At 56.2% G+C, this 68,139-nt stretch overlaps 3 protein-coding genes across 7 annotated transcripts; 2 read left to right on the top strand and 1 right to left on the bottom strand.

Moving 5' to 3' along the window:
- Positions 1-9,299: 9,299 nt before the first annotated feature.
- Positions 9,300-30,565, bottom strand: ARFIP2 (ARF interacting protein 2). 4 transcript variants are annotated; one of them, XM_077809604.1, is made up of 10 exons: positions 30,457-30,565; positions 26,295-26,402; positions 23,175-23,283; positions 22,509-22,565; positions 17,374-17,469; positions 15,308-15,423; positions 14,315-14,536; positions 12,770-12,927; positions 12,227-12,401; positions 9,300-10,695 (listed from the first exon to the last, which is right to left on the bottom strand). In XM_077809604.1, exons 2-10 carry the CDS (start codon positions 26,391-26,393, stop codon positions 10,540-10,542), a joined length of 1,188 nt encoding a protein of 395 aa, XP_077665730.1. In that variant the 5' UTR covers positions 26,394-26,402; positions 30,457-30,565; the 3' UTR covers positions 9,300-10,539. The 4 variants fall into 4 exon arrangements, with proteins under 4 accessions (XP_077665730.1, XP_077665483.1, XP_077665643.1 ...); XM_077809357.1 differs by lacking the exon at positions 17,374-17,469; XM_077809517.1 differs by lacking the exons at positions 17,374-17,469; positions 22,509-22,565.
- Positions 30,566-30,694: 129 nt separating this feature from the next.
- On the top strand, positions 30,695-34,669 carry TIMM10B (translocase of inner mitochondrial membrane 10B). 2 transcript variants are annotated; one of them, XM_077809242.1, is made up of 3 exons: positions 30,695-30,781; positions 32,688-32,754; positions 33,024-34,669. In XM_077809242.1, exons 2-3 carry the CDS (start codon positions 32,689-32,691, stop codon positions 33,297-33,299), a joined length of 342 nt encoding a protein of 113 aa, XP_077665368.1. In that variant the 5' UTR covers positions 30,695-30,781; position 32,688; the 3' UTR covers positions 33,300-34,669. The 2 variants fall into 2 exon arrangements, with proteins under 2 accessions (XP_077665368.1, XP_077665296.1); XM_077809170.1 differs by having other exon boundaries at positions 30,707-30,781; positions 32,659-32,754.
- Positions 34,670-36,716: 2,047 nt separating this feature from the next.
- On the top strand, positions 36,717-63,529 carry LOC144258909 (dynein heavy chain domain-containing protein 1-like). Its single transcript, XM_077807044.1, has 11 exons — positions 36,717-36,803; positions 43,785-43,860; positions 48,304-48,967; positions 49,457-49,636; positions 50,017-50,220; positions 50,577-50,687; positions 53,668-53,824; positions 54,556-54,807; positions 60,228-60,281; positions 60,548-62,335; positions 62,732-63,529. The coding sequence occupies exons 2-10, from the start codon at positions 43,809-43,811 to the stop codon at positions 60,575-60,577; spliced, it is 1,704 nt and encodes a 567-aa protein (XP_077663170.1). The 5' UTR covers positions 36,717-36,803; positions 43,785-43,808; the 3' UTR covers positions 60,578-62,335; positions 62,732-63,529.
- Positions 63,530-68,139: the final 4,610 nt, after the last annotated feature.

Below are 68,139 nucleotides of genomic sequence, written 5' to 3'. Positions count from 1 at the left end.
GCCTGGGCCCTTCACCCCTGCAAGGTGAGAGCTAAAGGGTTGGAGAACAAAGGAATCAGGTGACTTCCTGGCCCGGGAAAGGGACAAAGCCCAGAGGAGGAGGGGCTGGAGGGAGTTTCAGTTTGGGGCTGGCTGGGACATGGAGTGAAGGGCAGACAGGGTTGTCTGGCTCACTGCCCCCCAAAATGGACCCAGCTGAGGGGTCCTGTTCTTTGCACCTACAAGCTCTGTGTTAGACCATGTTCCTGTCATCTAATAAACCCTCCTGGCTGGCTGAGAGTCACGTCTGACTGCAGAGTTGGGGGGCAGGACCCTCTGGCTTCCCCAGGAGCCTGCCTGGGCGGACTTGCTGTGGGAAGCGCACAGAGGGGCAGAGGAGGCTGAATGCTCTGAGGTCAGACCCAGGAAGGTGGAAGCTGTGTGAGCTGTGTGTCCTGCAGACAGTCTGCTCACAGAAAGGAGACTTCCCCAGAGTCCTGCCTGGCTTCGTAGGGAGCAGTTCCAGAGCATCGCCCAGGGACTCCGTGACAGGGCTGCACCGGGAAGGGGGCAGGGGCCAGGCCACGCTGGGAGGGGAGCAGGGGCCAGGCCTCACCAGGATGGGGGCAGGGACCAGGTCACGCAGGGAAAGGGGCAGGGGCTGCACTGGGAAGGGGTCAGGGGCCAGGCCAGCTGGGAGGGGGGCAGGGGCCAGGCCGGGAGGGGGGCAGGAACTGCACCAGGAGTCGGGCAAGGGCCAGGCTGCACCAGGAGGAGCTCTCGGGTCACATCACAGCAGGAGGGGTGCCATGGGCAAGCCATTGGCTGGGCTACGCTCTTGGGCCCCTTCACACAAACCCAAAGGGCGATGCTAACCCCAGATGGTGCCTGTTCTGAGCCCTGGCTCACTGTGGGTCTGTCAGTACCAGCCCATGCTGCCCCAGGTGTTTCTGCTGAACCTCGGCCCCAGGCAGCGCCCACAAAGGGCCGGGGCTCCCTGGTGACCGGCGCCCGCCGTGGGGCAGCTGGAGCTCCAGGTGTCAGCCCCACAGCTAGGCCTTCTCCCTCCCTGGGGGCAGGACACCAGGCTCCTGCCGCGGAGTCCTGCTGGGGGGTGTGGTGCCAAAGGGAAGGAACCTGTTAACGGCTCCTCCCTCACCCCATGGCTGGATGCTGAAGCCAGACACTTCCAGCCTGGAAACAAAGGGACACGTAGTGCACCAGGGAGGGGAATTAGCCACTGGGGCAGTTTCTCAGGGTCATGCTGGATTCTCCATCCCTGCCAGGTTTGTGTGACTCAGGCGTCAGACTAGAAGCCAGTCATGTTAGCCCCTTCTGGCCTTGGGCACATGGAAGGTGCGGGGGTGGAGGGGAGGGGCTCCCTCTGGCCCTGATTCTGCTGTGGCAGCCTAGGTGCATCCTGGAATAGCTGTGAGCGCCCAGGGAGCAGAGAAACCCTTCCCTGCACCCCAAGGGTAAGCAATGCTGCCTGAGTGTGCACAGAGGCTCGACAGGTACAGGTGGGGGAGGAGGGAGGGGCACGGCCCCAGTCGTCTCACCAGCATGTTCACTCTGAGCCCTAAGGACAACGACATGTAACTGTTTCCCTGCTGGTCATTTTAGCAGAAGCCTCCAGTTAGGACACTGAACCTGTGATGTTCAACCACTTCCCCAGCAGCCCTGCTCTGTGTCAGGGAAGCAGAGATTGGCTGCACTGGGGAAACCCAAGGCAGGGGACCCAGTAGAGCTGAATCTCAGAAAGGGGTGGGGGTGGGGGTGGGGGCTGCATTAATCAGGCAGGGAGGGAAAGGGGCTGGGCCATTGGGGTGGGGGTGGGGGTGGGGGGCTGGGTCATAGATTCAAAGGCCAGAAGGGACCATTGTGAGCAACCAGGCTGAACCAGGGACCTGCCCCCAAGTGACTCCTAGAGCAGAGCTGTTAGACAAACAACCTGTCCTGATTTAACCATTGTTGGGGTGGAGAATCCCCCCTCTGCCCGCTCCCAGTCTGATACACGTCCAGGTTAGTCCCCTCTGAATTTGTCTAGCTTCAGCTCCCAGCCACGGGGTCGTGTCAGACCTTTCCCTGCTACCCTGAAGAGCCCAGTGTTAAATACTGGTTCCCCATGTCAGTACTTGGACTGTGATCACGTCACCCCTCAACCTTCTCTCTGGTAAACTAACTACATTGAGTTCCTTGAGTCTGTCACTCTAAGGCAGGGTTTCTAACTCTTTACTCATTCTAGTGGCTCTTCTCTCATCCCTCTCCAGTTTATCAACTTCCTTCTTGAATTGTGGGACCCCAAACTGGACACAGGATTCCAGCAGTGCCATATACAGAGGGGAAATCACCTCTCTATTGCGATTCCCCTGTTCCTGTGTGCCAGGATGACATCTGCTTGTTTGGCCACAGCATCACACCGGGAGCTCATGCTCAGCTGATTATCCCCGCTCCCCACCAACCTCCTTCAGTCGCTGCTTTCTAGGATAGATTCCCCCAGGCAATTCAGATCACTGTGGGAGTGGCCTGGCCTCTTTGTTATTTACCAAGCCCCCAATTTTTGCATGAACTACAAACTTTATGGGTGATGCTTTTATGTTTTGTCAGGTGACTGATGAAATATTGAATAGCGCAGGGCCAAGAACCGCTCCCTGCCGGACCCCACTGGGAACAGCCCCCTTGATGATCCCCACACACATTCTGAGAGTTGGTGGTCAGCCAGTTTTAAACCCATTCTCCGGGTGTGTACGATGTTAACTTCACAGAGACAAGGCAGGGGAAATAAAAATCTTCTCTTGGACCAACTTCTGTTGGTGACAGACAAGCCTGTGAGCTACTCAGAGATGTGACCTCGTCCCTGCTGCCTAATACCCTGGCGTGGCCACAGTTAATCTGATGGCACAGGAGTGTTTTACATCAAAAGGTCACCTTCCGGAAGTCTGAGTACGTCTGCCCCAGGGGTCCTGTCCAGGTGGACCCGCGACTGGGAAGTGCACGGTGAGAACAGGGGGCTGAATGCTCCGAGGTCAGACCAGAAAAGCTGTAGCCGAGGAGGCTCCTTGCCCTGGACAGCCCTAGGGGAATCAAGCCACCCCAGAGTCCTAGGAGATCAGGGTTGGAAGGGACCTCAGGAGGTCATCTAGTCCCACCCCCTGCTCAAAGCAGGACCAATCCCCAACTAAATCATCCCAGCCAGGGCTTTGTCAAGCCTGACCTTAAAAACTTCTAAGGAAGGAGATTCCACCACCTCCCTAGGTAACACATTTCAGTGCTTCACCACTCTCCTAGTGAAATAGTGTTTTCTAATATCCATCCTAAACCTCCCCCACTGCAACTTGAGACCATTAGTCCTCGTTCTGTCTTCTGCCACCACTGAGAACAGCTGAGCTCCATCCTCTTTGGAACCCCTGTGATGTTATTGACATAATCTGGGACCACGTAGATCATTGTTGCAACGAAGGTCCCGTAGTGGCACCAAATCTTGTATAAAGGGAGTCAAAGAAGGCATCTAAGACAAGGTGATGGTTTGCTGGTTCTATATGCATGTATAATTTCTGTACTTAAAGATATAGGTATTGGCTCTGTACTGTCTGTATTTCAAACTTGTGCTGTGCTTCGGGGTGACACCGCAGACAAGTTGGTGTCAGCTCTGCCCAGCCTACTGGATGGGCCATTAAGGACCATCAGCGATACAATTGCAGGGACTTGCCCATGTGACTCCAAACTCCATTTTGCTGTAACTTCCCACAGTAAGAACAAAGAGGGGTTCGTACACCCGGAAAAAACTATAAAAGCTGATGCCTCATCTCCATCTGGTCTTCAATCCTGCTTCTTGCCTCTGGAAGGACTTTGCTACAAATTGAGGCTCTGAACCAAGGACTGAATGACCCCTCCCAGCTGGGGATGGACTCCAGAGACTTGATGTCTGGGGCTTGGTCCTTTGGGATCGAGAGAACCTTATTTCTTTTACTGGGGTATTGGTTTTCATAACCATCTGTCCCCATAACGAGTGGCCCTGATGGGGATACTGGGAAACTGGGGTGTCTAAGGGAATTGCTTGTGTGACTTTTGGTTAGCCAGCGGGGTAAAACCAAAGTTTTCTCTGTCTGGCTGGTTTGGTTTGCCTTAGAGGTGGAAAAACCCCAGCCGTGGGCTGTAACTGCCCTGCTTTGAGCAGTTTATCCTGAATTGACACTCTCAGTTGGGTCCCGCCAGAACCAGCATCGTTACACCCCCCTTCAGGTAGCTGAAGACTGCTATCAAATCCCCTCTCACTCTTCTCTTCTGCAGACTAAATAGCTCCAGAGCATTGGACTCCAACACACCAGCCTGCAGTGACTCTCAGCCAGTCTCACACTGGAGCATTATTGAACGTCTGAACCCAGCCCTGGCAGTTCTCAGGGGTCTCAGCCTGGCCAGTCTCACACCGTCCAGCTGGGTCTGTCCCCGTCTGCTCTGTCTCCCATCCAGCTGCCCCCTCCTTGCAGCTGAGCCCCCGATATCACCTCCCCAAGAGCCCTCCTGCATCTTCCGTCCCTGGCAAACCGGTTGCTGGGGCCCCCTCCCTTCTGTCCTGTGTGCCCCCGGGCCGGAATGGCTGGCCAGCTCACTGGGGCCCTCTCAGCCCATTGTCCTCCCACTGGCCAGAACCGGCTGGCTGCCAAGCTGAGCTGGACCTTCCGGTCACCAGAGTACCCAATCTCCAGGCCCTTGTCTGGGGTCCTGCCTGCTAGGTGAGGTTACCCCAGCCCTCTGCCACAACACACCCTCTCCCACCCCCCTTGTTCCGCATGCAGCACACAGGGAAACACACAGACACACACCATATTAATGCAAACCCCTAAGAACACCAGGCACTTTGTCGCACTATTACCTTTATCAGCCAAACTTATAATCTCATCAAAGAAAGCTATCAGATTAGTTTGTGATGAAGTGGGAATGTTCTTAATGTCTTTCTGAAGTGTGTGCCTCAGTTTCCCCTATGTCAGGTTTCAGAGTAACAGCCGTGTTAGTCTGTATTCGCAAAAAGAAAAGGAGTACTTGTGGCACCTTAGAGACTAACCAATTTATTTGAGCATGAGCTTTCGTGAGCTACAGCTCACTTTATCGGATGCATACCGTGGAAACTGCAGCAGACTTTATATATACACAGAGAATATGAAACAATACCTCCTCCCACCCCACTGCTGGTAATATTACCAGCAGGACAGGGGGGTGGGAGGAGGTATTGTTTCATATTCTCTGTGTATATATAAAGTCTGCTGCAGTTTCCACGGTATGCATCTGATGAAGTGAGCTGTAGCTCACGAAAGCTCATGCTCAAATAAATTGGTTAGTCTCTAAGGTGCCACAAGTACTCCTTTTCTTTTTCCCCTATGTGTTACTCAAGTACCTAGGTGGTGGGACAAGGGTGTGTGATCTTCGCAGAGACCCCCAGAGGGCAGTCTGGGCACAGACAATGGCTGACACTCTGTAGCCTGGCAACTGATGGCCAGGGCCCATCCTCTGCGAGAGCCAGCTGGAGGTGTTGGAGAACAAAGCGAGAGGTGGAGGCCAGGTGCCCGGTTTGCCCAGGAAAGAGACAAAGGATGGAGGGGGGCAGCTGGAGGTGACTGAGGCTGGGCTGCAGGAGGCAAGTCAGTCTGCAGTTGGGGGACTGAAGAGGGGGAGCCCGGGGCTCTGTCCCCCCCCCCCCCCCGCCACACCGCTCCCAGGGTTTTGCCCTGGTGACAGGTGCCCTGAGGGGAGATGTCACACCAGAGTCCTGCCTGGCTTCATCCAGAGCCGTCCAGAGCCCCAAGCCTCTGCTCTTGTGACAGTTTAACAGGGTCTATTTTCCATAAACCCATGCTGATTTGCATTAATTACATTTCCCTCCTTTAGTTCTTTATGAATCAAGTGCTGTATCAGCCACTCCATTATCTTGCCCTGCATTGATGTCAGGCTGACAGGCCTGTAATTACCTGTGTCAGCCCCTTTACCCTTTAAAAATATTGCCACATTAGTTTCTTCCAGTCTCGAACTTGTCAAAAATCAACATAACAGTCCAGCAAGCTCCTCATCCAGCTCTTTTAAAACTCTTGGGTGCAAGTTACATGGATCTGATGATTTTAAAATGGTAGCTGCTGTTCAACATCCTCCAGAGGCACTAGTGGGTGGAAAGAGTGTTAGCATCACCATATGGCCATCACCAAGTCACCTTCACCTTCTCTTTGTTCCGCTACCCAGACTGAGCTCCTCCAGTCTCTCACTCCGGGGAGCTCTGCAGCCTTTAAGTCGTTCCCATCACTTTTCCAAGCCTTCTTCCATTCATCACCAGCCTTCCCCAATGGGGACCCCAGAACTGACACAGGCAGCCAAGCCTGGGTCAGCCCCACGTGATATTTGATACAAATTACATGAGCTAATTTACATATTTAATAGATCCTACGTAGACCAGGCCAGAGACCACCTAAGGCCAGAGACCACCACCCAAGTTCCTCTGTATTGAGCCAATAACTCGCGTCTGGCTAAACCAGCTTCCAGTGTGGATCTGAAGACACCAAGAGATGGAGAATCCCACACTTCCCTTGGGCCTTGTTCCAGTGGCTAATCACCTCCCTGGGACACACTTGGGCCTTGTTTCCAATCTGAATGTGTCTGGCTCCATCTTCCAGGCACAGGCTCTTGTACTGCCTTTCCCCACTAGTGTAACAAGCCCGCTCAGACTCAGTGATTTCCCCCAGGAAGGGACTTCCACCCTGCAATCAAGTCACTTCTTGATCGTCTTTTTGGTAAGCTGAACACATCATGCTCCTTACGGCTCTCACTCAAGGCACATCAGGCCTTTTCTCCAGCCCTTCAATCAGTTCTGTGGCTCTTCTCTGCCCCTTTCCAGTACGTCAGCATTGTGTTCGAAACACCGCCCAGTGCTATTGCAGTGCTGAGGTCACCGATGCCGCGCCCAGAGGTAAAATCACCTCCCTGCTCCCGTTTACACCTGCAAGGATAGCATCAGGGCTCTGGGCCACAGCAGGCCCTGGGGACGCGTGTCGAGTGGCTGCACCCTCCGCACCCTGCTCAGAGCGACGGCTTTCCGGGAGGCAGGGCCAGTCTTCCTTGGGCCGACATGAAGGACATTGCCCATGTCGGGGTTAAAACACGGTTTGTTTGAAGGCTCCCAAGTGACCCAGATGGCTCAGGGGGACGGCCCTGGTCCCAGCAGCACTGACCGCGCCGCCCACCAGCGTTAGCAGCAATCACTTTGCTTTCTTCCAGCTCGTGGGGCCCACAGCAGATCCTGTGGAACCACCCACAACTGGCCGGGGAAAGAACTCAGCGCGGCCCGGCTCTGCACGGCCTGTCGCCCCGTTCTAGAACGTCGGCGAGCCTTCGCGGCGCCCCTGAGGACAAGACGCTGGTGAGCCAGGGCAGCAGGGGGAGGCAGGGACCTCCGAGCAATGGAGCCTCAGACTGGCCTGGGGGCGAGGGGCCCGGCAGGGGGAAAGCTCTGCCTCCAGCAACAAGGAAACATGCAACCCTCCAGTAAACGTGCATGTAATACACCTGCAGCCTCACCAAGCCGGGCGTAGGGCCTGCAGCGCTGGCTGGAGCCCCAGCCCAGTGTACCGTGCTGTGTGGGCAGGGTGGACAGAGCCTGGCACCAGTACCAGGGGATCCAGCAGGGCGAGCTGGGGCCATGATAGAACAGGGCAGCCAGCAGCCCTGGTGTCCAGCGATGGGCTCACGGATGCCATACAGAGGCTCTGCCCCCACTAGAAACACCCTGCCCACCGCAGTGCTAGGCTCAGCTGCAGCAGGCTGGGAGAGCTCAGCCATGACCCCAGTCCTTTCCCAGGGCACAGTGCCCAGCCTGGATGGGGCAGCTGAGTGTAACGAACCCCCCAGAGGGACAGCCCCACCCCAGCATATGAGCCCCCTTCTCCTTGCAAGGGGTAGAGCTGCCCCACCAAGGCACTGCTCCTGAGCTGCCTCCCAGGGGCTCCTGCCCAAGCCCAGGCTGGCAAGGCCCTGGTGTGACGTTATTGGCAGAATCTGTAACCGTGTAGATCACTGTTGCAACCACTGTTATATATGTGCAGCAAATATTGTGCAAAGGTTGTCGTGTGAGGTGTCTACGGGAAGGTTATGATCTGCTGGTTATAATTATGCTATGTGTACATGTGTATCAGTTTTGTAGTTGAAGTTATGAATATTGGCTCTACACTGTCTGTATTTCAAACTTATGCTATGCTTCTGGGTGACACCCCAGACAAGTTGGTGTCAACTCTGCCTAGACTGCTTAATGGCCTATTAAGGGCCATCAGCTACACAACTGACCCATTGAAAGAAGGCAGACACACCTTGTGACTCAGCAAGGTGTGCAGGGCCCTGCCTATGGTCAGAACTCTGAGGTGTTTCCAGGCCATGTGCTGGATAGCATGTCCTTGGGACAAAGAAAGCGAAGACCACATGGCAAGAGACTATAAAAGGGTGATGTCTCATCTCCATCTTGTCTTCAGTCCTGCTTCTTGCCCCTGGAGGGACTTTGCTACAAACCGAAGCTTTGACCCAAGGACTGAAAGACCCATCCCAGCTGGGGATGTTCTCCAGAGACTTGATTGGAACCTGCAGCTTATTCCATCACTGCTGCAAGCCTGAACCAAGAACTTCGCTGTTACTGTCTGTCATTGATTCTATTTCACCCATTCTAGCTCTCATCTCTATCTTTTTCCTTTTATGAATAAACCTTTAGATTTTAGATTCGAAAGGATTGGCAACAGCGTGATTTGTGGGTAAGATCTGAGTTGTATATTGACCTGGGTCTGGGGCTTGGTCCTTTGGGATCGAGAGAACCTTTTTTCTTTCACTGCGGTATTGATTTTCATAACCATTCGTCCCCATAACAAGTGGCCCTGGTGGTCATACTGGGAAACTGGAGTGTCTAAGGGAATGGCTTGTGTGACTTACGTCTGACTTATGGGCAAAACCAAAGTCTTCTCTATCTGGCTGGTTTGGTTTGCCTTGGTGTACAAAGGAACCCCAGCCATGGGCTGTAGCTGCCCTGCTTTGAGCAGTTTGCCCTGAATTGGCACTCTCAGTTGGGTCCCACCAAAGCCAGCATTGTTACACCTGGGCAGAGCCTTTGGCAGCTCCTGGGTGAGGGAGGGAGCCCCAGACAGTCAGGGGGCACCTGCCACAGCCCCTGTAAGGGGACCAAAGCACTGGGAGGACATCCCCTCCCCTCTGCCCAGCATCCCCCAGCGTGTGCCGCTGTCCGATCCTCAGCCCGGCCCAATGCCCAACAGGGCTCCAGCTCCCAGCCCCACCACACACAGGGCGACTTCGTACCCTTTTATTCAGGAATCTTCACAGACGTTGGGGGGTTGGGGTAGAACCAGGGATTAAATTAGCAAAAAAAACCAAACCACTTCTCCCCTGGCAGAGGAGAAAGGGCCGCAGCGCCCCCCTGGCCTGGTGGCAGAGGGGCCCCGGCGTGGACAGCACACGACAGACCTGGCTACCTTCCCGCACACACGCATGCTGGAGGAGCAGGAGGAGCCCAGTGCTGCTGGAGTGGCCAGCATTGGCCACAGGAGGCTGGCTCTGTGCAAATGGAAAGGCTGCAGCCAGCAGGAGTGTGCCAAGCCCAACCTGTCCCCCTGCCCCACAGTGGGGGAGGGGGCTAGAGCCCAGGGGCAGGGCAGCCCCCAGACCCCCGCTGCCCCAGTGCAGGGGAAGAAGGGGCTGTAGTGTGTGTGTCCGAGGGGGGAGGAAGTAATGAAAGCAGCTGATTCCCCCCCCCTCCGGAAATGCCAGAGACCAACTACACAAGGGGAGGGAAGGATTGGCCCCAGATCACAAGCCAGAGCTGGGATAGAACCCAGGAGTCCTGGCTCCCAGCCCCTCTGCACCCTTCCCCCTGAGAACACTGAGGCCTGGGGGCTGCACCCCCGGTGCTGTAAGGAGTGAGGCCCCCAGGGGCAGGACAGGAGACACTGGCCCCTCCTGCTCCCCAGAAGGCCTTGAAGTGGGAAGGGAAACGCTGCCCCTCCCAAGAGGGCTGCGGGGACAGCACAGACTCCCCCTGCCCCTGCAAGGAGTGAGGCCCATTGGGGGGCTGGGGGACGGGACACACTGGTCCCCCCAGGAGTGAGGCCTGTTGGGGTCTGGGGGACGGGACACGCTGGCCCCCCGTAAGGAATGAGGCCTGTTGTTGGGGACAGGACACACCGGCCTCCCCGGAGTGTGGCTGGGGGATGATGAGTGACCCCTGTTGCCCTGCAGCTGCACTGGGTGGGGGGGTCACTGAAGCACTGCACCCCTATGAGCAGCCCAGGCTGGGCACACCGAACTCGCAGGGCAGAGGTGCAGATGGGGGAGCCCTGCCGCAGCTCAGGGCACCTCTCCTGCCCCCACCTGGGCACAGAGCCCAGGGCTGCCCGAGGCAGAGAGACCCCATTTACCCAGCCGGGGTCCAGGCCTTGGGGCTTCCGTGGGGGTCCTGTCTCACTGGCCCCAGCCGGGCCCCCCTCGCCCACACGAGCCTGGCCCCGGGCCAGAGCTCAGAGTTCAAGCCGCTCACTGCTCCTCCAGCCACGAGGGCTTCTCGGCGCCCGGCGTCTTGAGCTTGATGTTGAACTGCCGCAGGGTCTGCACCAGCTGCTGCTGGTTGCCGGCGAAGTAGGCGGAGATAGCGTTGTGGAAGAGCAGCAGCTGCTTGTGCATCACCTTGATCTGGGGGGAGGGGGGAGCAAGAGATCAATCCCAGGACAGCCCGCCCCCCACACCCACTGAGCCCGCCCCTAGCCCCACCACCCAACACCCCCGGAGCCCATCCCCTGGCCCAACACGCCCCCAAGCCCATGCCCCAGCAACCCAGCCTGACCCTGCCCACCAACCCCAACACCCCCAAGCCCCGCTCCTGGCCCCGCCCCCCACAACACCCTCCCAGCCCTGCCCCTGGCCCCGCCCCCAACACTCCCCAAGCCCACCCCCCAGAAGCCCAGCCTGGCCCTGCCCCCCAACACTTCAAAGGGGTTACCAACACCCCTGACCCAGCCTCCCAGCCTGGCGCTGCCCCGCCACGGGGAGAGATGTGATGAAGTGGGAATGTTCTTAATGTTCTCTCTGAATACTGTGTGGGTGCCTCAGTTTCCCCTCGGCATTCTTAAGTCTCTAGCTGGTGGGATAAGGGGGTGTGATTGTTGCAGAGCCCTAGAGGGCCAGTGGGATGGTGTCTGCACAGAGAATGGCCGATGCCCTGTCTCCTGGCAACTGATGGCCTGGGTCCCTCCTCCACAGAAGTGCTAACTGAAGGGGTTGGAGAGCAAAGGGATCAGGTGGCCTCCTGGCCCAGGGAAAGAGAAAAAGGTCAGAGGAGAGGCTGGAGAGTTTCAGTTTGCAGCTGGCTGGGGAAATGGACGGAGGCCTGGATGGGGCTCTAGCCTCCCTCACCTCAAGATGGACTTGATTCAGGGGTCCTGTTTCCTGTACCTACAAGCTCTGTTTTGCACTGTGTTCCTGTAATGATGCTGGTTCTGGTGGGACCCAACTGAGAGTGCCAACACCCTGTCTCTTGGCCACTGATGGCCTGGGCCCCTCCCCTGCAAAGGTGCCGACTGAAGGTGTTGAAGAACAAAGAGATCAGGTGGCCTCCTGGCCTGGGAGAGAGACAAAGGCCAGAGGAGGGGCTGGAGAGTTTCAGTTTGGAGCTGGCTGGGGAAATGGAGGGAGGCCCAGATGGGGCTCTGGCCTCCCTGCCCCCCAAGACAGATCTGACTGAGGGGTCTGTTTTACTGGCTGGCTGAGAGTCCCGTCTGACTGCGGAGTTGGGGGGCAGGACCCTCTGGCTTCCCCAGGACCCCACCTGGGTGGACTCGCTGTGGGAAGCGCATGGAGGGGCAGAGGAGGCTGAATGCTCCGAGGTCAGACACAGGAAGGTGGAAGCTGTGTGAGCTGTTTGCCCTGGGGACAGGCTGCTCTCAGAGAGGAGACTTCCCCAGAGTCCTGCCCGGCTCCGTAGGGAGCAGTTCCAGAGCATTGCCTGGGGACCCCGTGACAAGAGGGGGTCGGGGTCACCAACATCCCTGCACCGGTGACCCAGAGAGCTGTTGGCAGTGGGGCTCACGGTGGGGCAGGCAGCCCAGCACTGGGGAGGGTGGAGTGGCTCTGGAGGTACTGGCCCAGCTCCTGGTGCAGGGAGGCTGGCCCAGCCCATGGCCCTGGGGGGCACGTGCAGCAGGCCCGGCCGGGCCCCGCCCCTCACCTTGTTCTCCTCCAGGAACTTGAGCTTGATGGCCACGTCGGCCCGCAGCTTCTCGTACTTCTCCTTGTGGCTCTGGAAGTGGCTCTGGGCGGCGTCGAGGCGGCACAGGGTGCTGGTGTCCCGCGGGCCCATGCTCAGCTCCTCCAGGTCTGTGCGGTAGGCGTCGTACTCCAGCCTGCACGGAGGTGGGGTCAGAGCCATGCTTCCCCCAGGGGCCCTCTACCGAGCACGGGGTAACCCATTGCTGCCGCCGCTGTGCCGGGCCTCAGCGCCCCCCGGGACCCCCCACCCACCCTCTACTGAGCACGGGAAACCGTAACCCATCACTGCCCCCACTGTGCCGGCCCCCAGCACCCCGCAGGACCCCCCCTGCCCCTCTACCGAGCACAGGAAACCGTAACCCATCGCTCCGGCCCACCTCACGCCTACTGCTGTGCTGGCCCCCAGTGCCCCCCCCAACTGAGCACAGGGAACCGTAACCCATCGCTCCCCCTGCTGTGCCGGCCCCCAGCACCCCCCGGACTGGGCCCCTCACCCGCTCACCTGGCCGTCTCGTACTGCTTAACGGTCATGAGCGTGTCCTCCATAGTCTTGTTCACCAGAGTGTTGATGCTGGAGACGAAGAAGTTGACGGCCCCGAGCAGGGTCTCTCCATTCTTACACAACAGCTTCTGCGTCTCTGCGTTACAGCCAAACTCCTCCTGGGGTGGGGACGGGGGGGGTCAGGGCCCCCAGGATCCTGGAAGCCTGCCTGCACCCCATGAAAGAGCCCATCCCTCCCGTGCCACGGTCTGGGCAGGGAGCCTGGGGCACTTCCCTGGCCGACTGACTGCACCAACCCCTCCGCCCCCGTGCGGCAGGGCAGGGCTATCAGCCCCCCATTCGCACGGAAGGGGAAGCTCAGGGCCCAACCCAAGGTCACAGGCCGTGACGGTGGTGCCAGGTGCCAGCCGGCCCTCGCCCCGGGCTCCATCCCCCCCGGCAGAGCCAGCCAGCCCTCACCCCGGGCCTCGCCCCAACATGCTGGCCCTCGCCCCGGGCCCCGCCTTACCCCAGCCAGCCGGCCCTGCCTTGCCCCAGCCAGCCGGCCCTCACCCGGGCCCCATCCCGCCCGGCCAGAGCCAGACGGCCCTCGCCCCGGGTCCCGCCCCACCCCAGCCAGCCGGCCCTCACCCGGGCCCCATCCCGCCCGGCCAGAGCCAGACGGCCCTCGCCCCGGGCCCTGCCCCGCCCCAGCCAGCCGGCCCTCACCCGGGCCCCATCCCGCCCCGCCAGAGCCAGCCGGCCCTCGCCCCGGGCCCCGCCTTGCCCCAGCCAGCCGGCCCTCACCCGGGCCCCGCCCCGCCCGAGCCAAACGGCCCTCGCCCCGGGCCCCGCCCCGCCCCAGCCAGCCGGCCCTCACCCGGGCCCCATCCCGCCCCGCCAGAGCCAGACGGCCCTCGCCCCGGGCCCCATCCCGCCCCGCCCGAGCCAGACGGCCCTCGCCCCGGGCCCCATCCCGCCCCGCCCGAGCCAGACGGCCCTCGCCCCGGGCCCCATCCCGCCCCGCCAGAGCCAGCCGGCCCTCGCCCCGGGCCCCATCCCGCCCCGCCAGAGCCAGCCGGCCCTCGCCCCGGGCCCCATCCCGCCCCGCCAGAGCCAGACGGCCCTCGCCCCGGGCCCCATCCCGCCCCGCCAGAGCCAGACGGCCCTCGCCCCGGGCCCCGCCTTGCCCCAGCCAGCCGGCCCTCACCCGGGCCCCATCCCGCCCCGCCCGAGCCAGCCGGCCCTCGCCCGGGCCCCGCCCCACCCCAGCCAGCCGGCCCTCGCCCCGGGCCCCGCCCCGCCCCAGCCAGCCGGCCCCGCCCCGGGCCCCGCCCCGCCCCAGCCAGCCGGCCCCGCCCCGGGCCCCATCCCGCCCCGCCCCAGCCAGCCGGCCCCGCCCGGGCCCCATCCCGCCCCAGCCAGCCGGCCCCGCCCGGGCCCTCGCCCCGCCCCGCCCCAGCCAGCCGGCCCCGCCCCGGGCCCCGCCCCGCCCCAGCCAGCCGGCCCCGCCCCCGGGCCCCATCCCGCCCCGCCCCAGCCAGCCGGCCCCGCCCGGGCTCGTACCTGCAGCTCGGGGGATTTCTGGCTCAGGTCGGAGAAGGCGTCGCCCAGGGCGCGCTGCGTCTGCACCAGGCTGTAAAAGTGGTGGGTCAGCGCCCGTCCCAGCTGCAGCACGCACTCGTACTTGCGCTTCGTGTCGCGCAGCAGCTCGATCTGCGTCTCCAGCTCCAGGTCCACCGTGCGCGAGCCCCGGCCGAAGCGCTCCGAGATCAGCTGCTTGGTGCACTGCGGGAGGGCACGGGTCAAGGGGGCCCGGCTCCGGGGCAAGAGCTGCCCCGGGCCCCGGCGGGTGGGTCCACAAGGGGCAGCTCCAACAAGCCCCCACTGAATGTTTAGGAGAGACGTTCGTACTCCAGCGCCCTCCCTGGCCCCATGGGACACCAGGCATAAAACCAGAGACTATCAGGGTTGGGAGGGACCTCAGGAGTCATCTAGTCCCACCCCCTGCTCAAAGCAGGACCCATCCCCAACTACATCATCCCAGCCAGGGCTTTGTCAAGCCGGGCCTTAAAAACCTCCAAGGAAGGAGATTCCACCACCTCCCTAGGTAACCCGTTCCAGTGTTTCACCACCCTCCCAGTGAAATAGTGTTTCCTAATATCCAACCTAGACCTCCCCCACTGCAACTTGAGACCATTACTCCTCGTCCTGTCCTCTTCCACCACTGAGAACAGTCCAGATCCATCCTCTTTGGAACCCCTTCTCAGGTAGTTGAAAGCAGCTATCAAATCCCCCCTCACGCCTCTCTTCTGCAGACTAAATAGACCCAGTTCCCTCAGCTTCTCCCCCCAGCCAGTCCCAGCCTCATGGGCAGCCCAATCGCAGACACCCCTGCCCCTGCTTCAAGGGACAGTCAGCCTCTCTCCTGCCCCCAGCAGCCCATTCCCCCTCCCAGCTGCCCCATGGGACAGCGGGTCCCTCCCCCCCAGGCAGCACAGCCCCTCCCCCAACAGGACTGCCCATTCCCTCCCCCACGGCCCAAGACAAGAGACTCACCTTGTATGTGTTGATGCCCCATTTCTTGACAATATCAAACTTCTCCACAGCGATGCCCCGGGCGGCCTCGTCTCCTGTCGCCAAGGAGCTGGGGTGGGGTGGGTGCAGCCCAGAGCCTGGAACACATGGAGCCCAGGACAGGGCAGTGAGACCCCCCTGCACCGAGGCCTTGCTTCAGCCCCATGGCTAGGATGTGGGGTAGCAACTCCTCCAAGGCCTAGTCACTGTCCCTGGGGGCAGCTGCCAGGCACTGCTCTGCTCTGGAGGCCCCCTCCCAGGCCCTGAGACCCACTTCCCACAGCTAGGCTGAGCTTCCCGGCACACTGGCCCCCTCAGCAGCACAGGGAAGGCGGTGCTGGTGCCCCACCAACAGGAGGGCTGGGGACCCGGTGCCACCAACTCTCCTGGGTTCGTCTCCAGCCAAACAATGCTAGGTTTGCCGAAAGCCCCAGCTCCCGGAGGTAGGGGATTTGAGAACCGTGCTGTCGGGCAAAACCACTTTGTGACAAAGTGGGAATGTTCTTAATGTTTTCTCTGAATACTGGGTGGGTGCCTCAGTTTCCCCTAGACAGTTCTGAAGTATCTAGCTGGTGGGATAAGGGGGGTGATTGTTGCAGAGCCCTAGAGGGGCTGCTGTCTGCACAGAGAATGGCCGACACCCTTTCTCCTGGCAACTGATGGCCTAGGCCCCTCCTCTGAAAGGTGCCAACTGAAGAGGATGGAAAACAAAGGGATCAGGTGGCCTCCTGGCCTGGGAGAGACACAAAGGCCAGAGGAGGGGCGGGAGCATTTCAGTTTGGAGCTGGCTGGAGAAATGGAGGGAGGCCCAGATGGGGCTCTGGCCTCCCTACCCCCCAAGATGGACCCGGCTGGGGGGTCCTGGTCTCTGCACCTACAAGCTCTGTTTTAGACCATGTTCCTGTTGCCTAATAAACCTTCTGTTTTCCTGGCGGCTGAGAGTCACGTCTGACTGCGGAGTTGGGGTGCAGGACCCTCTGGCCCCCCCAGTACCCCCCCGGGCGGACTCGCTGTGGGAAGCGCACGGAGGGGCAGAGGAGGCTGAATGCTCCGAGGTCAGACCCAGGAAGGTGGAAGCCATGTGAGCTGTTTGCCCTGAAGACAGGCTGCTCCCAGAGAGGAGGGTCCCCCAGAGTCCTGCCTGGCTTCGTAGGGAGCAGTTCCAGAGCATCGCCCGGGGACTTCGTGACACACTTCACAGTCCACTGGCTGGGAGGGAAAGCTCCAAACAGTGACCCACTGGGTGCCCATAGGGCTCCCCCGGCAGCAGTGCACCCCTCCATGTCAGCCCCGGCCTCAGAGCACACCCATCCCCGCTGCACCTGATGGCCTCAGCGCGCGCACAAAGGTTATTCAAGTGGCCCCAGGGCGAGTCCCCTTTCCTGGGTGGCCCCAGTGCATGCACGCCCCCCTCCCCCCGCCACAGCCCCACCAGCCCAGGTGCACATACGCCCCTCCCCCATCCTCCCCCGACGCACGTACACACTTCCCCCTTCCCCCCTGGTGGCAGCCCCCTGGCCCAGGTGCACGTACGCCCCTCCCCGACGCACGTACACCCCCCCGGTGATAGCCCCACTGGCCGCAGCGCACACGCAAACACCCCCCCCGGGCGACCCCACTGGCCCCGACGCACTTGTTATGCTGTTGTCCCATGGTTTCCAAGCCAGCTGGCACTGCGAGCCCTCTCTGGGTGGGCGCTGCCAAGCTCGCCCTCTCCGCCATGCAGGGGTGGCCCCAGCAGATGAGCAGCGGCAGGGCCCGGACAACAGCAGTGGGGGCTCGGCAGGGGCCAGCATCACTCAGGGGTGATAGTCACCAGGCCACGGTGCCCCTGCAGCCTCATGAGGCCCCTTGCCTGTGCCCCTCCAGGCTGCCCTGCGATGCCAGCAAGAGCGGGGGGCCTCAACCCTACACCACAGCAGGGCAGGGGCAGCTCCCCAGGGCAGTCACTGGGGCTAATCCTTTGGGAGAGGACAGATTCCCCTGCAGATACTGGAAGGCACTCTCTGGCCTGGGGCAGGGAGTCCATGAGGCGTCAAGGAGGGGACCTGCTGATGCATCTGCCTGGCTGGCAATCTGGCTAGCAGCAGATTTACTGGGTGAGATGGATGGTCCGCGGGAGGAAAGAGACGTGACAAAGGAGCCTGGAAAGGTAGGGGATGGGCCAGGCAGGGCAGTGCCAAATGAGGAGCAGTATGACTGCTCAGAGCTCGAGTATGAAACTGCAGAAAAACCTGAGAGTCTCTGGATTAAGTTTAGAAGTGTGAGCAACAAGGGTGATATCGTGGTGGGAGTCTACTATAGACCATCGGACCAGGGGGATGAGGTGGACGAGGCTTTCTTCCAGCAACTCACGGAAGTTACTAGATCGCAGGCCCTGGTTCTCATGGGAGACTTCAATCACCCTGATATCTGCTGGGAGCGCAATACAGCGATGCACAGAAAATCCAGGAAGTTTTTGGAAAATGTAGGGAACAATTTCCTGGTGCAAGTGCTGGAGGAACCAACTGGGGCAGAGCTCTTCTTGACCTGCTGCTCACAAACCGGGAAAGAATTAGTAGGGGAAGCAAAAGTGGATGGGAACCTGGGAGGCAGTGGCCATGAGATTGTCAAGTTCAGGATCCTGACACAAGGAAGAAAGGAGAGCAGCAGAATACGGACCCTGGATTTCAGAAAAGCAGACTTTGACTCCCTCAGGGAGCTGATGGGCAAGATCCCCTGGGAGAATAACATGAGGGGGAAAGGAGCCCAGGAGAGCTGGCTGTATTTTAAAGAATCCTTATTGAGGTTGCAGGGACAAACCATCCTGATGTGTAGAAAGAATAGCAAATATGGCAGGCGACCAGCTTGGCTTAATAGTGATATCCTTGCTGATCTTAAATACAAAAAAGAAGCTTACAAGAAGTGGAAGATTGGACAAATGACCAGGGAAGAGTATAAAAATATTGCTCAGGCTTGCAGGAGTGAAATCAGGAAGGCCAAATCACACCTGGAGTTGCAGCTAGCAAGAGATGTTAAGAGTAACAAGAAGGGTTTCTTCAGGTATGTTAACAACAAGAAGAAAGCCAAGGAAAGTGTGGGACCCTCACTGAATGAGGGAGGCAACCAAGTGACAGAGGATGTGGAAAAAGCTAATGTACTCAATGCTTTTTTTGCCTCTGTCTTCACGAACAAGGTCAGCTCCCAGACTGCTGCACTGGGCAGCACAGCATGGGGAGGAGGTGACCAGCCCTCTGTGGAGAAAGAAGTGGTTCGGGACTATTTAGAAAAGCTGGACGTACACAAGTCCATGGGGCCGGACGCGTTGCATCCGAGAGTGCTAAAGGAGTTGGCGGATGTGATTGCAGAGCCATTGGCCACTATCTTTGAAAACTCCTGGCGATCGGGGGAAGTCCTGGACGACTGGAAAAAGGCTAATGTAGTGCCCATCTTTAAAAAAGGGAAGGAGGAGGATCCTGGGAACTACAGGCCAGTCAGCCTCACCTCAGTCCCTGGAAAAATCATGGAGCAGGTCCTCGAGGAATCCATTCTGAAGCACTTAGAGGAGAGGAACGTGATCAGGAACAGTCAGCATGGATTCACCAACGGCAAGTCATGCCTGACTAATCTAATTGCCTTCTATGACGAGATAACTGGCTCTGTGGATGAAGGGAACGCAGTGGACGTGTCGGTTCCTTGACTTTAGCAAAGCTTTTGACACGGTCTCCCACAGTATTCTTGCCAGCAAGTTAAAGAAGTATGGGCTGGATGAATGCACTATAAGGTGGATAGAAAGCTGGCTAGATTGTCAGGCTCAACGGGTTGTGATCAACGGCTCCATGTCTAGTTGGCAGCCGGTATCAAGTGGAGTGCCCCAAGGGTCGGTCCTGGGGCCAGTTTTGTTCAATATCTTCATAAATGATCTGGAGGATGGTTTGGATTGCACCCTCAGCAAGTCTGCAGATGACACTAAACTGGGAGGAGAGGTATATAGGCTGGAGGGTAGGGATAGGATACAGAGGGACCTACACAAATTAGAGGATTGGGCCAAAAGAAATCTGATGAGGTTCAACAAGGACAAGTGCAGAGTCCTGCACTTAGGACGGAAGAATCCCATGCACCGCTACAGAGTAGGGACCGAATGGCTGGGCAGCAGTTCTGCAGAAAAGGACCTAGGGGTTACAGTGGACGAGAAGCTGGATATGAGACAACAGTGTGCCCTTGTTGCCAAGAAGGCCAATGGCATTTTGGGATGTGTAAGTAGGGGCATTGCCAACAGATCGAGGGACGTGATCGTTCCCCTCTATTCAACATTGGTGAGGCCTCATCTGGAGTACTGTGTCCAGTTTTGGGCCCCACACTACAAGAAAGATGTGGAAAAATTGGAAAGAGTCCAGCGGAGGGCAACAAAAATGATTAGGGGACTGGAACACATGACTTATGAGGAGAGACTGAGGGAATTGGGATTGTTTAGTCTACGGAAGAGAAGAATGAGGGTGGATTTGATAGCTGCTTTCAACTACCTGAAGGGGGGTTCCAGAGAGGATGGTTCTAGACTATTCTCAGTGGTAGCAGATGACAGAACAAGGAGTAATGGTCTCATGTTGCAGTGGGGGAGGTTTAAGTTGGATATTAGGAAAACCTTTTTCACTAGAAGGGTGGTGAAACACTGGAATGCATTACCTAGGGAGGTGGTGGAATCTCCTTCCTTAGAGGTTTTTAAGGTCAGGCTTGATAAAGCCCTGGCTGGGATGATTTAGTTGGGGATCGGTCCTGCTTTGAGCAGGGGGTGGAACTAGATGACCTCCTGAGGTCCCTTCCAACCCTGATAGTCTATGATTCTAGGTGCACAGGGGTGGGCACAGGGAGGGAAATGGAGAGATGGAGTGAGGTGACAATTAGAAGGCAGGGCTGAGCCAGCTGTCTCCGACCTGGCAACTGTCCCAAGACAGGGCATCCCCTGGGCTCAGGGGTGCCCTGGGTAGCAGCACTGCACACAGGGACCAGACCCGGGCCCAGCTAGCCTCACATTCTGTAGGACCCGTGCCTGAGGCAGCAGTGAGGAACCTGCCCCCGGAAGGTGTCGTCCAGGACACAAATACTCAGAGACTGGCATAAACCCCGGGGCAGGTTTCGTATCCCTGCCAGAATTGTTCTTCCCTCTGATCGCTCTGGCTATTCACGTCCCCACAGAATGGCCAGGCCCACCCTGAATCTTGCTAAGCCCTTGGCCTCAGTGACATCCTGTGGCAGAGAGTTCCACAGGCTAATTACACTGTGTGACAAAGTCTCCCTTTTCGCACCTTTCCATGCCATTGACCGCCCCCAGTCCCTGTGCTGTGGGGCCGAACAGAAGCCCCAATTTCCCTCCTCCTGCACAGCCCTAGGCAGAATTTATAGATTTCTCTCATTCTCACTCCAGGCCAAGAGAAGCCATGCAGTGACACACTTGGCCACTGACACACCTGGCTGTTAGCCACAGGCTACCTGCCGGGACTCTGCCAATGCAGCCTCTTCACCACCCTGTCTCTGACCCAAAGGGCTCCAAGGGTGAAGCCAGTGGCCCCATGACTGGGCTGCCTCCCTCCACAGGGCAGGAGCCTCATGGGACAGGGCAGCCCTGACGCCCGTGCCACAGAACAGAGGCCAGGCTGGGGGATACAGCCGGGTCTTGGCTACCAGCATCTGGACACCAGCCCTGGTCGAGATCCCAGGTGTGACAGACGCCAGAACATGACCCGGCAGGTTCTTTCCCCCACCCCACGGGACCATGGTGGAGATGTGCGCCTTGGGGACATGCTGGCCTCTCCCTGCATGGGACTATGGAGAGGATCTGTCCAGAGGGTGGGATGCCAACCCCTCTCCCCATGGGACCACGGTGGGGCTCTGCCCGCGGGACAGGACACTGGCATTATCTCACTTTCCAGGGTCCGGCTTTACCTTGCGTCACTAAGTTACTCTACCAGCCTGGAGACAGCACTCTCCCTCCTGTGCTGGCCGGTGGCCATAGCCATGCAGCCAGGCCTGCACTGGAACAAGGCAGGGTGTTCCCGATGAGCTAGTGCCCTGAGGGTGCCTTGCGCGCACGCACACCCACCCACCCCCGCTGACATCAGTACTCACATGCGCGAGGAGCACACAGCAGCGCTCCCCTCCCGCCCGACTCCTCCAGCGAGCCACAGCAGCGATGCCCAGCCCCTGCTCCCAGCGCTAGACCCCACAGAGAAGGAGGTGGGAGTGGCCTGTGGGCCTCCGCCTTCGATCCTGACCCAGTGGGGTTCAGTGTCCAGCAGAGGCCAGGAAGCATTAGTGAGGGGAGACTCCAGCCAGGCCTCTCCATCAGTCAGTACAGGTGTGAAGCAGGTGGAGGGAGCAGATGGATTAGCAGTTCGATGTGACGAAGTGGGACTGTTCTTAATCTCTCCTCTGAATACTGTAGGTGTGCCTCAGTTTCCCCTCGGCATTTCTTAAGTCTCTAGGTGGTGGGATAAGGGGGTGTAATTGTTGCAGAGCAAAGGGCCAGGGTACATAAATGGCCGACACTCTGCCTCCTGGCAACTGATGGCCTGGGCCCTTCCCCCCCTGCAAGGTGAGAGCTAAAAGGTTGGAGAACAAAGGAATCCGGTGACAGGACAAAGCCCAGAGGAGGAGGGCCTGGAGTGGGAGTCAGTTTGGGGCTGGCTGGGGATGAGGAGGAGGAGTGAAGTGCAGATGTGGTTGTCTGGCTCACTGCCCCCCAAAATGGACCCAGCTGAGGGGTCCTGTTCTCTGCACCTACAAGCTCTGGTTTAGACCATGTTCCTGTCATCTAATAAACCCTCTGTTTTCCCGGCTGGCTAAGAGTCACGTCTGACTACGAAGTTGGGGGGCAGGACCCTGCCTGGGCGGACTCGCTGTGGGAAGTGCATGGAGGGGCAGAGGATGCTGAATGCTCCGAGGTCAGACCCAGAAAGGTGGAAGCTGGGTGAGCTTCTTGCCCTGGAGACAGGCTGCTCACAAAGAGGAGACTTCACCAGAGTCCTGACTGGCTTCATAGGGAGCCGTTCCAGAGCATCACCCAGGGACTCTGACACCCGGCAGCCCCCCTGTCCCCGCAGGGCCCAGCCAGCCCACGGGCCCTCTGATAGCCCCAGGCCAGGCTACCAGGAGAGCAGTTCCTGCACGAGCCAGTTAGTGAAGCCCCGAGGAGGTAAACGGGAGCCACCTTGTGCATGAAGGAGCCGCAGTCCCGGGAAGGAGGTGTTATACTGCACCGCAGGGCCTAGACAGAACCACACAACAGGGTCGGAGAGGGGCAAACACCCCAGGTGCCCCTACCCAGCAGGGCCTGGCCTCCCAGGCTGGGGCCCAATGTGCCAATCCAGATCCTCTGCCCCGGGAGCTGCCTGCTGGGTTCCTAGCTAGCCTCCCACCCGCCGGGGAGGGGCAGCAGCTCTGCTCCCGCTCTCCCAGCCAGCAGAGTCCTCAGGGCCAGGCAGGGTTTGGTGCTGGGTCTCAGCTGCTCTCTTCTCCTAGGTCACCCTGGGGGCAGGGCTGGGTTAGGGGCTCCCCAGTCTGGCTACCCTGGCCTCCACAGCCTGGCAGGGAAGCAGGCAACAGAATAGCTAAAGCTAGTGCCCCTCCTCTGCAATGCACTAGGTGGCCAGTGGGGGTGCTGTGCCCCACAGCAGAGCTGTGTCTTTCCGTACACCGTTGCCCTCTAGAGCCCCTGGGGGCCCGCTACTGCCCCAGACTTTGGGGCAGCCCACCTCTCACTCTACAGAGCCCTTTGCCTGACAGACTGCAGCTGGCAGTGCCCCTGCAGAGGCACCAGGCCCAGGGACACCTCAGAGAGGACCAGCAGGGGAAGACCCACCCCAGGGCCCCTTACCTTTGACAGTGCTGGTGGGGATAATCCCCTCGGCGGTGCCCCCGTAGCCCCCCGACACAATGCTGGTCTCGTTCAGGTTGGGCCCCGACACCATCACCTGCTGCAGGTCCTGAAACGGACAAGAGCAGAGTCCGCTCTGGGCTCAGACCGGCCCCTGGAATTGGGAGTCAGCCCCCAAGGGCAGCCTGGCCCTGCTGCACCCGGCCAACCTAGGAGGAAGGGGGGATCCCTGGTATGTCCGTTTCCCTCTGTACCTTCATGGCTAGCCAGGGTGCAACAGGGGTGGCACCTCGCTGTCTGGGGGGCATGACTGGCCATTGAAGAACTGGCTGACACTGACCCAGATCGACAGAAGATCCAGAGACAAAACAGGTTTCAGTGTAGCAGCCGTGTTAGTCTGCATCCGTAAAAACAAAAGGAGGACTTGTGGCACCTTAGAGACTAACAAATTTATTTGAGCATAAGGTTTCGTGAGCTATGGCTCACTTCATCGGATGCCTCCTCTCCCCCAAACCACTTCCAGCAACCAGCACCTAACCCTCAGGGCAGTCACCCTGGGCAGGTGAACTCTCACTTGGGACTGACGGAGATAAGACGGGCAAGGTAAGACCGCTCATTGGGCCAACTTCTCACGGTTAGAGAGAAGCTTTCTCAGAGGATCCACAGAGCTCTTCTTGAGAGCCAGAATAGATAACAGCTTTCATTGCCCTGGCTTAACCTTTGTCCTCTGTGCTAGCCAAGGGCACTCAGATTCTGTAGCCAGTAATTAACAAATGGTAACTTTGTTTTGCAAAGGCCTCGCTGCAAAGACTCCCAGGGAGCACTGCACCCTGACGGGGCCAGTACCCACCAGGGCTAGGCTGGATTCGCTGTAGAGAGCCATGGAGAAAGACGGGTCGCTGGTGCCGAAGGCCCAGCCTTGGAGGGAGCTCTGTGGGTCCTTAGAGCCCAATACACACTGCCTCCCCTCCCTCCGACACAGTCCCCCCACTAGCCCGGCGCCACCCCTCCCCCCGACACAGTCCGCCCCCTAGCCCGGCGCCACCCCTCCCCTCGACACAGTCCCCCCCCAGCCCGGCGCCTCCCCTCCCCCCGACACAGTCCCCCCCCAGCCCGGCGCCTCCCCTCCCCCCGACACAGTCCCCCCCCAGCCCGGTGCCTCCCCTCCCCCCGACACAGTCCCCCCTAGCCCGGCGCCTCTCCTCCCACCGACACAGTCCCCCCTAGCCCGGCGCCTCTCCTCCCACCGACACAGTCCCCCCTAGCCCGGTGCCTCTCCTCCCAACACAGCCCTCTATTCCAGCGCCTCCCCTCCCGGCCACACATCCCTTCTAGCCCAGTACCTTCCCATCTCCTAGCCCGGTGCCCCCTGTGACAAAGTGGGGTTTTCCTTTGCTATGTTGTACTCACTTATGTGAGTCTGTGACGAAGTGGGGTTTTATTCATCTTGTTAGGATGCACATGACTCTTACTGTCCTATACTTATACTGTGTGTGCCTCAGTTTCCCTGTTGTACTGCATCAATAATTCAGGAATTGTAGGTGTGATTTTGCTGAGGCCCTCAAGGCAGGTGAGGCTGCCCAGCTGTTTGCACCTGTGTGACCAGAGACCCAGAGGGGGGATGCGACCAGGTGACACCTTTTGCCCAGGAAGCGAGACAAAGAGACAGAGGAGAACAGGGGGATGTCAGACTGGGTGGCTGGAGGCCTGCGTGGCGGGACTGGACCGGGGAATCCAGGGTGTCTGGCCCAGGACTCCCAAGATGGACTGTGCTGAAAGTCACTGATTTCTGGACTAACAAGTTCTGCCCTATGCTGTGTTCCTGTCACCTAATAAACAGTCTGTGTTCCTGGCTGGCTGAGAGTCATGTCTGACTGTGGAGTTGGGGTGCAGGACCCTCTCACTTCCCCAGGACCCCGCCTGGGCGGACTCGCTGTGGGAAGCGCACGGTGTGGAAGGGGATGCTGAATGCTCCGAGGTCAGACCCAGGAAGGTGGAAGCTTCTCCCCCTGGAGACAGTCTGCTCCGAGAGGGGAGGCTCCCTCAGTATCCTGCCTGGCTTCGTAGGGAGCAGTTCCAGAGCATTGCCCTGGTGACTCCGTGACACAGTTTTACTGTTTTGAATTAATACTATGTGTGTCTCAGTTTCCCTGTTTTCTGCACCAATGTCGAGGTGGTGGGGATAAGGGTGTGAATTTTGCTGAGATCCCAGGGGTGGTGAGGCTTCTCCAGTTGCCTGCAGATAGCGATGGCAGGATGCCCTTAGTAACCTGAGAACCAGGAGGGGGATGCAACCAGGTGACACTTTGTCCGGGAAAGGAGACAAAGACCAGGAGGAGGAGCTACAAGGGTGTCAGAGGCCAGGTCGCTGGAAGCTGGGTGGTCTTCTACTGTGGGGGACTCGGAGATGGGGAGTCCAGGACGTCTGGCCCAGGGTCTCCCGAAAATGGACTGTGCTGAAAGTCACTAATTTCTGTTCTAACAAGCTCTGCTCTATACTGTGTTCCTGTCTCTTAATAAATCTTCTGTTTTACTGGCTGGCTGAGAGTCATGTCTGACTGCGGAGTTGGGGTACAGGACCCTCTGGCTTCCCCGGGGTCCCGTCCAGGTGGACCCGCAAATGGGAAGTGCACGGTGTGAACAGGGGGCTGAATGCTCTGAGGTCAGACCAGGAAGGCCATAGCCGAAGAGGATTCTTGCGCCGGACAGCCCCGAGGGGAGTCACACTACCTAGAGCCTTGGCTGACTTCATACCGAGCAGTCCCAGAGCATTGGACCTCTAACTCCATCACACCTCCCATCCCACGACACGCCCCTCTAGCCCGGGGTCTCACCGCCCCTCCCCCCGACACGCCCCTCTAGCCCAGTGCCTCCCCTCCCCCCGACACGCCCCTCTAGCTGGGGCCTCCCCTCCCCCCGACACGCCCCTCTAGCCCGGGGCCTCCCCTCCCCCCCCGACACGCCCCTCTAGCCTGGGGCCTCCCCTCCCCCCCCTGACACGCCCCTCTAGCCCGGGGCCTCCCTTTCGCCCCAACACACCCATCTAGACCTGCGCCTCGCCGCCCCTCCCCACGACACACCCCTCTAGCCCGACATGCCCGTCTCACCCAGCCCTCATACCTGCTCCAAGCCATCATCCTCCGGCAGGCTCCCTGTGTCCCCGGCTCCGTTGATGGGGATCTCCATGGTGGCAGCTTTGCTCATGAGCCCATCCGTCATGGTCAGGATCTGCAGGGACAGGGCGAGGCTGAGAGGCCAGCAGGCTTGGTTCCAGCCTCGCTCTCTGCAGTCTGCTCCCCAGGCCCCGGCCCACCCGCCACCCCCAGCTCTCCGAGGAGCTCCTCTGGGACTCAGCCCCAATGGTCACCCGCAGAGACCGGCACACAGATTTACCCCGCCCTCTGGGATCCCGGCCCCTGAGAACTGCCCGCAGCACCCTGGGTATCCTGTCTGCCCACAGGAGGTCTGGCCCTGCAAGCACACACAGAGAACGGGCCAGGGCAGAGCGCGACGTTGCTTTAGGTGCAGGCAGGGGCAGCGACACAGCACCACGGGCCTCCAGGCGCTGCCCAGGTGTTCCAGCCCCCGCAGCTCCCCCACCCCGGGGCTGGCTTTTACCCACCCCAGCTGAGGCTGCCTCGGGTGCTGAGGTGACAGAGCCAGCCCCCTGGGCACCCGCCAGGCCTCTGCCCCTGGTGAGAATGGCAGCAGTGCGGGCAGCTCGACTGGCACTGCCAAGACAGCATGTCCTGGCTTCCAGAGATCACCAACTGCCCGCTGCCCACAGGCACCTTCATGGGTAAGCCAGGTCGGTCCCTCCCCTGGGGCTAGGGCTCACGGAGCGGAAGAGACGGCAGGCCTTGCTGGCTAGAGGCAGCATTGCACTGTCGAGGACTGGGTTCAGGGACACACCCTGGGCTCCTAGCAGACGCAGCAGTGTGGCTGTGACTCACCCCAGAGGTGGCTGCCTTACCACCAGAGACAGCACAGCTCCCCTTGTCCCCAGCCTGTTCCCCAGGGTTGTGTCCTGCCCAAGCACTCGGCTCTCCACTCTCAAGAAATGATGGCTCACCCAGATCCACCTTCCTGGGGGGAGCTCACCTGAGAGTTGGCCTGAACACCCCCATCCCCAAAGGTCTCCCCTGTGTACCCCTTCCCTGATGTAAAGCTGGGGCTCATCTTCCACAGAGATGCTGGGACCGTCCTGGCTCCTGCTCAGCTCCTGGGCCATGGCACCTGCTGGCAGCGAGTTCCACAGGCCCATTGTGCTCTGTGTTTAGAAGCGTTTCCTTGGCTCCCTGTCAGTATCAGTGACTCTCCCTTGGTCCGGGAGCGGGGGTTGGGGTTGTGTGGAACAGGAGGCCCCCAATTCACTTACAGGGAGTAGCATCTGTTCCCCCACTTCACAGGCTGAGTGGCCCCTCCCCTTGGGGCAGCAACAGCTCACTCCCTGCCTCACACCATCTCCTGAGTTCTCCAACACCTGCAGCTCTACAAGGGGGGCAGGCCTGCAGGCCGCCCCAGGACACACCTGGCCCTCGCAGCTGAGCAGCTCCTGGCCCAGTGCCCAGGGAGCAAGTGCCAACAGCCACGTCCCCAAGGCTCTGCAGCAGGAGCTACCTTCAGCCTGTGCCAGAGGTACTGCTTCATGGGTTTGTGCAGGAAATGGCCTAACTTCATTATCATGCACATTGTGTAAAGAGTTGTCACTTTGGATGGGCTATCACCAGCAGGAGAGTGAATTTGTGTGGGGGGGTGGAGGGTGAGAAAACCTGGATTTGTGCTGGAAATGGCCTAACCTGATGATTACTTTAGATAAGCTATTACCAGCAGGACAGTGGGGTGGGAGGAGGTATTGTTTCATATTCTCTGTGTATATATAAAGTCTGCTGCAGTTTCCACGGTATGCATCTGATGAAGTGAGCTGTAGCTCACGAAAGCTCATGCTCAAATAAATTGGTTAGTCTCTAAGGTGCCACAAGTACTCCTTTTCTTTTTGCTTCATGGGGGGCGCTGCTTCACTCCATGCAATGGGCAGGGCAGCCCCTTCAGGAGAAATTAAGACACAACTGGACCCCTTGAGCCTGCCCTGCAGCCCAGCCCCACATGCCACAGAAAAGCCAAGCTAGAGGGACCCACCCCAGCACTGTTGGGCCCCCAGAAGAGCACTTCACTTAGCTTGACAGAAACCTGGGCCCAGCTGGCCCCCACACCAGGCCGGGGGGGGGGGGTGTGTGGGGAGGGAGGAGGAACAGCACCAAGCCCTTCTGCACGGAAGACCAGGGAGCTACTAAATCTGGAGGTTACAGCCCTGCCTTACCCTCCCTCCCCAGACACCTGGGCCGGGGGCAGCAGGCTCCAGTACGAGCCAGAGCCCAGCCTGCCCAGACCAGTCCGTGCACATTCCACAGCAGGCAGTGCCACACCCCGCCCCACAGCTCCCGTTACCTTCACAGGGCCCCTAGGCCTGGGACACCCACCCAGACTGGGAGGAATTAGGGCCGCCAGGACTGGGTTGGAAGGGTCTAGCAATGGGAACCAGCCAACTCTCTCCCCCTCCCAAGAGCCTGGCAGCCAGCAGCACGGCAGGCATAGACCCGTGCCCAAGAAAGAGCCAGTGGGGCCTGCTCCCTGGGGGTATTTAACCAGGCCCCGGGGACCAAAGCCGCTTGTTCTCTACCACAACCGCACCCGTGCCAGGGCGATGGACGGCTCCAAGCCGGGCCTCCAGACAAACCCAATCCCCACCAGGGCGCTCTCCTGACCCCCATCCCAGAGCGCGGGGCAGGCAGCGGGGCTGAGCCATGCGCTGCCCATACAGGTCCCCCTACTAATCCCAGAGGTGGGGTGAGGGACACTCAGCATAAGGGGACGCTAAACAAACGTGAGGCCCCCCCAGCACAGCCCCCGCGACCCCCCTTTCCCCAGCCCCCCCAGCACGGCCCCTGGGACCCCCCCGCCCACTTCCTCGGCCCGCACGACCCCCGAAACCCCCTTCCAGCCCCCCCCCCAGCACGGCCTGTGCAACCCCCCGAACCCCTTTCCAGCCCCGCACCAGCATGGGCCCCGCGTGACCCCCTTCCCCGGCCCCCCCCCCCAGCACGGGCCCCGAGTGACCCCCTTCCCCGCCCCCCACCCCCAGCACGAGCCCCGAGTGACCCCCTTCCCCGGCCGCCCCCCCCCCAGGACGGGCCCCGAGTGACCCCCTTCCCCGGCCGCCCCCCCCCCAGGACGGGCCCCGAGTGACCCCCTTCCCCGGCCGCCCCCCCCCCAGGACGGGCCCCGAGTGACCCCCTTCCCCGGCCGCCCCCCCCCCAGGACGGGCCCCGAGTGACCCCCTTCCCCGGCCGCCCCCCCCCCAGGACGGGCCCCGAGTGACCCCCTTCCCCGGCCGCCCCCCCCCCAGGACGGGCCCCGAGTGACCCCCTTCCCCGGCCGCCCCCCCCCAGGACGGGCCCCGAGTGACCCCCTTCCCCGGCCGCCCCCCCCCCAGGACGGGCCCCGAGTGACCCCCTTCCCCGGCCGCCCCCCCCCCAGGACGGGTCCCGAGTGACCCCCTTCCCCGGCCGCCCCCCCCCCAGGACGGGCCCCGAGTGACCCCCTTCCCCGGCCGCCCCCCCCCCAGGACGGGCCCCGAGTGACCCCCTTCCCCGGCCGCCCCCCCCCCAGGACGGGCCCCGAGTGACCCCCTTCCCCGGCCGCCCCCCCCCCAGGACGGGCCCCGAGTGACCCCCTTCCCCGGCCGCCCCCCCAGCACGGGCCCCGAGTGACCCCCTTCCCCGGCTCCCCCCCAGCACGGGCCCCGAGTGACCCCCTTCCCCGGCTCCCCCCCAGCACGGGCCCCGAGTGACCCCCTTCCCCGCCCCCCCACCCAGCACGGGCCCCGAGTGACCCCCTTCCCCGGCCCCCCCCCAGCACGGGCCCCGAGTGACCCCCTTCCCCGGCCCCCCCCCAGCACGGGCCCCGAGTGACCCCCTTCCCCGGCCCCCCCCCCAGCACGGGCCCCGAGTGACCCCCTTCCCCGGCCCCCCCCCCCAGCACGGGCCCCGAGTGACCCCCTTCCCCGGCCCCCCCCCCAGCACGGGCCCCGAGTGACCCCCAGCACGGGCCCCGAGTGACCCCCTTCCCCGGCCCCCCCCCCCAGCACGGGCCCCGCGACCCCCTTCCCCGGCCCCCCCCCCAGCACGGGCCCCGCGACCCCCCTTCCCCGGCCCCCCCAGCACGGGCCCCGAGTGACCCCCTTCCCCGGCCCCCCAGCACAGGCCCCGCGACCCCCTCCCACCTGCTCCGGCCGCTGCCGGGTCCCCAGCGCGGGAGGCTCTGGGTCCGCTCGGGGGACAGACCGGAAGCCGCGTCGGGAGCCGGGCAGCGCCGCGGGGGGGAACGGAAGTGACGGCTTCACCATAAAGGAGCGGAAGCCGCTGCAGGCACGGAGGACGGAAGTGACACCTGACCCCGGAAACAGTTCTAGCCGCTAGGACGGAAGTGACGTCTCAAACCAGGCCGGGTCTGGCGGGGAAGTGAGTCACATGACCTCTGCAAAGCGCCGGCGCAGGTCACGTGCTCTGGGGATGGAGGCGCCGGGGGAGCAGCAGCAGCTTCGCAGCGTGAGTGGGGGGCGGGGGGGACAGTGGGGGGCGGGGCGCTGGGGAGCGGGTGGGGGGGACAGTGGGGGGGTGGATGTGACGGCGGGGGAGGCTCGGGAGGAGGGGGGGAGGCTGGCTGGGGGAGGCTGACGGCGGGGGAGACGAGGGGGGAGGCTCGGGGCCGGCGGGGGAGACGAGGGGGGAGGCTCGGGGCCGGCGGGGGAGACGGCGGGTGGAGGCTGACGGCGGGGGAGGCGGCTCGGGGGAGACGGTGGGGGGACAGTTGGAGGCTGTGTGGGCGGCGGGGGGAGGCTGGGGGACAGTTGGAGGCGGGGGGGAGGCTGACGGCTCGGGAGGCTGGGCGAGACAGCGGGGGAGGCTCGGGGGAGGCTGGGGGACAGTTGGAGGCGGGGGGAGGCTTGGGGCCGGCAGGGGAGGCTGGGGGATAGTTGGAGGCGGGGGGGGGGCTGGGCACTGAGCTGCTGGCCAAGGAGTTAGGGGCCCTCGCCCCTGGGGATGGGGGGCGCTTTGTGGGGCTTTTCTCACGCCCCACTGCGCTGCTCCGACATGGCAGGCTGGAGGGGCCGTTTCCCGGCCAGCGACTCCGGCTCCTGCAGGCAGGGCCAGGCCCAGTGTCACCCCACCCCCCTCTCAGGTGTGTGCCCGAGCTGTTCCAACCCTGCGGTGCTGGGGCCTCTGCAGCCTGCCCGGGCAACTTGTTCAAGCCTCCCACCCTACAGCCAGGGTGTGTCCTCGTGCTCGACCCAAGCTGCCCTGGGCGTGATTTAACCCTGATTCGCCCCCCTGCGCCGGGCCCAGGATCCTGCCGCGGCCACGCACACAGACCGAGTCACCTCACTGCTTAGCGGGGACCATATTTCCAAAGGGAAAAAGGGACACCACAGCGGTCTGGCCCAAGCCGTTTGCCCAAGCCCTCATCCCCCCAGGAGCCCAGAGTCGCTGGAACGCTGCCTTCCCGCCCTGCACTGGGCTGGCATCACCACTCGGCCCCCCCCATATTCCACCACACCACACTCTTTTGACAAAAGGGCATTTGTCCAGTTTGCTCTTGCCAGCTGATCAAGTCAGCAGCAAACAGGACAAATACCCACTTCTGCCAAAAAACATCGGGATGGCCAGGACAGGGCTTAAAAAAGGGGCTGTCCAGGCCAAAACGGGAGGTATGGTCGCTGGGAGCTCATGTTCTGATCGGTTTCAGAGTTCTGATCGTTATCCACCCGCCCAACCCCCAATCTCTTTCTGGGTTGCTGCTTCCCGGGGCCCAGTCCCCAGCCTGTCTGTGTGGCTGACATTTGCTGTTCCCAGATGCACACAGCCACGTTTAGCTGTGTTACTGCATATTGCTTGCTGGCTAAGCTCACAAGCGATGGAGCCCGCTGTGTATCAGGGACCTTTCTGCTGCATTGTTCACCACTTCCCCCAGTCTTCGTTTTCCCTGCAAAGTTTATCTGTGACAATTTTGTTTTCTTCTAGGTGATTGGCACAGATGTTAAATAGTATAGGGTCAAGAACTGACCCCTGCAATTCCCTGCTGAGAACAGACCAGCTCAATGACGAGTCCCCATTTACAATCATATTTCGAGGTCTCTTGCTTATCCAGTTTATAATGCAGTCAGTACAGTGGCTGCCTCAGACTCCCTTAGCAAAGGAAACGGGTGTAAGCCCAGTCGCCCTGAGCGCACCGTAGCCACCCCGTGGGAGTGGGATCGGGATCTGCTTTGTGCCAGCAGAGCTGGCTCTCCAGCCAGGCGGTGGGCTACCAGTGATGAGAGTCAGAACAGCAGCTCTGCCAAGGGTGAGGGATCTGTGGGGAGCCGGTGGCTGGGGCAGTGCCTCAGAGTCAGGGTCTGACCCCCCCACTGCTGCTCTTGTTCCAGCTGCGGGATTTCCTTCTTGTCTACAACAGGATGACGGAGCTCTGCTTCCTGCGCTGCATCTCCAACCTGAACTACCGGGCGCTCACCAGGGAGGAGGTGAGCTCTGGACCCTGCCCAGGCATGGGGGCTGTGGGGGAGCTCTTCCCGGAGCACAGCTGGCCTGCTCATTCCCTCCAGGCCGAGGAGCTGTCCATTCCTAGCTCTGCATCCCAGAGCCGTGGGCTGTCCAGCTTCATGGGCACGGGTATTGAGGATGGCAGGGTGCCTTTGTGGAGGGGGCCAGGCAGTGGGAGCTGTGGGCAAGAATGGGAATCTGCTCCCCATGGAGCTGGGACCCTCATGACATCCGTGGTTTGTCCTTGCAGGAGGCCTGTCTAGATGGCTGTGCTGGGAAGCTCGTCCACTCCAACCACCGCCTGATGGGGGCCTACGTGCAGCTCATGCCCTCCATTGTGCAGCGCCGCATCTCGGACTACGAGGCCCCTGCAGCCCAGGCGGTGCCAGGCTCCAGCCCGACGCAGGTCCCTGGTGCTGCCCCTGCGGCCCTGCCTGCAGCAGTTGGCACGGAAACCCACCCTAGCCAGCGGGTGGCTGCCAGTCTCCTCACTGCCGCTGAGAGCGCTCCAGATGCCGTCAGCTAGTGCCCTACTGCCTCCCGGCGTTGCGTGGTCCCCTATGGCTGCACCCTGGACTTGGGCCTGGGTGTGAAACAGTCTCTCGGGGGCACTGCAGCCACACCCTGGGCTGGGCCTCCTCCCAGCGCTGGATCCAGCCCAGATGGGCACTCCCTCCCTCTCCAGTCGGGACTGGGCTGATTAGTGTCAGCATCAGAGCTACCCAAGCTGCAGCCTGGGCCTCCTGACAGCAGAGCCATGCAAGCTCCAGCTGCGTTTGGGCCAGACCAGCCTGTCTAACGCTGGGGCGCTGAGCAGCACGGGTGGGGCCTTCCAGCTGCTCGGGCCCATTGCCCTCTGGAGCAGCCTGTGGAAGTGCCCTGCTGAGGGCTCATTAGTCACAGCAGCAGCTCTCGGCCAGGCTCTCTTGCCCCAGGGCAGGGTTTTCTCTCTGTCCCTGGAAGGCTATTTCCTATTACCACTAGATCAGTGTCCTCTTGATTCCCTGGGTGTGTGGGATGCCTTGGGCATGGCCAAGTCTGCTCACCCCGCTGTTAGCCTCCTGCAGCAAGCACACAGCTGCTGGAAGGGCCTGGGAGCTCTCCCAGGCTGTCGTTTCTCCTCGCCCTGTCCCTGTCCATAGGGCCCTTGCATGGATCCAGGAGCCGGCAGAGACCAGCCCCAACCAGACCCTGATTGTACCCCATGGCTACTCGGTCTCTGCTCCATTTCGACACTGAGTCACTAGAGCAAGCCCTGCCCCCTTGCCCCACTCCCCAGGGCCTGGGAGACAAGGGGGTTACTCTAAGGAGAGGAGCTCCACCACAGGTTCCCGTACACGAGGCAAATGGAACTTGTGTGGCCCCACAAGAGTGAGGGGCGTGTCTTGCACCCTTCCTGGGAAGGCCCCTGTCCGCCATCCCTGCGCCAGTCCCATGTATCCAATGCACGACGCTCTGAGGTTGAGCATGGGGCTGCGGCACTTGTCACATATTGACAGGCTCTGCCCTGCTTTTAAACAGTTGTCCTGGGAGTCATTCTTAATGCACCAGGCCCCGCTCCGCCCCCAAGCAGGCCACGTAGCCGCAGCACCCGCTGGACTGGGCCTGAGGCAGGCTCCTGCTCAGAGATCCCTCACGGCCTCGGGGAGCACAGCAAATGACAAGCCGGTTGGGTCGGAACGAGGGGGTAGCGCCTGGGTGTGGTGTTAGGAAAGGTGGGAGCCGTGGCCTGAAGCACCCTGCTCTGCTGAGATCCAGCTTGTCTCTCTCTGGATGGCTGCAGCACCTATCTCCGCTCTCTGTCCCTGGGAGGAAAGCCTCTGTCCCGCTCCAGGGGCGGCCGTACCAAGTGGAGTGCACAGAGCTGTACACAGGTAATAAAGAGATTAACACAAAGCTCGCTCGTTTGTTTCAGGCTTCCTACAGGGCCCTCAGCTCTTGCATCCCCCTGCCAGCTGGGCCTGAGCCTGCTGGGCACAGGACTGGTTCACGCAGGTCCCAGCCCTGTCCCTGGACATTGTGCTGGGTCGGCTCCCCCTGCACCCCCCTGGGTTCTGTGCTGGGTCTGCTCCCCCACTTCCTTCCCCCTCGCCCCCCCCCGGAATGAGGAGGAGTCCTTGACAGTAACAGGGAACAAATGTATGGAGGAGGGAAGGAAACACTTCTTAACTCAGTCACAATTGGCCTGTGGAACTCACTGCTACCAGGTCCCCCTGGGCCAGTAGCTGAGCAGGATCCAGGCATGTCTATAAAGCAGCTGGTTCTGGCTATGTCAGAGGTGGTAGCCGGGTGGGCTGGGACCCAGGGGCTGAACCTAGCTGGCAGTTGCAGTCAGATAACCAGTGTCCCAACACCCACAATGTGACCCCCATGTGGCACCGTTGCAGCTTTAGCACCCACTTCCCCTTCCCCAAAAAACCCCCACAGCACCGCACTGGGGAGCAGTAGGTCTGGAGGCTGGGAGAGGGCGCAGGAGCAGCCCCTGAAACAGGCAGGCAGCTCGGTGATGAGCTGGCACTTTCGGGGCAAGGAGTCATGGGGGGGTATTCTGTGGGGGTCAGATGGGGCAGTTCAGAGGAGAAGGAGACATGGGTGGGGCTGTTCTGTGGGGGGTGAGATGAGGCAGTTGGGGGGGGAGGAACCATTGTGCTGGTGAGATGGGGCAGTTTGGAGGGGGAAGGGACCATGTGGTGGGTGAGATGGAACCCTTGGTGGGGCGGAGCCATGTGGGGTGGGGCTGTTCTGGGGGGGTGAGATGGGGCAGATGGGGGGAAGGAGCTGTGGTGGGTGGGGCTGTTCTGGGGGGGGTGAGATGGGGCAGATGGGGGGAAGGAGCTGTGGTGGGCGGGGCTGTTCTGGGGGGGGTGAGATGGGGCAGATGGGGGGAAGGAGCTGTGGTGGGCGGGGCTGTTCTGGGGGGGTGAGGTGGGGCAGTTTGGGGGGAAGGAGCTGTGGTGGGCGGGGCTGTTCTGGGGGGGGTGAGATGGGGCAGATGGGGGGAAGGAGCTGTGGTGGGCGGGGCTGTTCTGGGGGGGTGAGGTGGGGCAGTTTGGGGGGAAGGAGCTGTGGTGGGCGGGGCTGTTCTGGGGGGGTGAGGTGGGGCAGTTTGGGGGGAAGGAGCTGTGGGGGCAGGGCTGTTCTGGGGGGGTGAGGTGGGGCAGTTTGGGGGGAAGGAGCTGTGGGGGCAGGGCTGTTCTGGGGGTCTGAGGTGGGGCAGTTTTGGGGGAGCTGTGGGGGGTGGGGCTGTTCTGTGGGGGGTGGGGTGGGGCAGTTGGGGGAAGGAGCTGTGGGGGCGGGGCTGTTCTGGGGGGTGGGGTGGGGCAGTTGGGGGAAGGAGCCGTGGGGGCGGGGCTGTTCTGGGGGTGGGGTGGGGCAGTTGGGGGGAAGGAGCCGTGGGGGCGGGGCTGTTCTGGGGGGTGGGGTGGGGCAGTTGGGGGAAGAAGCCGTGGGGGCGGGGCTGTTCTGGGGGTTGGGGTGGGGCAGTTGGGGGAAGAAGCCGTGGGGGCGGGGCTGTTCTGGGGGTTGGGGTGGGGCAGTTGGGGGAAGGAGCCGTGGGGGCGGGGCTGTTCTGGGGGGGGGTGGGGTGGGGCAGTTGGGGGGAAGGAGCCGTTGGGGGCGGGGCTGTTCTGGGGGGTGGGGTGGGGCAGTTGGGGGAAGAAGCCGTGGGGGCGGGGCTGTTCTGGGGGGGTGGGGTGGGGCAGTTGGGGGAAGAAGCCGTGGGGGCGGGGCTGTTCTGGGGGGTGGGGTGGGGCAGTTGGGGGAAGAAGCCGTGGGGGCGGGGCTGTTCTGGGGGGTGGGGTGGGGCAGTTGGGGGAAGAAGCCGTGGGGGCGGGGCTGTTCTGGGGGGTGGGGTGGGGCAGTTGGGGGGAAGGAACCGGGGGGCGGGGCTCTGCGGGGGCGGGGCCAGCCCATCGGGGCGGGGCGATTTTCGCGGCCGCCTCGCGCCCTGCGACCGTTGCTCGTTCCCGCTCCGCGGGGCCGCCGCGTCCCTGGTAACGGCCGGGCGGGGTCGTGGGGCGCCGAGAGCGCGGTGGGTGCGGCCGGGCCCCCCCCCTCGGTCCCCCCGCGGTCCCTCCTGCGCCCCGTCCCCCCGCCCCCCTCGTTCCCCACCGTGTCCTCTCCTTCCCTCCCGCACCCCGGCGCCCTCGGTTCCCGCCCCCGGGTCCCCTTCTGCCCCCCTCCGCCCCCCTCGTTCCCCCTGCCTCCTGCCCCGCCCCCTTGGTCCCCACCGTGTCCTCTCCTTCCCTACCCCGCCCCGCCCTCGGCCCCGTCGGTTCCCCCCCGGGTCCTCTCCTTCCCCCTACCCCCCACCCCGCCCCCCCTCGGTCCCTCTCCGGGTCCTCTCCTTCCCCCCCGCCCCGCCCCCCGCACTCCCCCTCTGGTTCTCTCCTTCCCCCTGCTTTCCCCCCTCAGGTTCTCTCGTTCTCCCCTGCCCCCCCACTCTGCCCCCACGGTTCCCTCTCGGATTCTTTTGTTCTCCCCCACCCTGCCCCCCGCGTTCCCCCCTGGTTCACTCCTTCCCCCCGCGCCCTCCTGGTTCTCTCGTTCTCTCCTGCCCCCCTTGCCCCCCATGGTTCCCCCCCTGGTTCTGTTCTTCCCCCTGAGGTCCTCCCCCGGTTCTCTCGTTGTCCCCTGCCCCCTCAACCTGCCCCCCCCGCGGTCCCCCCGGTTCTCTCCTTCCCCACTCCCCTCCTCTGCCCTCCCACCCCCACGTTTCCCCCCACTCTTCTCCTTCCACTCTGCCCCCGAGGTCCCCCCACTCCTCTCATTCTGCCCCTTGCCCCCCCCACTCTGCGCCCCATGGTACCCTTGCCCCCCACTCCGCCCCCTGAGGTCCTCTCTTTCCCCCCCACTCCTTCTCCGCCCCCCTCCTTCCCCCTCGCCCCCCACTCTGCCCCTCGAGGTCCCCTCGCCCCCCCCCGCTACTCTCCTTCTCCTCCGCCCCCTCCACTCTGCCCCCCCGAGGTCCTGTCATCCCCTTCCTTCCCCCTCACCCCCTTCACTCTGCCCTCTGAGGTCCCCTCCCGCCCCTTCCCCTCCACTCCTCTTGTTCCCCCCTGCCCCCGCTCTCCCCCTGAGGTCCCCTCACCCCTCCGCCCTGCCCCCACTCCTCTCATTGCCCCTGCCTTCCCCACTCTGCCCCCCTGGGTCCCCTCCCCCGCCTGCTCCTCTTGTTCCCCCCGCCCCTTCCCGAGGTCCCCCCGGTCCCCGCACTCTGCCCCCCCCAGGTCCGCTCCCACTCTGCCCCCCGGCTCCTCTCATTCCCTCTGCCTCCCCCATCAGGCCCCCTCCGGCTCCCAATGCCCTCCTCCCTCCCTCAGTGCCCCCATCACCTATCGCCCCCCAGCTTCCCTTCACCTTCCTCTGCCCTGTCCCTCCAGCCCCCAGTGCTCTGTCCCCCCTCTGCTGCCCCCCATCACCTATCCCTCCACTCACCTATGCTTTATCCCACTACCCAGCATCTCCAGTTCCCCCATCACCATCTCTGTGCCTCATCATTGACCTACCCACCCCACCCCTGATCACCACACCTCCACCATCCCCTACTGCCTGCTCCTCCCAGCACCTCCAACCGCTCCCTCCTGCTGCCCCATCACTTACCCTGTAAGGGACCAGTGCGAAGGCAGTTTGGCCTAGTGGTCACAGCCAAGCTGAGGTCCACACGTCAGGGATGGTATCAGTGAGCAGAGGTCAGAGGAATCGCTAGAGCTGGGTTCAGTAAGCAAGAGTTGAGGCCAGAGTCAGGCTGGGATCGGAGACCAGAAGCCAAGGTGAAGTCTGAAGTCAGGCTCTGCAGACCTGGGTTGTAGGCCACAAATCTTTACATTATCCCTCTTCTTCAGGGGCAGCCTTCCTATGGATGGGCACTGGGCTTGGCTTATCCAGGTGGTCCAGATGAAACCTTTTTACCGTCTCAGGGTATGGACATGGGCAATGAATTCCCAGGAGTGTTCTTTAGTTCTCCCAATTGGTTAGGGAGTACAGTCTCCTTCACTGCAATATAGAGTCAAGGACAGAGTGGACCATATATTCCTCATGCCCTTGGAGCTGGACTGGCAGGGGTGGCTGTTGGGATCAATCAGGAAAAGGGTCCTATGTGTTAGGTTTCAGGAGGGATACGTGGAAATTATTAGGAATCATTAAAAAGGGGATGGAGAATAAGACGGAGAATCTATTATTGCCCTTATATAAATCCATGGTATGCCCACGTCTTGAGTATAGTGTACAGATGCGGTCTCCTTGTCTCAAAAAAGATATACTGGCATTAGAAAAGGTTCAGAGAAGGGCTACTAAAATGATTTGGGGTTTGGAATGAGGAGAGATTAAAGAGGCTAGGACTTTTCAGCTTGGAAAAGAGGAGACTGGGGGATATGAGAGAGGTATGTAAATTCATGAGTGGTGTGGAGAAAGTGAATAAGGAAAAATTATTTACTTGTTCCCATAATATAAGAATTAAGGGCCACCAAATGAAATTAATGGGCAGCAGGTTTAAAATAAATAAAAGGAAGTTCTTCACACAGCGCAAAGTCAACCTGTGGAACTCCTTGCCTGGGGAGGTTGTGAAGGCTAGGACTATAACAGGGTTTAAAAGAGAACTAGATAAATTCATGGAGGTTAAGTCCATTAATGGCTATTAGCCAGGATGGGTAAGGAATGGTGTCCCTAGCCTCTGTTTGTCAGAGGGTGGAGATGGATGGCAGGAGAGAGATCACTTGATCATTACCTGTTAAGTTCACTTCCTCTGGGGCACCTGGCATTGGCCTCTGTCAGCAGACAGGATACTGGGCTGGATGGATCTTTGATCTGACCCAGTATGGCCGTTCTTATGGTCTTATGAAAACAGATCGAGGGAGCTGCAATTTGAAGGTGACAGGGTGGATTTGCTAACCTATCCAGAAAGGTCTGAGAAACTGGTGGTCTAGCTTGTGAGATGGTGTGTTTGTATGGAGGCGCGTTACTGCGAGTCAGACTTTTCGACCCACTGTGAAAGCTGGGTCTTCCTGGTGTGAATAGTCTGAGTACCACTTATTTTCCTTTTTTGTGTCTTCAAGGTGGTCCTTAAGCTCCTCCTGGATATAATGAATTTATTTGATCCAGTTGGCAGTGGCTGGGTTTGGAGAGGCTGCTGGCAAGGCCAAGTGGAAACAAGGGTGAAACCTATAATTTTCAAAGAAGGTGCTCTGCCCCTTGCAGGCCTGGTCAGTGTTGGATGAGAACTTGGCATGAGGAAGGAGGGAGAACCAGTTATCTTGATGGTAGTTGACAAAGCACCTTAGGTATTGCTCTAATACTTGGTTCACCCTCTCTGTCTGCCTATCTGTGTGTCGGGTGGTATGTGAAGAAAAAAGCATGAATGTCCATTAGCTGGAGTGCTTCACTTCAAAAGTGAGAGACAAACTGCAGGCCTCTCTCTGAGGTGATATGATCCAAAAGCCCATTAAGGCAGACCACATAAACCACTAGTAGTCAAGCTGTGTTTTCAGCAGAGAGCAGGCTGTTACAGGGGATGAAGTGCACCGTTTTGGTCAGTTGGTCTACCACAATTAAGGCTACTGTGTGGCCATTAGAGTCAGGGAGTTCCACTATGGAGTCCATGCTGATTGAGGCCCATGGTATAGGTGGGGTCTCCAGGGGTACTAGGGTGCCGAGGGGCTTAACACGAGGCATCTTGGTGCGCGCACACAGGTCACAAGAGTCAACCTAGTCCTGGACTTTAGCTTGCTTATGGGGCCACCAGAAGAAACAGGAAGCCGTGTGGAAAGTCTTAAGGAGGCCAAAGTGGCCTCCCCATGGAGTGTTGTGGCAGAGATGGAGCACTTCTAGCCATGGGAATGTATGTGTGCCTATTGAGGTAGGTGATCCCGTCCTGTGTGGAGCACTGCATTTTGGTTCTGGCTCTTGTTTGTGCAGGCTGTTCCGTCACCTCCTGGGCTAATGGATCACCCCACAAAGTGGATCAGATTAGATCAAGCAGGTCTTGGTGGATTTTGGCACGAAGGAAGTTCCGAGGTTTTGGGAGACGGAGTGGCTCTTGGTTAGGTCTTCGCCCTGTCATTGTCTTTCCTATTCCTGGGTGATAGATGATGATGAAATCAAACTGAGAAGAATAATGCCCACCTGAGATGTCTTTGGTTCAAAGTTCAAAACTTAGACAGATATTCAGAAAAGACTTGGACTGGGTTTCTGTGTCCCTTGAGGAGATAGTGCCATTCTTCAAAGGCTGATTTAATTGTGAGTGAGCTCCTGATTTAATATCTCATAATTCTGTTTGGCAGAATTGAGTGTTCAGGAGTAGTAGGCACAGGGGTGCAACACTTGATGTGGACCATGCCTCTGAGAGAGTATGGCCCAATGGCTACACTGGAGGCATCAGCTTCCACTGTGAATGCTTGGGCTGGGTGTGCTAGACAGGAGTGGTGGTGAAAGCAGCTTTGAGCTGTTCGAAAGCATGATGAGCTTCCGGTGTCCAAACAAATTTGACAGCCTTGTGCAGGAGGAGGCTGTTTGCCCTGAGAAGTCTGGAATGAACTGTCAGTAAAAATTTATGAAGCTCAGGATGGGGGGACCTGGGCACTGCCCAATTGCAGATGGCCTCCACCTTCTGGGGGTCCATCTTGATGCTGTTTGAGGAAAGGATGTAACCCAAGAACTCTGTAGGGGACTGGTCAAAGGTACATTTTTCCAGTTGCATGAACAGGCCACGCTTCTGTATCCTTTTCAGGATGAAACCAATGTCATAACAATGCTTCTTGGGATTATCTGAAAACGCAAGTATATCATTGAGGTAGATGACACATGCTGATCCAGGGTGTCTCTAAATACATCATTCACAAAGTGTTGAAAGATCGTGGGAATGCTGGTCAGCCTGAATGGCATTACTAGATATTGAAAGTGCCCATAATGAGTTCAAAAGGCAGTCTTCCATTTGTCTCCTGCCCTGATGAACATAAGAATGGCCAGGCTGGGTCAGACCAAAGGTCCATCCAGCCCAGTATCCTGTCTGCTGACAGTGGCCAATGCCAGATGCCCCAGAGGCAGTGAACCTAACAGGTAATGATCAAGTGATCTCTCTCCTGCCATCCATCTCCACCCTCTGACAAACAGAGGCTAGGGACACCATTCCTTAGAGACACCAGTCCTTACCCATCCTGGCTAATAGCCATTAATGGATTTAACCTCCATGAATTTATCCAGTCCTCTTTTAAACCCTGTTATAGTCCTAGCCTTCACAACCTCCCCAGGCAAGGAGTTTCTCAGGTTGACTGTGCGCACTAGATTGTAGGCACCCTGGAGATCCAGTTTGGTGACAACTCTGGCAGCCTGCACACAATCTGGAATTGGAAAAGGTTCAGAAAAGGGCAATAAAAATGATTAGGGGTATAGAATGCCTTCCATATTAGGAGAGATTAATAAGACTGGGACTTTTCAGCTTGGAAAAGAGGCAACTAAGGGGGGATATGATAGAGGTATATAAAGTCATGAGTGGTATAGAGAAAGTAAATAAGGAAGTGTTATTTACTCTTCATAATACAAGAACAAGAGGCCACCAAATGAAATTAATAGGTAGCAGATTTAAAACAAACACAAGAAAGTATTTTTTCACTGTCAACCTGTGGAACTTCTTGCCAGAGGCTGTTGTGAAGCTCGATACTATAACTGGGTTCAGAAGGGAGCTAGATAGATTCATGGAAGATAAGTGCATCAATGGCTATTAGCCAGGATGGGCAGGAATGGTCTGTTTGCCAGAGCTGGGATTGGGTGACAGGGCGTGGATCACGTGATGATAACCTATCTGTTCATTCCCTCTGGGGCACCTGGCATTGGCCACTGTCAGCAGACAGGATACTGGGCTGGATGGACCTTTGGTCTGACCCCTTATGGCCGTTCTTATGTTCCCATCCAAACATTTGGGTAGTGGTACTGTGGGGCCCTGTTCAAAAGGCAGTAGGGCCCAACCCAATCCTGGAGCATGGAATTTTCTTTCTGAGACCATGCTAGCTGCTCGCGACATGTCTGATTTTCTGCTAGGAGCTGCATCAATTGGGACTGCAGCAGATGGTTCTCGGTTTGGAGTCGTGCAACCTGCTCCTGGAGATCCGGTACTCCATGGAGTCCAGTGGGCAATAGTAGACCCGCCCCTTCCATAACCCTGCTCAGGGGCTGCTGCAGAGGGGATCGGAAGGGGTCTGGACAAACTGTAAGACTAGGACATAGATGGTCTGGCTTAGCAGTCACAGCTGGGCTGGGGTCTACACGTCAGGGATGATAGTCAGTGAGCAGGAGTCAGAGGAATCGCTAGAGCTGGGTTCAGTAAGCAAGAGTCAGGGTCAGAGTCAGGCTGGGGTTGGAGACCAGAGAGCAGAGGTAGTATCAGGGTGAAGTCAGGAGGCAAGAGTCAGGGTCATTGTTGGACTGGGATCAGGAGACAAGGTGAAGTCTGGAGTTGCAGCAGGCCCAAAGTCTGTGTGGTTGCCCAGACCACTTCCTGGGGCACCCTCCAGGATTAAATAGGGTGCTTGGTCAATCAAAAGGCTGCAGGGGTCAAACTGCATTCCTTGGGTGGTACTTCGTGTGGTGCCTGCTCTCCAAAGTGCTCTGCGTGGCCTCCTGGTGGCATTGTGGGAATGTCAGCTGTCCCAGGCTCTGCAGACTTAGTTCTAGTCCGTGAATGCTTATATGCACCATCAGGGCCCCCCATCACCTACTCCCCCGCACATCCCTCTCAGTGCGCCCCTTACATCCTCCACCTCTCCCGTTGTCCCCCATGGCACTGTCTGACTCCACCCCCCGCCCCACACACTTTCTCCTCACCCGATGGCATTACCTAACATCCTCTAACCCCACTTTGTCCACTCCCGCACCATGGCACAGCTTGCCCCCTCTGATCTCACCTTGTCCCCCGCCCGAGAACAGACTGCCTGTGATCCCATCCTCCTGGCACAACCTGCCCCCATTTTGCCCCTTCCCCATGCTTCAATGGCACCTAGACTGACCAGGCCTTTGTCTTTAGCAGCTTTGTGTGCACAGAGATACCATGCAGCCTTCCCCGACTCTCCCCAGTCTGTTCCCTGCGGCTGCTGACCCAGGTAAGGAGCCTTCATCTCTGCTGCCACAACCGGGGGAGTACAGGGACTTAGAGGGTGGTGTCGGAGAGAAGGCTTTGGATTCTTTGACCATGGGATGGTGTTCCATGAAGGAGGAGTGCTGGGCAGAGACGGGCTCCACTTACGAAGAGAGGGAAGAGCATCTTTGCGAGCAGACTGGCTAACCTAGTGAGGAGGGCTTTAAACTAGGTTCACCGGGGGAAGGAGACCAAAGCCCTGAGGTAAGTGGGATACCGGGAGGAAGCACAGGCAGGAACGTCTGTGAGGGGAGGGCTCCTGCTTCATACTGAGAATGAGGGGCAATCAGCAGGTTATCTCAAGTGCTTATATACGAATGCACAAAGCCTTGGAAACAAGCAGGGAGAACTGGAGGTCCTGGTGATGTCAAGGAATTATGACGTGATTGGAATAACAGAGACTTGGTAGGATAACTCACATGACTGGAGCACTGTCATGAATGGTTATAAACTGTTCAGGAAGGACAGGCAGGGCAGAAGAGGTGGGGGAGTAGCACTGTATGTAAGGGAGCAGTATGACTGCTCAGAGCTCCGGTACGAAACTGCAGAAAAACCTGAGTGTCTCTGGATTAAGTTTAGAAGTGTGAGCAACAAGAGTGATGTAGTGGTGGGAGTCTGCTATAGACCACCGGACCAGGGGGATGAGGTGGATGAGGCTTTCTTCCGGCAGCTCGCGGAAGCTACTAGATCGCACGCCCTGGTTCTCATGGGTGACTTTAATTTTCCTGATATCTGCTGGAGAGCAATACAGCAGTGCATAGACAATCCAGGAAGTTTTTGGAAAACATAGGGGACAATTTCCTGGTGCAAGTGCTAGAGGAGCCAACTGGGGGGGAGCTTTTCTTGACCTGCTGCTCACAAACCGAGAAGAATTAGTGGAGGAAGCAAAAGTGGATGGGAATCTGGGAGGCAGTGACCATGAGTTGGTTGAGTTCAGGATCCTGACACGGAAGAAAGGTAAGCAGCAGGATACGGACCCTGGACTTCAGGAAAGCAGACTTCGACTCCCTCAGGGAACGGATGGGAAGGATCCCCTGGGGGACTAATGTGAAGGGGAAAAGAGTCCAGGAGAGCTGGCTGTATTTCAAGGAATCCCTGTTGAGGTTACAGGGACAAACCATCCCGATGTGTCGAAAGAATAGTAAATATGGCAGGCGACCAGCTTGGCTTAATGGTGAAATCCTAGCGGATCTTAAACATAAAAAAGAAGCTTACAAGAAGTGGAAGATTGGACATATGACCAGAGAAGAGTATAAAAATATTGCTCGGGCATGTAGGAATGAAATCAGGAGGGCCAAATCGCACCTGGAGCTGCAGCTAGCAAGAGATGTCAAGAGTAACAAGAAGGGTTTCTTCAGGTATGTTGGCAACAAGAAGAAAGCCAAGGGAAGCGTGGGCCCCTTACTGTATGAGAGAGGCAACCTAATGACAGAGGATGTGGGAAAAGCTAATTTACTCAATGCTTTTTTTGCCTCTGTCTTCACTAACAAGGTCAGCTCCTAGACTGCTGCACTGGGCATCACAGCATGGGGAGTAGATGGCCAGCCCTCTGTGGAGAAAGAGGTGGTTAGGGACTATTTAGAAAAGCTGGACGTGCACAAGTGCATGGGGCCGGACACATTGCATCCGAGAGTGCTAAAGGAATTGGCGGCTGTGATTGCAGAGCCGTTGGCCATTATCTTTGAAAACTCGTGGCGAACGGGGGAAGTCCTGGATGACTGGAAAAAGGCTAATTTAGTGCCAATCTTTAAAAAAGGAAAGAAGGAGGATCCTGGGAACTACAGGCCAGTCAGCCTCACCTCAGTCCCCGGAAAAATCATGGAGCAGGTCCTCAAAGAATCAATCCTGAAGCACTTAGAGGAGAGGAAAGTGATCAGGAACAGTCAGCATGGATTCACCAAGGGAAGGTCATGCCTGACTCATCTAATCGCCTTCTATGATGAGATTACTGGTTCTGTAGATGAAGGGAAAGCAGTGGATGTATTGTTTCTTGACTTTAGCAAAGCTTTTGACATGGTCTCTCACAGTATTCTTGTCAGCAAGTTAAAGAAGTGTGGGCTGGATGAATGCACTCTAAGGTGGGTAGAAAGTTGGCTAGATTGTCGGTCTCAATGGGTAGTGATCAATGGCTCCATGTCTAATTGGCAGCCGGTATCAAGTGGAGTGCCCCAGGGGTTGGTCCTCGGGCCGGTTTTGTTCAATATCTTCATAAATGATCTGGAGGATGGTGTGGATTGCACTCTCAGCAAATTTGCGGATGGTACTAAACTAGGAGGAGTGATAGATACGCTGGAGGGAAGGGATAGGATACAGAGGGACCTAGACAAATTGGAGGATTGGGCCAAAAGAAATCTGATGAGGTTTAATAAGGATAAGTGCAGGGTCCTGCACTTAGGACGGAAGAACCCAATGCACCGCTACAGACTAGGGACCAAATGGCTCGGCAGCAGTTCTGCAGAAAAGGACCTGGGGTGACAGTGGACGAGAAGCTGGATGTGAGTCAGCAGTGTGCCCTTGTTGCCAAGAAGGCCAATGGCATTTTGGGATGTATAAGTAGGGGCATAGCGAGCAGATCGAGGGACGTGATCGTTCCCCTCTATTCGACATTGGTGAGGCCTCATCTGGAGTACTGTGTCCAGTTTTGGGCCCCACACTACAAGAAGGATGTGGATAAATTGGAGAGAGTCCAGCGAAGGGCAACAAAAATGATTGGGGTCTGGAACACATGACTTATGAGGAGAGGCTGAGGAAACTGGGATTGTTTAGTCTGCAGAAGAGAAGAATGAGGGGGGATTTGACAGCTGCTTTCAACTACCTGAGAGGTGGTTCCAGAGAGGATGGTTCTAGACTATTCTCAGTGGTGGAAGAGGACAGGACAAGGAGTAATGGTCTCAAGTTGCAGTGGGGGAGGTTTAGGTTGGATATTAGGAAAATTTTTTTCACTAGGAGGGTGGTGAAACACTGGAATGCGTTACCTAGGGAGGTGGTAGAATCTCCTTCCTTAGAAGTTTTTTAGGTCAGGCTTGACAAAGCCCTAGCTGGGATGATTTAATTGGGGAATGGTCCTGCTTTGAGCAGGGGGTGGGACTAGATGACTCCTGAGGTCCCTTCCAACCCTGATATTCTATGATTCTAGGGGGAGCTCTTTCCTCATGGTCAGTGCTGGCCCCATTGCCCCAGGCTTGCCCTGGGGGTTGTTGTGCTACAGGTGAGGTCAGAAGTGAATTTGGCGGCATCTCTGTTCTAATGCCAACACCCCAATAGCTCATTGTGATGAGATCCCCAGGGTGCAGCCTTAACCCTGCTTTGCTAGTGACAAGCAGCAAACCCCTCCAGGCCCTGTGATCACTCAGCACAACAGCAGGTGGAGCCCCTCACACAGCTAGATTGCATGAATGCTCCCAGAGCTGGTCATGAATCACTCAGAGAAAGGCACCAGCCGAATTCCCCGAGCTCCCAGCCTTGCACCTCAGGAATATACAGGAACTCCTCATTTAAAGTCGTCCCGGTTAACGCTGTTTTGTTGTTATGTTGCTGATCAATTAGGGAACATGCTCGTTTAAAGTTGTACAATGCTCCCTTCTAACGTCATTTGGCAGCCGCCTGCTTTGTCCACTGCTTGCAGGAAGAGTAGCCCATTGCAGCTAGCTGGTGGATGGTTGGAACTAGGGTGGACTGGCAGCCCCCCTATCAGCTCCCCGCTCCCCTAAGTTCCCTGTGCAGCAGCTGCCCAGCAGGCTATCAATTGCCCGCAGTTCAGCTGTCCCTCTCCCCACTGCCGTGTGCTGCTCCTGCCCTCTGCCTTGGAGCTGCTCCCCAAGACTCCTGCTTGCTGGGGGGGGGAAGAGGAGGGCTAATGTCAGGGTGTATCCCTCCCCCCTGCTCCTGCACCCCACTTACCCCATCTTCCATAGAGCAGGGACACATGACAGGAGGGAGGGAGCTTGCCCTGGCAGCAGCTGTGGCTCTGCTTGCTGATCTAATTAACAAGGCAGTGTACTTAAAGGGGAAATGCACATCTCTCTCACACACACAAGGTGTGTGTCTCTGTCTCTGTCTGCCCTCCTTCCTTTCCTGCTGCCTTGTAGAGTGTGAGAGTTAACCCTTTAGGGCTCAGCCAATTGCTAGTTCATCATTTAGCAGTAAGGCATTCCCTGGGAAATATCCCACCCTCTGACTCCTCCACCTCAACCAAGCTTCACAATCATCATCACTGTGTATCCGAGGATCCTGTTGAAGCTCACAGATAGGCCGTCAAAGATCACATCTGTGGGAAGGAATCTGACCTCGCAATACAGTCCAGTAGGGTGTGGGCAGTGTAGGGGGCTAGGGTGGGGGCGCCCTCAGCCTTGGGCTGAGCACTTGCTCACTTCTCCTGGCCCTATCTCATGACTCTGTCCCTTTGCAGGTGGCAGAGAGCCCAGGAGCTCCCAGCCAGTGGAGCGTGGCTGGGCCTGGGGTGTCCGCCAGCGCCTTGCTGCCCAGCTCCAAGAGACAGGGAGGCCTGACCCCCAGCACTTGGACGCACTCGTGGCTGAGCTGATCGCTGTGTTTGTGAAGGTGCTGCAGAGGAGCAGCCGAAGTGCCTGGCTGCACCTACTGGATGTCCTGCAGCTCCTCAGCCCCTTCCGGGAACAGCTGCGTTGCCGGGAGGAGCTGCTGCCCTACCTGGAGAGCCTCTGTTACCAGTACTACCGAAGTCAGGCCCTTGTGTCTGACATGGATGTCCCAGGAGCCATGGGCCAGGCCTTCCCCAGGGACCACTCAGAGCTGTTTGCCCATCCACTTGTTGCACACTACAGGGATCCAGTGCCCCCAGCCAATCTGCTCCCTGTTGGCTCAGAGCCAGCCTTCGCAGGGCAGCCCTGCCTCTTTGTCCTAGACCAGGAGGTAGAAGAACCAGCAGCTGTGTGCCAGCCAGGCCCAGTGTCTTTGCAGCAGCTGCAGAGAAGTGTGGGTCTGGTGGGCATGGAGCTGGCTCAGGAGGAGACCCAGTGGACAAGAAGCCTGGGTCTCATGTCCCTTGCCCTTGGTACAGAGGTGCCTGTGAAGTATTGCTGTGCTGAGCCGAGGTAAGGGCTTCCTCCGCCAAATCCTGGCTCGAGGCTTCAATGTCCTCCCCCAGGGCATGGGCTGTTCTCGTGGGTCCCGCACAGAACAGGGATCACCCACACTCCCACCTCTCCAGGGCCACAGGGATGCTGGACTGTATGCCCCAGAGCTCACTGTGACTGGAGAGCCTGCCAGCTGGTGGTGGAGACTGTGAGCCAGGACTCCTGGGTTCTGTTTTCAACTCTGACAGGGGAGTGGGAGCTTGGGAGTTCGCTCAGGGGAACTGGGCAGCCAGGAGTCCTAGATATTTTTTCTAGTCCTCCCTGTGTGATGGTGTAACGGTACAGATCCCCCCTGGGGAGTAAGTGTCTCTCCAGCACTGTGAAGGTGCAAATCCTAGCCATGTTGAGTGTGGCATCCCAGCTGCTCTCCCCCTGCCCACGCACTGGAGGGGGACATGGAGTGACCTCTGCCCTGGAGCTCTCACAGTCATGCTGTCTTCACTGCAGGCTCCTTCCAGACCCAGGCGGAGAGGCTGCCACGCCCACCCCACAGGTGGTGGAAGGAGAGCAGAGCTTCTCCTGGCAGTCCCTGACGGGGCTCCGGGCTGCTGAGATTTTTGTGAGGAACAGGCACCTGGGGAAAATCAATTTTGTCTACCTCAACGTTGCCCCCAACAGGCACTTCAGGTAACTGCACTCCAAACTCAGCCCTCTGCACCCACACTGCCCCTACCAGGCACTTCCCCAGTGCTGTGTTAGCCTCTGGGATGTCAGGCCCAGTGCCCCAGTGGTGCTGCAGGGCTCTGTGCCCTGCTGGCCTCCCCATGGCAGGGGTATGTGGATGGGTGGAGCAGCCAGGCCCTGCTTCCTGTTTCCATATAGGCCTTCAGAGTAACAGCCGTGTTAGTCTGTATTCGCAAAAAGAAAAGGAGGACTTGTGGCACCTTAGAGACTAACCAATTTATTTGAGCATGAGCTTTTGTGAGCTACAGCTCACTTCATCGGATGCATACCGTGGAAACTGCAGCAGACTTTATATACCTTGGTATCTTTCTTTCTCGATACAGGCCCTACGACCTGGTTGTGGTTCCTAAGCGGCAGGCCAACCCCCAGCACTATGTCTTCTCCCCCTTTGGGGTGCTGCACGTGCACCCAGATGAAGGCGCCGAGGCCCTGACACTCGGAGAGTGGCACCGAGAGGCCCTGCTGTGGCAGCTACTCCAGTGCATCCCCTTCTTCAGGCACTACCTTGTCCACAAAGCCTTTGCCTGGTGAGTGGCCCAGGGCACTGCAGAGGAACCTGAGAGATACCACCCTCCACACTGTGCTCGGAGGATGGTGCCTGGGGGCCTGAGCCCTGGATGCAGGGGACCTATACTGCATGTGTTGGAGCAGGACCTGAGGTTGGTTGGGCCCCATTAGCAACCCCATTAGCAGCTTACAGGATCTGCACCTGATGGTTCTTGCTGCAGGCACATGGGCTGGAGCCCAGGGATGTGGACAGGGTGGGACCTATAGCAGCAGGTCGGGATGGAGCCCCTTGTTGATGTGCAGTGTCTCACCTCCCTGAGCTAGTCCCTCCTCTCAGCATAGCACAGCTCCTAGTCTTACTCTCCTTCCCCCATAGCTGGTGGCAAAATGTGAAGCACCTGCAGCTGCTAACACGCCAGGAAGCCCTGGGCAGCTACCTGCTCCTGGCTGTTCCCCACTTTGGAGCAGCACTGCTCCACATCTCCAGGTAAGAGGGAGAATGTGTGTGTGGGAGGGGTGTCCCTGCCCCAGCCAGGACCTTAACTGAGAGCTGTACCCCACCCCTGTCCAGGTGCTGCTCCCCTTGGAATCCCAGCTGAGAACACCCTGTGCTGGAGGCCCAAGGCCCTGGATGTAACCTTATCTATAGTTCGTGGTTACTTTAACAAATTCCCACCCCAAGGGCCAGCCTCCGAGACAGCCTGCAGGAGAGAGGTTACCAACAGAAGGGTCCCAATGGTGCGCAGCAGAGACTCCCATAGTGTTCTTTCCATAATAATTCCCTTTATTAGTCAACCAAACAATGCACACGCTGTGTTACCAACCCAAAGCTCTTGGTAACTTTTACTCTGTGCAAGGTGGTGTCAGGAAATAAATCAGGGGAGACATGGCCGGCCGGTCACTGGCACAAACAGGACAACACAAGAGTGCTTTTGCTTAAAGCTGAACTTTATTTAGTCTCAAGCACTTATACACACGTCCGCAACAGGTTAGTAAAACACCCCCAACCCTTGATAATTACCAAAGCTGAGTGTGGCTCTCGAGTGGCACAGCGGCAGCCCGTCTACCGGTGGGCAACATAAGATGCAGCCAGAGGGAGAGTCCAGTCCTGAAGAGTCCCACCACCTCAAACTTTTCCCCATTATTTATACATTAGTAATAGAATGACATGTCCCTTAAAGAAAACTTGTTAAGTAAGCAGTTTCAATGGTCAAGCAAGAGGTTCCTTCTGATTATTGATTAACCAGGTGTGGGTTTTTCCAGAGTTTGCAGGCTTGAGGCCCCAATAGACATTCCTGGGGCACATCCTGCTCTTCTAAGATGCATGTATCAGCAACTTCAACACAATTCTTATCAGGAAGGACACGGGGTCAAGCTGCCCTCTCTGTGGCACCCAAAAAACATTAAACTGAGACTGCTGAATGTCCAATTTACAGCCTGCTGACTTGGCTGCTTTTAGCAATAAGTCATAGTGGTTTCAGGCACTTTACTGGTTTGCCAAAGTCTCCCTGTACAACTGCAGTCTGGTAAAGCAGAGAGAGAGACCTGTACAGAATGGTGTTAGTCTTCTTCGTCATCGTCCTTGTTAGGGGGCTTATTCCTTCACCCACTTACTTCCCTGGTCCTTCTCGCATGAACAGAGAGCAACAATACCCAAAGTCCAAAGGTGAAACAATTCGATGTTTATTGGGGTGAACTTCCAGCAAGCATGATTCCAGTTTCCTTCCTTAGTGTCCCCCTTCCCAGCTCTGACACCACAGAGCCTTACACCTGTGTTCCTGTTCCCATTCCTGCCCTTAGACAAACATGATTCCAATTTCCCCACCCCCATTCCATGTTCCCAGTACCCACACGCACACACCCACTCACTTCCTGATTGACTGTAGACTATATAGTAAAACCTGAGTTCTGCTTAGCTATACCTTAACCAATCATTTTACTGAAATTTAACTAACCAAACCTAACATATTGTAACATAATTATTTAACCAATTATATCCCACCACCTTAATGAGTTTACACCCAGCAAAATGAATTATACAGCAGACAGAAACAATCCCAGAACCAGACAGAGATTATACAGACAAACAATGGGGAAATGAAAAGGAGTACTTGTGGCACCTTAGAGACTAACCAGTTTATTTGAGCATAAGCTTTCGTGAGCTACAGCTCGCTTCATCGGGTGCATACATAATGGGGAAATGGGGACTACAGTGATAGAACAAACACAGAAGTGAGGATTTCACATCCCAGCTATTGATAAGTGAGTTCTTGCCAGACAGGACGCTATCAAACTAGGTTTCCTTTTACATCTTCTAGGCACTTCCCTTTCTCTGGAGGCGATAGGCATTATCAGGACAGGATTGTATTCCTAACAGCCCAATAGCACCTTCTTTCAATGTGACTAGTTTGGGATGTGAGGAGGTGACCGGTTGCTTCCCAGCTTATGGCTGCATCTATGCTTAGCCAAAGGCCTTAGCCTAAGAACAGGGCCTCAGACTGTCACAGTAAGAGAAGGCCCTTACACCGGCAGACAGTGATTTTGATTCTTTCTTTTATACCTCTATAACTAGCCAAGTGATAAGAATACACCTAAATTCTTAGAGTATAGACCTTTACAGACAGGCCTGAATATCTGTATCCTAACAGTCCTTACCAGTGGGTGTCCTCCTGGCATCTCCCCCAGACAAGGCACGCAGGCCGGGATACACCCACTGGGGTTCAGACATATTTATGAAGGTTTGAACCCCTTTTCTGTATTTGAACTTCCACACCTCACTACTTTTGGGGTGCCCCATTTTTCATAGGCTAACTCATTAATATTTACATCACCTTAGCATGGTAGTAACAGGTGGTTTCCTGAAGCAAGTCTCGAACATTTCACCCTGACTAGCAGTGTTTGTCTTGTGGCATCTGCTATCTTTCAGAGACATTAGTGTCTAAACTCTGCAGTTATCTTCAAAACAGCAGCATCAGGAACATACACGTAGGCTCAGCCGGTTTATTGTTAACATGCTAATGCTACAACATTCAGTAATACTTACCTTTCACCTCTTTGTCCTAAATATACCTGATAACCTTTATCCTGGGTTATGCAGAAGACAGAGCACACGCACCCCCTCCCCCCCGCCTCTTTAGGTTCTCCAGTGGTCCTCACTGAGTGCTTTCTCCCCAAGCAGGGGCCTGAGGAGCTTCTGTGGGGCTCTTCCCTTCAGGGGCCAGTTGTCTTCACACTCCTGACTCCCTTCAGGCTCACAGGGGACATTTGCTTCAGTGGTGCTGTGAGCAGAGCCTTGGGGATGAAGGGCTGAGGCCCCAGCCAGTGAGCTCAGGGTTACTGGACTGGACCCCAGGAGGGACTCTCAGGCTTCTATACTCCTGGTCCTATCCTCGACTGTCTGGGGCTGAGTGCCCAGGTGAGGCTGGCTGTTCCTATGGCCCTGCCTAATGGATCCTGCTTCCTTCTAGACTCCTGCAGGAGCTAAGATCTGTACACTGGCTGCCCCAGGATGACTCCAAATGCTACACCTTCCCGGAGCTACAGCAGGCCCTGGCCCAAGAGAATGGCCGTGCCCGAGGCCTGCTCAAGAGGTTCCTCACCCTCTGCTCAGCCATTCTCGAGCTGGTAAGGCAGGGTTGGAGCATCAGGGAGACCTGTACTCCCAGTGCCACTTGGCTTCTCTCCTGGAGTGCCCCCTGCTGGGAGGGGTCAGAACTGCAGTACCAGTAGCTCCACAATCAGTGCTCCTGCCCTGCTCCCTACAGTGCCCTCTGACGGGAGCTCCACTCGCAGCCGCTGCCCCTGCCCGGCTCCCTACAGCTCCTGCGGGGAATGGCCAGGAGCTCCACAACCCCGCGGCCGGTGCCCCTGCCCGGCTCCATACAGCTCCTGCGGGGAATGGCCAGGAGCTCCACAACCCCACAGCCAGTGCTCCTGCCCTGCTCCCTATAATGCTTTTCCAGTGCTGGGAGAGAAGTACCTGGGAGTTCCCCTCCACAGGTCCTCCTCTCCCATTGAAGCTCCACGCCTGCCCTATGGACCCTACAATTCAAGGCTTTTAGGGTCCTGGTTTGGCTAGGAAAGCTCTGGGAACTCTCAGGGTTGTGTTCCCCAGTCAAATCAGGGAACAGTGCTTCCGCCATGCCTGATGTTTCTATCAGAGACCTTTTAGGACCCTCTTTCTCCATCCCAGAGCAGCAAGAAAGAGTCTCCTGCCATAATGTGGAGCTCCATAGCTGGGAGAGATTTGGGCAGCTCCCTTCACTCCTTCCCCGTCCCACCCTGAGCACTGACGGGGAAATGGGTCTGTGCAGGGAACCTGCCTTCTCAGCCCCCATGTGTCCATGTCCTTGCAGGTGCGGGATGACACCTACAAGATGGTGCATGGGCTGCAGACCCAAGTGCAGAGCTACAAGCTCTACATCACCAAGGAGTCCCTGTATCAGCAGAGAGTCCACCACAGGGACCTGGAGAGGAGGCTGAAGGAGGCCGAGTTCTGGATGCAGAGGCTGGGCAGCCTGGCCCAGCTGGTGAACCTCCTGACCTGCCAAAACCTGGTCTCCATCGTGCAGGAGGAGGTCACAGCGTTCGTCAGCAACGTCATGAAGGTGAGGCAGGGAAAAGGAGGCTGAAGGCTTTGAGTCTTTCACACCTTTGGCCTGCCCCTTCCCAGTCTGACCCTGGCATAGACTCAGAGTTGAAGGCCAGACAGGGCCATTAGGCCCCCTAGGCTGACCTGCGATAGCACAGCCAGAGAATCCTGTCCAGCCCCCTGCACTGAACCCCGTCACTGGTGTTTTATCTAAAGCAGTGGTCTCCAAACACTGGGGGGCCATGCCCCCCGTGCCCTTGTCTGTGCCCCTCGGAGCTGTGGCCGTGAGAGAGAGACATGGGGTAAGAGAGCTGAGGCTGGGGCCAGGGGCCGGGGGTGGGAGCGGAACCGCAGACAGGCCGTGGTGGGGGCTGGCAGCTGGGCCCACGGCCAGGTGCGGCTACACTCCCAGCCCTGCCCCAAGGCCAGGGACAGAGCCGCAGCCAGCAGACATGGCTAAGGGCAGGGGCAGGTCTGGGAGCGGAGCAGCAGTTGGGCCGGAGGCTGGGGCCAGGGCCAGGGGCGGGGCTAGGAGTTGGGTGAGGATGCCACTGCAGATGGGACCAGATCAGAGTGGGGGGTGGGGAGGGGCTGCAACTCACAAGCATTCAATGAAGTCTAAACACATTCTTATCATTCTAATACCTAGTTAACAATACTAACACATGGGTAAGCCAAAAGCTGGTTTCAGCTATGTCAGTATTCAGCTGAGACATTGGGACTTTGGCCTGAGCTATCTTGTCTGTCAGCATCACAGAAGACTCCACCACTTCCCTTGGGTCACCATTGCTGTTAAACATTTGGGCCTTATTTCCAGTCTGAATTTTTCTGGCTTCAGCATCCAGCCATTGGTTCTTGTTCTGCCCTTCTCCACTAGCTTTAAGAAGTCTCTAGCATCTGGTATTTTCTCCATAAGATGATAATTATACACCATAGTCAAGTCACCTCGCAATCTTTTGGATAAGCTAAACAATTTGAGCTTTTTAAGTCTGTCCCTATAAGGCATTTTTCCCAGCTCTTGAATAATTTTTGTGGGTCTTTTTTGGCACTGTCTCCAATTTTTCAACATCCTGTTTAAAATATGGATACTAGAACTGGATGCATTATTCCCGGCTCAGTCTCACCAATGCCATATACAGATGTAAAAATCACCTCCCTGCTCATTCTCACTTCTCTCTTGTTTATATAGCCAAAGTTCCCATTAGCCCTTTTTGCCACAGCATCACACTGGGAGTTCATGGTGAGCTGCTTGTCTGCTATGATCCCTTTCAGAGTCTATGCTTTCCATTATATAGTTCCCCATTCAGTAGGTGTGGCCTGAATTCCCTGTTCTTCTTCGAGTGATTGCAAGTGTGCATTTCTCTCTTGCTTTGTGTGTGCCCTACGCACGATCACCAGACATTTCTTCGCTCAGTGGTAGCTGTCAGGGCAGCTCAAGCACCTTCTGCTGCCACACACTGCTGGCATCTGTGTAAAGCATGCAGCTGACTCTGAGCCCCCACCCCGCAAGTTCCTTCTTACTGCCTGGGTTGGTTGCTGGAACGGCTCTTCTTGCATTTGCAAGTTCTCTTAGTGGGCTGTTTTTTCTTGTATTGTAAATAGTGTTATTAAGGTTATTAGGATTTAATTAGTTAGAATTTTTTTTAACGATCTCAGGGTTTCGTTTGTCTCCTGGTGCCAAGGGATGCCCCTGTTAACAAGCTTCAGGCCCTGTGTTTCCTGCAGTAAGGCTATGCCTGTGAGCAACCTGCACTCAAGGTGCTTGAAGTGCCTTGGGGAAGCTCAGATTGGAGGGCATTGCCAAATTTGCAGGGACTTTTAAATCTTGTAGAAGAAAGTTTCTACTCATCGAGGTGGTCTTGAGACCTCCATCTGAGCCAGGCTGGTCAGACTTGGCACTGAGTGCCTCAGCATTGGTGAGGAGTGTGCCTCATATGTACCTGAGTCCTGAGACTGCTGAAAGTGGGAGAGGCTTGACCCAGAAATCTGCTGGGCAGGGGGCTAAGTGGAGAGTGCAGTCTAAGCCCAAGCTGCTTCTGTACAACAGAAGATGGTACCGTTGACTCCAGCATGTGGGCAGGTTTCATCGAGTCTGGAGCCAGAAGGAGCTCCTTCCACATCTGTGGCACCACACTGCACTCTTGCTATCTTGGTACCAACCATGCCGGCGGCACTTACGGCTGCCAGGGACCTCCTGGCCCTGTTGGGGGCAGTATCGCTGGCAGTACAAGAGGTGTTGCTGGACATGGGAGAACCAGCAGGATTGGTACAACACTCAGTACCGTGCCAGCCTCATTTACCCTTGATGGCTCAGTCTTTCGTACTGTCCTCTCTGTGGGCCTCTCCACTTTGGCACTGGTTGCTGGCACCATCTGAAACTGCACCTCTGTGGTTAGCGGCAGGAGAATCATCGTCTTCCGAATCAGAGGTTGGGTCCTATGTTTCCTGTCCTCAGAGACTCTCTTGCTATTCCTCCTCCAGACATTTCCACCCTTCCATGAGCCAGTCACAGAAGTACCATTGAGTGGTTAACCAGGAGAGTAGTCTAGGGGTACAGCAAACAGTGACTGCACCCTGACTCCTAAGGTCCCACCCACCTGTGCCCCTCCTCCTGTGGTATTACTTGCGGAGTTGAGACTGACGCATGACTCGAAGCAAGGGGTGGCATGTGACCCTGCTAGGAACCCTTCCCCCCATCGTCAATTAATCAGAGTGGGTTTCAGCCCTGTTGGAGCTCCCCGAGAGTAGATTTGACCAATCAAGGCAAGTTCAGCTGTGGGGAGACCTTTCTGGAAGAGAGTCATGTGACCCCTTGAAGAACTTCTCCCACCACCCTCTAATAGTCAGCATAGTCCCTCCTGGAAAGGAAATGTATACTAATCAGAACAGGTCTAGCACAAGGGCCTAGGCCGGAACTCTCGATCTCTGGAGTTCAATGGTTGGCCAGTCAGCAGCACCACTCCTGGAAGCCCATTGTCTATGGAGGAGGCCATCTTGTTTCAAGAGCTTGTTTTTCAGATTTCTGGAAATGTTACGGGGAAACATGGCCTCTGCCATCACCCCCCATGAGAACCACGGAATTCGTTTGAGCTTGGAGGGTCCATAGTCATCTGCAGAGACGGTGCTACATCAATGACCGTTCTGAGGAGGCGGTAGGAGCTGCTGAGGGGAGCCCTTTGGCCCAGCCATTGATGGATGCACTGGAACCCGACCCCAAGACCCAAGTGCTTGTGAGGCAGACTGACGAGCATCATGAACGCCCAGCATCTGCCCCCGTAGAGGAGGGCGACAGTGGTTCACTGCAGTTGGACAAGGTGAACGGAGATGACGTTGCTTAGGTAAATAGACTGTAAAAACTGGCAGTTGAGGATTGGGTATAATGGGCTAGGAGCCGACCTGCATAACTCTAAACCCAGTGCACATGCAGCTGTTTCTTTTCTGAAAATCTCGCTGCTGCCTTTCTAGAGGACCCAGAGGCCCTGGACAGCTTTGCATCAGAGAGCGAAGGGGAATCAGGCTCAAGTTGGTTTTGTTCAGCACCAAGACAACTTGTTCAAGAGGAGACCGAGTGTGAAGAGGATAATGGCTGTATGGATTTAAAGAAGGCCCTTGGCATAGAAGTAACTGAGCCAGTGCCATATTGTGAGTGTAAAAGAGCAATGTGGTTTATTGTATGTGTTTCTGTCTATGCTGTCCTTAGTCACTGTCTTAGGGAGACGCTTTTGAAGATTGTGAGGGCTATGTTGTAGACGAGCCAGGCCAGTGGCATCATGACTGTGTGACTTGGACGTCAGAGGATAGAAACTGCAAGCTCCAGGCCCTGTGTGCTGACCTGTTTTTGGAAAGCTTATTGAACACTCTTATTGCCATAGGTTATGCAATGCAGTGTCTGTGTGTAACCCAAGAAAATTTAGCGGAAGGGATGACCTTGGTAAATGCTGTGCAAAGCACTCGAGACGCTGACAGTGACTTAAACAATATTACCAAGCTGAAAGATACCCACTTAGTGCATTATCTTGATCACCTGCTCAACACAAAAAGTTACAGAACCCTGCTTAGGGGAAAGACTAATGGTAAGAAATCTAAAAGGATTAAATTAGAGAATGGTGAGGGACAAGCATGTGATATAATAAAACTTGGCAATGTAAAAGGTCTGCATGGCCTTTAAATAGCATGAAAGTTTTGGTGGGGCATCTCCGTTTGTTTTCAAGGGCTGTATGTCTTTTAAATAAAAATAGTTTGTGAGAACCCAGTTATTGTGTCATTAAGAAAAGAGACCTATTTACATCAGAAAGCTGAAGTGCAAGTAGTAGAATTCAGTGGAAAGAAAACAAAATCATGTTTAAAATAAAGCTAAAACGCTCTGATATTCTGTATAAAACATGGACGTTCGCGATGTGAGTACAAATGAGCTGACTCAACGCCATTGAACTGCATCAGTTTAACCAGAACCTACTGAAAAAACGGGGTTGTGTGGAGCCTATCGCTGTCCAACGCAATCACACGCCCAGGTTTTCTTCCTGTTCCATCGGGGTTAAAGATATTCGGTCCTGTTGGAATTGGAAATGTGATCAGTAATGAGGTTTGATGAGCATTCATCCACAATAAGGGGGGTAGGAAGTACGGATTAATATTAATCAGGGGGTTGTACAATGCTGTGGGGCTGTCTTTCCAGTAACTCAATCATTAAAAGTTTAAAAATAATATATTAAACAAACAAACAATGGTCTAACCCAAAATGGAAGGTGGCAAGAGTTCACAAACCTCCACCACATTCATAACATAAGAATGTGCTGTAACATTTAAAAGCCAACATTGTAGGTTGTTTACTCTGGTTGTGCTACATCTGTTTTTATTTAAAAACAAAGCAGAACTTTAAAAAGAAAAGAAACATGTTTAAAATGAAAAGAAACAAAAACAAAAAAACTAAGACATTCATTGATATCTGCAAGGCTCCCACTCAAGAGAGGCGACAGTAGCATTAAGGATTGTTGTGTATGGTGATTTACTGTTTAATACTGTAAGAAGTCCTATAGTGCTCCATTTTTTGTTGAAACAAAAAAATTGATTTTAACTAAAAATTAGCAAAAATGTCCCAGTTGTACAGACAATTTAATTTTCATCCACAGATCACAAAAGGGAATGTTTAGAAAGGGGTGTGCACCTTCCTTATGTATCTATTAATTAAGAGCTGTAGTGATGAAATCAACCTGCTAACTACAGACATTGAAGTTTGTTTGAAACAAAGAGTTAGGTTGGTAAAAAAAAAACCTGAGCTTTTCTAGAGACCGTCTTCTTATAATGGAAACCGTCTTGAACAGAATGGGCTGTAGCTGGACTGCAAGACGAGGTATGTTGCTTGTATTTTAACTCTGAAAATATGTACTATATAATGTTACTCTTCCTTACTAATAATGATAGATGTCTTCATTGCAGTGTGACCTGTTTAGCTGGAAACAGCGACTTCAAGCTGTATTTTACCAGGGCCAGGTAAAACCCCATTTTATCTATGTGTGCTTAATACTATACTTAATACTATAATAATAATTTTTTAAAAAACCTTGTATTAAACAGGTTGTATAGGGGGTTTGGGGTGTTTGGGAATAATACTAACTAAAATTTTTGCTTGCTTTTTAACCCAAAGGGTTTTGGTGAGATTATAGAGTTAAGGATTTTTTTGTTTGTCTGTGTGTATGTGAATTCTGTAAAATGTTTTGTTTAATGCTAAATTGGAGTATTTCTGTTTTCCTAAACAGGCTTGTGGTACTCTCTTGATGATGCCCTAGTCAGAGCTACAGAGATACCATCTACAGAACCAACAAAGAGCCAGGAATCTGCTCGGAGACCTTTAACAACAACACCGAAACAGCAAACAGCAGCAGAGCACACATGGAGCATCAGGACTGTTCAAAGCTCAGATACGTCAAACCGAAGAACAACAGAAAAGATTACAGTAAAAGAGCAATAATGCGAACACAACTCCAGTTCCTGAGTAGTCGACACCACACCAAGCCCTGAGAAAACTGTGAGTGAAAAAACACAGTCACAAACCTGGAGCAAGTGCTTTAGGGGTTGTGAATAAAAAACAAGAACTGAAAACCTATGCGATGCAGGGGTATCTCCTTATGAAGTATCTGAAAATTGTTATGAACTATTCTCTTAATAAGCTAGGCACAGCCCTCCAGTATTCTAAAAGGATTTGGGAAAAACACGATGCTTTGTTCAGAAAGCTGATGGCCGGTTTATCCTCAGAGTTTCTAAAAGAAACTGGCTGGAAACTACATCAAAATACAAAAGCTCTTGTGGCTGACTTAGAAAAATACTTCAGTTTTTCAGAGGGTGTCTCTGGTTCTCAGCCGACAAGACTAGTCATGGAAAGGGGTACAGGTAAAAGGGACATCCTCAAGGGGAAACTGAGGGGGAAACAAAAGGGAGGTCAGTGTTTGGAGGATAAACAGATGGCCGTCAAAAAGATATCATCAAGGATGCTTGCAATTTTTTTTTAAAAGGTTAAACAGGTGATGAGAAAAAAACAAAAAGCGATGCCCCCTAGTGGAGGCTGTCAAACTGTCATGCCTGAAAATAGGGAGGCTGGAGCGGCCTTGGGCACTTATGGGGCGGTGGTGACTCTCACATAGGGCTGGTCTACACTGTGTCATTAGATCAACATTCCCCGCATTGGGTCGAATTTATAATTAGCTTGTCTACATTACAGAGCCCTTCCTGCCGACCTAAAGGGCTTTTAAAATCGCCTGTACTCCACCTCAACGAGAGGAGTAGCGCTAGTTTCGACCTTCTCAGGTTGAAGTAGGGGTAGTGTAGACACAGTATAGTGTATTTCAACTTGTTTGGCCTCCGGGAGGTGTCCCAGAGTGCTCCAATGTGTCCCCTCTGGACAGCACTTTCAACTCCACTGCACTTCAGCCAGGTAAACAGGAAAAGCCCCAGGAACTTTTGAATTTAATTTCCTGTTTGATCAGCATGGAGAGCTCACCACCACAGCTGACCATGGCTGCCCAAGTACGCAAACGTGCTCCAGCATGGAGCATACAGGAGATACTGGATCTGAGTACTGTGTGGGAAGAAGAGTCCGTGCAGGCAGAACTCTGAACCAGCAGAAGAAATGCTGACATTGATGCCAAAATTGCACAGGGCCTGGGGGACAAAGACTGTACCAGGGGCACACAGCAGTGCCCTGTGAAAATAAAGGAGCTCAGGCAAGTACCAGAAGACAAGGGAGGCGAACAGTCGCTGTGGTGTGGAGCCACAGACGTGCCGCTTCTATGGGCAGCTGCATGTGATTCTAGGTGGGCACCCCACCAGGACGGCAACACGCTTCGTGGAAACCTCCCGGGGGACACAAGTGGCCGTGGGCAACAACAAGGAGGACATTGTTGATGAGGAAGAGGAGGAGGAGAATAATGCACAGCAGGCAAGTGGAGGATCCATTCTCCCCGACAGCCAGGACCTTTTCCTAACTCTGTGGCCAGTCCCCTCCCAGGACCCACTGGTGCGGGACTGTGATGGCGAGGAAGGCACCTATGGTGAGTGCACACTTGTAATAACACTACAGGGGTTAAATGCAGTTGTGGTTACTGTTTAATTTGAGGTAAACAATTGGGATACAGTGGTGGCCAGTGCAGCCACAAAAGGGTGCTTCCCAGAAAAGCCTGTTTATGTGCCAAGAGTTTCCACACTACAAAATTTTCCCAGGTGTGCCCTCACACCGCCTACCCTTTTGTGTGTGCTTACCATGCCTGCCTGCAAACCGAAATCTGCCGCCCAGAGCTCTGCCATGTGTTGTACCTTACTGGTATGCTCTTCTTTTAAAACACTAAATTTGGCCGAGTACCTCAGAGAATGTATTTACTGCTATGAATTGTTTTATTCATTGCAACAGTTAACCTTTTGTTTTCAACAATGTATGCTTTTCCTTGCAGCTGCAACATTTTCTCTGGATGCTTCCTCCACTCCAGCACAAAGGCTGTCCCAGATTAGAAGGCGAAAAAAGCAGACAAGGGAAGACATGTTCTGTGGTTTGATGCGTTCCTCCAAGGCTGACAGGGCCCAGCTCCGTGCATGGAGGCTCTCACTTTCAGAGAGCATGCGCATCGACCAAGAGGGCCGGAAAGCAATCAGGGAACAAGAGCATAACACGCAAGAGGAGATGTAGCAGCTTATGGGGGAGCAAACTGACATGTTGAGGTGTCTGGTTGAGGTGTAGGAAAGGCAGCTAGACCTTAGAGTCCCACAGAGCACCATATCAGTATCACCTGCCATGTCGTCAACGCAGCAACTTATCGTGTTTTCTGAAAGGGGAAATTTTTCAATTTCCTTGCATATGCGCCTAATATTACTCTGACAATTTCTTTGCATGCTGGTAAAATTAATGTCTCTGTGACTGTATGTGGTTTTTTGCCTCTGCTACAAGCTCAGTGACCATGTAGCTTGCTTCCATTGCTTTGTCAGAAACAGTTGCACAGTCAGTCATCAGTCTGACTGATGGATAAGCTGTTACCAGCAGGAGAGTGAGTTTGTGTGTGTGGTTTTTGGAGGGGGGTGAGGGGGTGAGAGAACCTGGATTTGTGCAGGAAATGGCCCACCTTGATTATCATACACATTGTGAAGAGAGTGGTCACTTTGGATGGGCTATTACCAGCAGGAGAGTGAGTTTGTGGGGGGGGGGGGGGCGGAGGGTGAGAAAACCTGGATTTGTGCTGGAAATGGCCCAACTTGATGATCACTTTAGATAAGCTATTACCAGCAGGAGAGTGAGTTTGTGTGTGTATGGGGGGGGGGGGGTGAGAAAACCTGGATTTGTGCTGGAAATGGCCCACCTTGATTATCATGCACATTGTAGAGAGAGTGGTCACTTTGGATAAGCTATTACTAGCAGGAGAGTGAGTTTGTGTGTGTGGTTTTTGGAGGGGGGTGAGGGAGTGAGAGAACCTGGATTTGTGCTGGAAATGGCCCAACTTGATGATCACTTTAGATAAGCTATTACCAGCAGGACAGTGGGGTGGGAGGAGGTATTGTTTCATGGTCTCTGTGTGTATATAATGTCTTCTGCAGTTTCCACGGTATGCATCCGATGAAGTGAGCTGTAGCTCACGAAAGCTTATGCTCAAATAAATTGGTTAGTCTCTAAGGTGCCACAAGTACTTCTTTTCTTTCTTCATCAGTCATGCTTGCTTTTCATTCCGATCCCTCAAATACTTAAAAAAAAGTTCAACTTGGCAGGGGATGAATGCTTGCTTGTAAGGTGTCATTTTAACTTGGCACCATGGCATGGTTTGAGAGTTTCTCCCTACTCACAAGACATTGTGGCAGAGGGCAAGGTGGTTCCCCTGTAGATGAAAATCCATATTGCAGATAGCTCTCACAGAAGTGTTGGTTCACTTCCTTAGTTTCATGTTCAGCTTCATCACTGCAAGTAGATATGAAACTGCCAAAATCTTTTTCTTCAAGTATATGTCCATTTTTGGGTCATCAATTTGAAAGTCACCGCTGTAACTTTTGAGATTTGTAAGATTTGAAAAACACACTGACCATCATGAGACTCCACTAACGTCAAGTTCACATGAACATAGCATAACATTGCTTCTATCATACGTTACTCTTAATTTTGTCTCATGAATATTTGTAGAATCATAAAAGATTAGGGTTGGAAGGGACCTCAGGACTCTCTCTAATGTGTCCATATTCTTTCTGTAGTGGGAGGGCCCAAAACTGGACGCAGTACTCCAGCCTCACCAATGCTGAATAGAGGGGAATAATCACTTTCCTCTATCTGCTGGCAATGCTTCTACTAATGCAGCCCAATATACCGTTAGCCTTCTTGGCAACAAGGGCACACTGTTGACTCATATCCAGCTTCTTGTCCACTGTAATTCCCCAGGTCCTTTTCTGCAGAACTGCCTCTTAGCCAGTCGGTCTCCAGGCTATAGCAGTTCATGGGATTCGTCCTTCCTAAGTGCAGGACTCTGCACTTGTCCTTGTTGAATCTCATCAGATTTCTTTTGGCCCAATCCTCCAATTTGTGTAGGTCACTCCGGACCCTATCCCTACCCTTCAGCATATCTACCTCTCCCCACAGCTTAGTGTCATCTGTGAATTTGCTGAGGGTGCAATCCATCCCATCATCCAGATCATTAATGAAGATGTTGAACAAAACTGGCCCCAGGACCCACCCCTGGGGCCCTCCACTTGATACTGGCTGCCAGCTAGACATTGAGCTGTTGATCACTACCCATTGAGTCCAATGATCTAGCCAGCTTTTCTATCCACCTTATAGTCCATTCAACCAATCCGTACTTTTTTTAACCTGCTGGCAAGAATACTGTGGGAGACCGTATCGAAAGCTTTGCTGAAGTCAAGGTATACCTCGTCCACCACTTTCCCCATATCCACAGACCCAGTTATCTCATAGAAGACAATCAGGTTAGTCAGGCATGACTTGGCCTTGGTGAATCCATGTTCATGAGCCAATCCAGAATGAGGCTAGTAGGGTTAAAATCAAAACAAACATAGCAGCTAACATTAGATCGCGATCTGTCTATTGTGCCAGAATTAACATTTTCAACAGTGGAAACCAACATTAAACTAACTAACATAAACTAACATTAAATACAAGAATTCTGGGCAAAAGCATGCTTGGGGAGAAAGTGATGTGCACTTGAGATTAGGGATGACAAGCAATTAATAATTAATCGTGTCTTCTCAAGTGTGTATAACTTTCTCCAGTGTTTTTAAATGCAATATAATTAAGTCCCACTCAGAGTATTGCTAACCTCAAAAGATGGGTTCTCCACCACCCCCATCCCAGTTCAGCCTCCCATCTCATCTCTGCTTCTCCTGGGGTTCTTCCCCCCTCCCAAACCTGGAGGGTGTATGGGGGGTCCCCACTCCCCTTCCAGGCTGTGGGGGGGGGAGTTCCAGGCATAGGTGCCAACTCCATAGGCACTCCGGGGCTGGAGCACCCACAGGGAAAAATTGGTGGGTGCTCTGCACCCACCAGCAGCACCCTGCCCCGCCCCCTGCTCTGCCCTGCCTCCTGCAGCTCACCTCCGCCCCTGAGTGCACTGCGTGCCCACTTTTCCTCCCTAGCTCCCAGCACTTGCGCCGCAAAACAGCTGTTTCACGTGTCAAGCGCTGGGAGGGAGGAGGGGGAAAGCGGCGTGCTCAGGGAAGAGGCAGGGCCAGGGCGGGGATTTGGGGAAGGGGTCCAATGGGGCAGGAAGGGGGCGGAGTTCGGGCAGGGACTTTGGGGAAAGGGTTGGAATGAGGGTGGAGTCAGGGCAGCGGGGCGGGGGGGGAGCGAGGACCCACCAGCACCGGGGAAACTTGGCACCTATGGTTCCAGGGGCTCTTCCCCCTGTCCCTGGACAGCGGCTGCAGATGGTAGGGGGAGGGGCAGAGAAGCAGACCCATTGCTCTCAGGAAGGGAGAGGGGAGGAGAGGGAGGTTGAGCTATGATTGGTTGCTCTGCCCCTGGAGGAGGCAGGGCAGTGAGGCAGATGGTCAATCAGAAGGCGGCTCCCTCACCCTTCCTTCCCTGCCCCCGCTCTACAGGACTCAAACTGACTATCTTAACCAAGCTTTGAGAGATGGAATGTGACACATGCATAATATTTGAAAGGGGCCTCATCCCAGAGAGCAAAAGTACAGAAAACAATCCAGCTCCGACGCTCATTAAAGGAAGGTTTTTTTGTTCTCACATGTAGTCTTTCAAAAAATTAAGCAATACGTCTGTTCGGACCTTACGGCACACCAGTGCGCCATGCTCACCAATTGGGAAACACTGATGTACAAGACGCACCTGATGGTTCTGTAGAGGGCCCCCCAAACACCCAGAAAATGCAGACCCCCAAACAGATGTGTATAGGAAGAAGCTGGCAACAGGAATTACCTAGATTTTCGGCATGAGGTATATTGTGAGGAATTTCATTTTGTCAATCTTGAGTGAATAGGTTCAACCTGGCAGGTTAGTTGTTTGTTGATGACGTTAACGGTAGGCTAGCCCCAGATTATTTTGTCCAGTTATGTTTAGAGCTATAATTAAAATAACCCTTTGTTTTCAGTAAGAACTAGGGATAATCCATCTGCTGAAGATTTCTTAAATCAGGCTGCTAAACTTCTATAGAGTAATAGATACATGTCAATGGGATGTTATGTCTCTTTGTGACAATTAAAAACATGAGCGGTGGTGGCCATAGAGTTTTAAATTCTAACTTCAATAGTCAAATCATCAGTAAAAAGAGAAGTTAGTAGACCTGAATTACAATGATATTAATCTGTGTTTTGTGGGTATCCTCTTGGCCATCGTGTCCGACAGTAAACCTACAGAATTGTTAGATGGGGGAGAAAGCTGCAAGAGAAATTGGGGTGGTCAGATCAAAAAAAGATTATGACCAGTGACATAGCATTGTTTGAACCGCATTTACCGGTCAGCCAATAAGTGGTGCTTTATGTGGAGAAAAGGGAGTGGTTTTTAAAAAAAACCAAAAAAACAAAAAACAGGACCTGGTGTATCCCAAAACTTTTTTTTCAGCTTGCTGCACGATGAGCATTATTATGGGGCTCTGGATGCCAAAAAGTTCATAGATTCATAGATATTAAGGTCAGAAGGGACCATCATGATCATCTAGTTTGACCTCCTGCATTATGCAGGCCACAGAATCTCACCCACCCACTCCTGCGATAAACCTCTTACCTATGTCTGAGCTATTGAAGTCCTCAAATCATGGTTTAAAGACTTCAAGGTGCAGAGAATCCTCCAGCAAGTGACCCATGCCCCATGCTACAGAGGAAGGCGAAAACCCCCCAGGGCCTCTTCCAATCTGCCCTGGAGGAAAATTCCTTCCCGACCCCAAATATGGTGATCAGCTGAACCCTGAGCATATGGGCAAGATTCACCAGCCAGATACCCAGGAAAGAATTCTCTGTAGTAACTCAGATCCCACCCCATCTAACATCCCATCACAGGCCGTTGGACCTATTTACCATGAATATTTAAAGATCAATTAATTGCCAAAATCATGTTATCCCATCATACCATCTCCTCCATAAACTTACCGTGTTTAATCTTGAAGCCAGATAGGTCTTTTGCCCCCACTGCTTCCCTTGGAAGACTATTCCAGAACTTCACTCCTCCGATGGTTAGAAACCTTTGTCTAATTTCAAGTCTAAACTTCCCGATGGCCAGTTTATATCCATTTGTTCTTGTGTCCACATTGGTACTGAGCTTAAATAATTCCTCTCCCTTTTCGGTATTTATCCCTCTGATATATTTATAGAGAGCAATCGTATCTCCCCTCAACCTTCTTTTGGTTAGGCTAAACAAGCCAAG

The sequence above is a fragment of the Eretmochelys imbricata genome, chromosome 1, assembly GCF_965152235.1.
Source record: "Eretmochelys imbricata isolate rEreImb1 chromosome 1, rEreImb1.hap1, whole genome shotgun sequence".
In the NCBI taxonomy this organism is placed as follows: Eukaryota; Metazoa; Chordata; order Testudines; family Cheloniidae; genus Eretmochelys; species Eretmochelys imbricata.
The sequence above is the reverse complement of the archived record's forward strand: the minus strand, read 5'-3'. Positions and strand labels throughout refer to the sequence as shown.

Coding starts and splice junctions, on each gene's coding strand:
- ARFIP2 (XM_077809604.1), bottom strand. CDS start 26,393: ATGACGGATGGGCTCATGAGCAAAGCTGCCACCATGGAGATCCCCATC. Junction 17,470..22,508: donor GCGGCTCCTTCATGCACAAG/GTGGCTCCCGTT, acceptor CTACCTTTCCAG/GCTCCTTTGTCACGTCTCTT. Junction 15,424..17,373: donor CCAGGCAGATGCATCAGCAG/GTCCCCTCCTTG, acceptor CATGTGTTCCAG/GCTCTGGGCTGCACCCACCC.
- TIMM10B (XM_077809170.1), top strand. CDS start 30,746: ATGGAGGCGCCGGGGGAGCAGCAGCAGCTTCGCAGC. Junction 30,782..32,658: donor AGCAGCAGCAGCTTCGCAGC/GTGAGTGGGGGG, acceptor CTCTTGTTCCAG/CTGCGGGATTTCCTTCTTGT. Junction 32,755..33,023: donor GGGCGCTCACCAGGGAGGAG/GTGAGCTCTGGA, acceptor TTGTCCTTGCAG/GAGGCCTGTCTAGATGGCTG.
- LOC144258909 (XM_077807044.1), top strand. CDS start 43,809: ATGCAGCCTTCCCCGACTCTCCCCAGTCTGTTCCCTGCGGCTGCTGAC. Junction 49,637..50,016: donor GCCCCCAACAGGCACTTCAG/GTAACTGCACTC, acceptor TTCTCGATACAG/GCCCTACGACCTGGTTGTGG. Junction 53,825..54,555: donor GCTCAGCCATTCTCGAGCTG/GTAAGGCAGGGT, acceptor ATGTCCTTGCAG/GTGCGGGATGACACCTACAA.